Source organism: Ruditapes philippinarum, unplaced genomic scaffold, assembly GCF_026571515.1.
Source record: "Ruditapes philippinarum isolate M1 unplaced genomic scaffold, ASM2657151v2 ctg1957_1_1_1_1, whole genome shotgun sequence".
Classification (NCBI taxonomy): Eukaryota; Metazoa; Mollusca; class Bivalvia; order Venerida; family Veneridae; genus Ruditapes; species Ruditapes philippinarum.
The window spans coordinates 108645-174931 of record NW_026857326.1 but is presented as its reverse complement, the minus strand read 5'-3'; the positions used below and the strand labels follow the sequence as shown (position 1 = coordinate 174931).

The 66287-nt window shown below is 34.1% G+C and overlaps 5 protein-coding genes across 5 annotated transcripts; 2 read left to right on the top strand and 3 right to left on the bottom strand.

Moving 5' to 3' along the window:
• The first annotated feature begins 11151 nt into the window (after positions 1-11151).
• Positions 11152-15978, top strand: LOC132749385 (uncharacterized). The gene is made up of 4 exons (XM_060739115.1): positions 11152-11413; positions 12563-12718; positions 14953-15168; positions 15853-15978. The coding sequence occupies exons 1-4, from the start codon at positions 11359-11361 to the stop codon at positions 15873-15875; spliced, it is 450 nt and encodes a 149-aa protein (XP_060595098.1). The 5' UTR covers positions 11152-11358; the 3' UTR covers positions 15876-15978.
• A 2018-nt stretch (positions 15979-17996) lies between these two features.
• LOC132749384 (uncharacterized) lies at positions 17997-22420 on the bottom strand. Its single transcript, XM_060739114.1, has 5 exons — positions 22264-22420; positions 20697-20903; positions 19817-19958; positions 18679-19116; positions 17997-18093 (listed from the first exon to the last, which is right to left on the bottom strand). Exons 1-5 carry the CDS (start codon positions 22289-22291, stop codon positions 18006-18008), a joined length of 903 nt encoding a protein of 300 aa, XP_060595097.1. The 5' UTR covers positions 22292-22420; the 3' UTR covers positions 17997-18005.
• Positions 22421-29128: 6708 nt separating this feature from the next.
• Positions 29129-37716, top strand: LOC132749392 (uncharacterized). Its single transcript, XM_060739122.1, has 7 exons — positions 29129-29343; positions 33500-33703; positions 34511-34942; positions 35385-35459; positions 36209-36288; positions 36837-36921; positions 37447-37716. The coding sequence occupies exons 1-7, from the start codon at positions 29274-29276 to the stop codon at positions 37587-37589; spliced, it is 1089 nt and encodes a 362-aa protein (XP_060595105.1). The 5' UTR covers positions 29129-29273; the 3' UTR covers positions 37590-37716.
• Positions 37717-40991: 3275 nt separating this feature from the next.
• On the bottom strand, positions 40992-48006 carry LOC132749383 (antistasin-like). Its single transcript, XM_060739113.1, has 6 exons — positions 47722-48006; positions 45571-45726; positions 44997-45191; positions 43558-43692; positions 42591-42740; positions 40992-41333 (listed from the first exon to the last, which is right to left on the bottom strand). Exons 1-6 carry the CDS (start codon positions 47759-47761, stop codon positions 41194-41196), a joined length of 816 nt encoding a protein of 271 aa, XP_060595096.1. The 5' UTR covers positions 47762-48006; the 3' UTR covers positions 40992-41193.
• Positions 48007-52840: 4834 nt separating this feature from the next.
• Positions 52841-64174, bottom strand: LOC132749395 (ficolin-3-like). Its single transcript, XM_060739127.1, has 6 exons — positions 63505-64174; positions 61609-61779; positions 58408-58541; positions 56186-56282; positions 54518-54679; positions 52841-53928 (listed from the first exon to the last, which is right to left on the bottom strand). The coding sequence occupies exons 1-6, from the start codon at positions 63785-63787 to the stop codon at positions 53687-53689; spliced, it is 1089 nt and encodes a 362-aa protein (XP_060595110.1). The 5' UTR covers positions 63788-64174; the 3' UTR covers positions 52841-53686.
• Between the last annotated feature and the right edge of the window lie 2113 nt (positions 64175-66287).

The following is a 66287-nucleotide window of genomic DNA, read 5'->3' as shown; positions in this document are numbered from 1 at the left end:
TGATTCATGATTTTGTGAAAAAACATATATAACATTCGAATTTTTCATGCATAAGTTTTGCCCAATTTGGATGTCTTATTTCCGCTCTTTTAAGGTGCTACACAGGCAATGCAATGTATAGAATTATTTTTTGTTTAATAATATGTTGAAAAAAGTGCTATATAGTAAAAAGAATATGGTTGTTTGACTATCAATGAGGTTGATTGTTGTATATATTTATATTTTTCTTATATTTTTGTTATTTATTCACTGCAGAAATCATTTGCACAGTTTATTTCAAGCATTCAGAAATGGTTGGAAATTAAAGAATATTTTCTAGCCAAATATTGTTGTTGATTTTATTTTTCTTCCATAGAAAAACATCCATATAATTTATAAGTATGTTTTTATGACCCATTCTACACCCCCTTCAAAGTGGGGAGGTACATAGATTTTGTAGCGTCCCTCAATTTTCTTACCATCCTTCCGTCCGAACTTTGTCATTTATGGACGGATTTGAAAATAATTTTGTGCAAATGTGTAGCAAATTTGAGCTGTGTCATATCCAAGATCTAGGTCTGGAGCTCAAATGTGAAGGTCACAGTTTTTGATAAAAATTCATGATATTTAACTTCACTGATGTTCGTGTTGGGTCAACAATTTTGTCATTCTGAAAATTATTATGCATAGATGTGTTGGATATATTATTATTACGAGGCGTCGCCAGCAAGAATCTGGTCACTGGTCGCACTTGTGGTGTGATTTTTTATGCTCCAGAAGGGTGAGCATACAGTCACCGCTTTGTTTGTCTGTCCATCCCTTGTCCGGGATATACTTCTGTAACAACAAGAGGTATCAACATGAAACTTTGTAGGTTAAGATAGACCTCAAAATGGGGTACATGTGCAATGCACAATAACCTTAACTCTGCCTTGCCTAATTTTGGAGTTATTGCCCTCTGTTCATTTTTACACTTTGAACTTTGTCCGGGATAAAGCTAAAAAACTATGAGAGATATCAACATGAAACTTTGTAGGTAGATGCAATGTAGATCTCCTTGGGTAGATGTGCAGTGCACAAGAACCGTAACATTGTCTTGCCTAATTTTGGAGATATTGCCCTTTTTTCATTTTTGCACTTTGTCCAGGACATAAATCTGACAGTTTAAGAGGACCAAGAAATTTTGTATGTAAATAGGTGTCATTAAGTAGTAGGGCAATGCATAAAAACAGTAACTCTTTCTTGTCTAATATTGCCCATTTTTCATTTTTACACTGAACTTTTCCCGGGACATATAACTCTGAAAATACAAGAGATATCAAGATGAAGTAGTCCCTGTAACCAAAAACTGTTTGGGGAGCATCACCCAGTTCAAACGGCTCTTGTTGCTTGATTATATACACCCGAAAAAATATTGGCTTATTATGTTACGCACCTTGTAACCGTCTGTTTCAATTTCGTGTTATATCTTTTGAACCGATAAAAGGAAAATATAAGCTACAAGGCTAAAAATTTAACCATACTAAGACGATATGCAGAACACAGGTTTGGGCGAATTCCGATCAAGGTCACACTTCATCATTATTTAATATGAATCTCAAATTTTCGTATCAGCTTTGTACATTTGAACCGATGGGAGGAAATGTAGGAATTTAAAACGATTTGGAAGCAATGTTGCTTACAATGAGACGATGCAGAACAAAGATTTGTGCTTTAAAAGATGCGTATGAAGACAATGTCTTAGAGTGTGAAACTACAATGTCTAAAATTTAGATATTTTGCACGTAGGATTGCCTTCTTGGCCGCCTCAAAACTAATAAATCATGTCTTTTTTCCAATACTGGCCTTGCTCAGGGATCATTTAGTTAATATACTTATATATAGACATATTTATGTCTTGCTGTAAGTAAATTCATTCCCAGAGCTTGGGTATTTGGCATGTAGCATTGCCTTGTGGAACTCCATAGGACTCGTGTAATATACGGATCTTGCCGTTTATCTTGCCCGTTGGTCTACATTGGCCCCGATGCAAGGGTCACATGGCTTATTTATGTAGACTAATATAGGGAATTGTAGTATTGCCTTTTGGACCTCTACAAAAGTTAAACAAATCATAGCCCGGGGGTAAAAATTGGTCCCGCCCTTGGGGTCACTTGGTAAAACTAGACTAAGCGGTTAGGTATAGGATAACACAACTTTGTGGATAAAAACTATGCCACTATATTTGGCATATAGCATATATTTTCATATAGTAAAACATAGATCTATGTTTTCCAAAACTTAGATATTTTGCAGGTTACAAAACTAATCGGTCAAGACTGGCCCAACATCGGGGGTCACTTAATTTATATAGACCTACCGGTATATTGGGAAACAAATATTGGGAAATAATATCAATATCCATGTGAAACAGACTTTAAATTATTTGGTAAAATGTTGCTTGTGGCGTGAAAATAGGTTGTTTATGGAGTTGCAGAGATTAAAAAAAAGAATCTTATAACATCAACTAAAGGAGAGAACGTCCGTCCGTCCGTCTCCACCATATCCATTCAATACACATTGAAAGAATTTCTTCAAAATGTTCTCATATGTTAACTTCAAACGAGCGGTATGCAGAGACCATGACGCTGCTGTGCCATGTTAAATAAATGATATATATTAAAAGTAGTATCAAAATAAATGTTTCTTGTAAATTACAATAATAAAATGTTCGATTAATGTTTTTAAAGTACATGTATATGGAAACATCTCCTCTACAACAGAGATTTTCCAAAACGAGCATAAAGTATGTTAATCAAACAATTTAAAGTCCAAGATTTACAACAATATTTTTCAAGAAAAATCAAACTTTAGAAAATATGTGTCAAAAATCTCCGTTGCCTAATTTAGTCATACCCACTAGCAAAATTTCGGTTCACGGTTCACTCGGTAATATAATAATAGTACGTGGTGATATTGTATAATTGTAGCTATAATGTACACTGTTACTATTTTTCGGAACATGAAAACGAGAAAACTCAGAAAAAAATGTTTAAAGGATTAAAACGCAATGGACCATTGGTCGTTCTGAAAAAGTAAATGATATTTTTCGATTTTTCTTTGTACCAATTTGTTATCTTCGATGTTAATTCTTCGTTTAAGTGAAATCGTATTTAGAAGCGGAGCATGCGTATAACAATTTTCTATAAACTGGTTGTAATGATTTAAGGCTTAAAATGCGATGCATTAGCTTCAATTTGATACGCAAATAATGGATGCCTCCAGCAATTATTTCCAACACTGTGGAGAGAGGTCTAGCCGCTCTTAGTATAGGTTAGAGTGCATATTGGGTGTTTTTCGTAAATAAGAAAGCTTAAAAGGAGAGGAGCTTGCGAAGCCACTGTAGCTTTCTTATCTACGAAGAACATCCAATATGCACTATAACCGGCTTAGTGCTCCGCCCACTTGCGATTTATAATATAAAAATCTGTTCTATTAAGATTTGAAACCGGAAAATTTGAAAAATCCTCGTCAGTGATTGGCTTAACAAAATTGGCGAGCACTAACGATAACTTAAGTATGCATTTATGTGTGCTTTCCAGTAAAAACAAAATGTTCATGTTTTTGAACATAATATTTATTCATACAAAACATAACGAGATACATGTATCAATTTACTTTTTAAGAAATGCAAAAATAGACATATTTTATAACAGACACAGAAAACGCACAGCATATTGTTTATGAATAGAGGAAATGCACATGTGCAAACAAAAAAAAAAAAAAAAAAACAATTTTCCCCCGCCCGGTTTTTTTAAATGAAGTAAGATGAAATTGGGTTTTTTCTGGTTTTGCGTTGACAGAGAAAAACCATGCCGTCCAAAGGTTTTTTTTTGGTTTTATAGCAAAGCTTAAATTTAAAAGGGAGTTGTTAAATTAAAATGAGGCAGTTTTTTTGTGCTACCGGTTTATTGCCATTCAATAACATTTTAATATTGACTATACTTTACTAAGAAATTATTTTCAGGAGCGTAAACTTAAAAAAAAATAATATTATCACTTTGAAACGAGAAAAAGTCGATATTCTCTTAAAAGAAACAAATTGTGTTTTTTCTCCAATTTACTTGTCCAAAGTTATAACATTTGGTGCCTAAATTATTCAGATTATATTACGTTATCCGTGACGTAATAAATATGAATCTGTTATACTCTATATGTTGATATACCCTTCAAAATCAAACCCCCATTTCTCGGCCATTTTCACAGTGTGATATAACTAATATTTCACTGATATTTTTTTTCAATTTCTCTTGGAATATATGAGCCGCGTCACGACAAAACCAACATAATGGGTTTGCGACCAGCATGGATCCAGACCAGCCTGCGCATCTGCGCAGTCTGATCAGGATTCATGTTGTTCGCTATCAGTTTCTCTACTTGTAATAGGGTTTGTAAGCGAACAACATGGATCCTGATCGGACTGCGCAGATGTGCATGCTGGTCTGGATCCATGCTGGTCACAAACCCATTATGTTGGTTTTGTCGTGACGTGGCTCATGTAACAATAAAAACATAGTAGAAATGTATTTACAGTTGTCTATACACATTTACATTGGCATCTATCATCGTCACAATAACTACTGTACATATACACTACACAATTAAGTTTACACCAATCTACCATTCCAGTCACGTGCTCCCAACCAAATCTCGCGCCGCAAATCACGCGAGATGGTTTCCTGCATTGTCCATACGGACCGGGTCCAAATGGTTCCACCTTCATGAGAAAAGATACCGGTCTAATAACAACAACGGAACCAATACCATGAATGTTTACATCTTCTTCCGTTGTCTGAATATGCTCCCCAGAAATATTAGCTATTTTTAGACTATTCCCAACTCCATTCCCGATTGGTTTAATATTAACGGATAAGTCATTACTTGCACTAAAATTGTTTATTCCACCAACATCGAATGTTTGCAAACCCTGTTTTGCATTACTATTTAATGAAAAGTGATCTGCATTAGATCCAATAATTAAATTACTCCGTAATCCATTTAAAACTGCATTTCCGGTTTCAATACCAATATCAATACTTTCAAAAAGTACATTAGAATTCACATCACTACTAATGCCTAAATTATCTCCTTTAACCGTCACATCATTTATATTTAATACATCTATACCTTGAATTTCATTAGTATCATAAACTGGTTCACTTCTAACATCCAGCGTTATTCCGCCATCAACAATAAATCCTGGAATATCACCTATTGTGCCTGCAGTATCAGGCATAAGGTTTTCAAATAAGTCGGTTTCCTTTTCTATAGGACGGTTTATTATGTCTTTATTTGAAATTTCCCCTGGCATTCCTCCGTTAACATCAAATGAAGGAACTTCCGAAATGGAATTTATGACTGGTTTTGGCATGTTTGCCATTTCATTAGTATTGTCAAACACTATGTTAAAATTGTCAGCGATTGGTTTGTCGTTATTAGGTGGATTGCCAATGTCAATAATAGTCAAATCGATTGGACCACCATTTGGAGTATCCCTTTTTCTTGTGATATCAACATTTGGTACATTAAATACATTCTTCTTACCATTGTCATTAACGGGTTCAATAATATAGGCTGGTGGCTCTTTGTTTTCCTTTACAATATCAATAGTAATTATTTTCGTATTGTCTAATTTCGGTAAGGGTTGTTTCATTGTCTCCAAATGTTTTACATTGTTATTGGTATTGAACACAGGGTTAATATCTCCCACGAAAGGTATTTTTGGTTTAAGTTTGTCAAAACTTAGTTCATATATGTTTGGAATTCTTTTTGAGTTCTTCAAGTCTGTCTTCACATGTTGTTTTGGAATGGTTTGCCAAGGAAAGACGGGTGACTTGAAAAACGAGTAAGGTGCATTGTGATAGAATGAATGATCTAATGGTGGTGTTCCTGATTCCATTTTGCCAACAAATGGTTTTCCGTTGAGTGTTGGGTTGAGTAAAGGATATACGGATCTAAACCCTTTTATTGGCATCTTACGGTTCATTTCCTTTTTGAATACCATTAGGTCCATCAACGGGTAGATCTGAAAAATCATTGTAGGTTTGACTTAACATGTGTTAGATATTGAAAAAGTCATTTTCTAGAGCATACAAAATTCAATAAATACCCGAAAACAACAACAAAAATAAAATAAAATAAAATAAAATTGCATTTTATTTCATAGGACATCTTTTTTTCTATTATACTGTGTAACTGTGCAGAACGGCCACCTCTTTACAACGGTAGTTTAAATTAAAGTGAGAATTTACAATAAATTTAACCTCTACAGAGCAAAAACCTCTCTGTAACAACCAGAAATCGGTGTAACCTAAATGGTGCTGCTCTGTAGAAAATAAGCTGTATTTAACCTATTTTTACATTACACATACAGTTGTACGACTTTTTAAAGAACGGTAATTTTGCTGTTTTCTGGCGTTAACCATCTCCAATATCTAGAGTTTACCATAGTTTAATAAACGATTACTTACTGGTTTAATAACCTTTTTATTAGAGTTTCCTTTCTTCAAAATGCTGTGGAATTTATCACCATAATATCCCGGGTCCGGAAACGGAAGTGCTTCAAGCGCATGCGTCATGACGAGTATAAAGAGGATGTACAATGTAAACAACATGGCCGTTATTCAATGCATGAGACACTGAAAAATACAAAAATATAAATGTTTTTAGTATAAGATTTTCATGAAGATTCAGAGAATCTAAAATATTTCTATTTTCATATAAATGGACTCAAAGCAATGACAGATTTGGATGCATAAGGCTCTCGAAACATTTCCACGGTTCTTTTGCCATCATTGCTATACTTTGGGCGGAACTATAATTGATTGGCGCGTTACCTTAGTGATAACAAGTTTATTACCATATAGCACCGTCAGTTTATGAACCAGTGTGAGCAAAATGTGCAATTGTTCCCCTTTCAGTATATTAAAATTCGTCTTTGAATTTCTAATTTGCACAGGGGTCAAAGTAAATTAAATCGGTGCTGTATACAATCACTCTTTCACGTTGGGCACCAAATATCATGGGTTGAGAAAACCGAGGACGTTCGGAATACCGTTCCGGACGCTCTACCGACTGACCTGTTTGTCCACATCTTAATTCCATACTGTAACACTTATTATCAATTTATGTACAACCAAATTATAAAAGGCCACAAAAATGGCTGTAGTATAGATAGACTTAAATTTGTATAAACTTTATGATCAAAAACTTAAGCTTTGATTACATGACATTATGTACATCATGATTAAACAAGTTTTAAAGGAACTCCACTGAGGTTTAAAAGCCTAAAATATAACATTTGAATTTCTTACATAAATCAGCTTTAACATATAAAACAGAAAGATATTTCCAAGATAATAAGGAGTATCCTCAGAAATAAATTGAAAATTGTATTTCATGCCCGATTCGAGTGAAAAGCGTTGCAAAGCTTTTCAAATGTGGGGTCATTTTTTACAATTAGAATAATTTTCTTGAAAAAACGGAAAGAGCGAATAATCTGAATTTTTGCACACAAGTTATTTATCTAGAATTACATCAAATGGAGCATTAATACAGAAAAATCATTTCCAGTCACATCATGTCAGAAAAACTCAGTGGAGTCCCTTTAAGGTCAAAGGCACTTCTTTCTGTAAAAATTCTATATAGGGCTCTGAAAAACTAAATTAGTGCGATGTTACTGCATTCTCCCTTGACTTCATTATATCTGGTGTTATTGTCAGTCATAAAATAATGTCTACAAAACATTGAATACGATATCTCACTCGAAATTTATGCGTTGCATTTGTCACATAGGTCGCATTAATTGACCAATTTTCCCAGTTTATTGCTCTTACGTTGACAGTTATAATATTTTACCTACTGATTGATAGAAAACCACGATTGTTTTGTTTGACGTTAACCCTGTGCACGGGCCTTTCAGTGCAGTATCAGTCACGTGTGGTTTTAACATATCAGTCACGTGATTTTATCCCGGTCTGTATCGTTAATATATACCAGTCACGTGATTTTATATGGGTATAGTAGTATGAGTCACGTATCGTTTCGATATATCTCTTACGTGATCTTATCCCGGTCTGTATCGGTTATATATACCAGTCACGTGATTTTATGTGGAACATATCAGTCACGTGATTTTATCCTGGTCTGTATCGATTATATATACGAGTCACATGATTTTATCTTGAACTGTATTTTTTCTCAAAGATATGAGTCACGTAATTTCTTTTTGGTTTGTATCCTTTATAAATTTCATACACGTGAATTTATGTTGGTCCGCATCGTTTTATTAAAAAACATCGTTCTTGTGATGAACTGTTGGTCTGGTTTGTTTAAAAAAATACATAAGTTAAAATAAATCCACGTAAAAAACTTTCTTGCAACGGATGCAAGTAGTTGAGAGGAATATATATGTAACAGTTGTATTACTACCTTCTTACTTAAAATTGACGACCATAAAGATTTCGGTTTTGACAGCTCCGGTTGTTTTGAAATTTTAGTATCAGGCGGCTGTCCCTTCGGGCATGAATCCTGCCACAGTAGACAGTCAATTCTCCGAAAATGGCTTACAAAAGGAAATTCCGAAGCACATTTGGAACACCTCGCCAATTACCCACCAATTTCCTAACCGAAATTTGACGGAAAGCTGCGATTGCAGAGGAGTACGAATTTAAATTTTGAAATTACAAATTTTTAAAGCGTTTTCCTCTTCTGAAGCTGTCGCAGTTATTGTCGACCTGGAAGCTTCTTGTAGGTCGCCGCGAGTACTTATTATATAATTAGTACACAATAATTCTGAACGTCCCGAGAACTAAACGCTCTAAACATTAATGTCGTAAGAAATACGTAACTTAATTTAAAAGAAGATCGGCTTTCTCTATTAGGACTGCATTCCTTCCCAAATCTTCCCTTTTTTATCAATGTTGCTTTAGCGTAAGCCATTAGGCCATTCAATTAATTAAGGGAGCTATAAGTACCCGGGACGATAATAATTTATGCAGCGTTCGTAAAACGCTAAATCTTTGTGACTTGTTTTTTAGTAAGAAAATGAAAAATACCAATTGTAAAAACCATTCGGGGGTTGCAGGTTCGTGTTTAAGTTTCAACGTATATAAGTTAAATGGACATCTTACATTAAATCACATTAACATAGTAGCCTTAAATAACTGAGAGATTTCTTGTTCCCTTTTCTCCTAGGTATAGAACAGAATACAACGTAATGCAATACAGTACAATGAAATGCAATACAATACAATGCAATACAATATAATGTTATGCAAAACAATGTCATGTTATGCAATACAATACAATGCAATACAACATAATATAATGTAATGCAGTACCGTGCCATTTTATGCAATACAGTACAATACAATACAATACAGTACAGTACAGTACAGTATAATGCATAGCAATGCGAGTCGTCAAAACGTATTTCCGGTGCGTCAACTTTACACGAAGAAACATTACAATATTTTAGAAGAACTTTGGAATTTTGAGACCCATTTGGTCAAGTATTTCATAAGTAAATTAATAATGAGCAAAATATGCGACGAGGCTAATAAAATTTGAAAAAAGGTAGGGCTCTGTTTTCTTTCTATTTTTGTGCCGGTTTAAGATGTCAAAACTTCCTATTTTTATTTATTCAGTTTTGATTTTACAGAGAAAAAAATAAACGCAGTGCCTATGACACGAAAATTTTACATAAATATCAAATATACCAACCTTTTCTCTTTTCTAAATAGTTCCGTAGATTTTGTTAATATTCCGCCTTGTAACGCATCAGATTTGTCCCGTTAGAATGAGACGCCAATTAATTTCTCCTGATCACCTTTTTCATTTTTTTTTCCTCATTACCGAAAAATACTATTAGTGTCAAATCACCGTGTTTGCAAACAATCAGAAGTAATAAATACGTCCACTATAATAGGTCAAGTAGCGTAGTACTCAGTCCTAATTAGAGGCATATATAAACAATAAAACACATACCAAATTATGAACGGCCGTCGTATGACAAACAATTGTCATATTGTGTCATCAAGGGTGATATAGAGTTAAGATGATTTAATTATTGCGTGTGTGCGTGTGTGTCCGAAAGAGGTTAGATTGTGTGGGTGTAGCATTTAAGAGAAAATGCTCTGTTTTTAAACTTGTTTCGTCTCAATCTCACTGAAGTTCACATCTACTTATTTCTTTTATATGTAGATCTGATGACGACTGTATATGTTTCGCCTTCTTTGTAATTCGGATTTCTCTTAACCATGCAATCAAACCGGTTTTATACAGATAGGCATTAAATACTGTTATCCGTGGAAGTTAAACAAATTGTTGATTTTGTTAGAAAAACAAATTGAAATAATAAAGCTAATTTTTAATGGGAACTATTGTTTTGCCAGTTTACTTGTCGGCTCTATGGACAACGCCATGTTTGTTCTCGAAATCGCGAAAATTGCCTACTCAGTATTAGTTTTCCCAGGGTTAAAATTAGAAACCCGAACATTTGCTGTGTGATGGGTCACCAGCAATGATTTCGTATTTGGTCACGGTCAGATCTAAAAGCGGAGTGTTATTTAGAGCTGATTTTAATCAGATTGGTTTCGTCTTAAATTCTCGACTTTTATACAATAATGCTATTACATTTAATGTCCGACAAAGACGTATAAGACTTTTATTATAATAAAATAGTTCTTATTAGAACAGATGTTTCAGCGAAGTACGAACGACAACTCTTTTTAGGAGAATGCAAGTATTAATTCCCCTGAAGTTAGTTTCAGTCCCTCGTAAGGATTAACCTTTCTTCCTTATTTCCCGTATGTTACCTTAAAAAACTTTCGTTTTTTTTTTTAAATATGGTGATCTAAGTTAAATGTTGTCTCCTGTTAGTTCGTCTGTTCTCATTTTAAAGGCCCATTATGCGGCAGAAAAAAAACAACATTATTTTAACTCTATTTTTTTATTCTAAAAAGGTTACTCTCTGGCCAGATCCCTCCTATGCTGCCATTTGGAAGGTAGTACAAATAAAAACATACGTTACGGAATGTGACGAAGATTACCGAGTATATACGAGCTATGATAACTCACGTTTATGATAACGGCAACGAATACTATAAAGAGATAAGATTGATAAGATTTTGGTCTTTGACCCATGGAGAAAAAGCAGGCCGATCTCTTTACTTTATATTAATTTTATGTACAAAATTAAAATCTGGACAATTGTTAAGTTTATATGTACCTAAATGGATTACATGACGAAATTTTCTAGTTTAATGAAAAAATATACATTATATAAATACATTAGGGACATTTGAATGGACTTTTAGTGAATAACATTTTGTTTTCAATATGAACCATGATCTTTTGGACTTAACAGCTTTATTGTGTGTATTCTTAATCAATGGTGAGAAAAATGAAATTTTACAAAAGTCTTTGACTTTCTTTTTAAAATCCTATACGTGGTATACCATGTTAATGTACATAATATTAGGGGTGTTACGTTTATCCGTTTAAACGTGTACGGTCGGTTTTTAGCTAAAATTGAATAAAAGGTCACCGAGGTTAGTATTAATTTTGTCAAAGAGTCGAAATATTTTTAATTGATTTGAAATACTACCTTAGCTTTTTATAACAAGATATGACAATTTGTTTGAATTTTAATTGTACTCAACAATGTCAGATTTGATCGAGTACGGTACGGTCTTTACGGAAAAAAGTTACAACATATTCGGATATGTATTGTAATCATTTTGAGTACATTAATATAAATGTAAAAACAAAATGTCACATCTTGTTATAAAGAAGCAAAGTTGAAATTGAAAATCTAAGGATCAGTTAAACGGTTATAAGATCGCTGTTTAAAAGGGTGGTATTTTTACTAACCGTGCCACCCCTATATAATTGTAAATTTTGTATATGTTTAACTATATGGAAAATAAATACTGTCTAAACCAATCAATGGTGAAAATATCAACTTTATGGATTTTTTTAAATTTTTTTTTTAATTTTTTTTTGGTAACAGCTATGTTTCTTTACAAAAAGCCATACTTAATGAAGAACCGGAAGTAATTAATAAATACAAAATGGGTGTCGCTATTCTTTTGTTTTAGTTATCTGCCTTTGGAATAATTTTAACACTTTTAGGTCACTTTCACAAGCAGATGTCTCAAAATCATATACTCTTTTGTCATTATGCAAAGTTTAAAAAATACTAAACTTTTATTTAGGGTGATATTTTTTTATTTGAGAGACGTTTTTATGTTTTAAGTAATTAATTATAAAATAAATAAATAAATAAATAAATAAATAAATAAATAAATAAATAAATAAATAAATAAATAAATGAATGAATGAATGAATGAATGAATGAATGAATGAATGAATGAATGAATGAATGAATGAATGAATAAATGAATGAATGAATGAATGAATAAATGAATGAATGAATGAATGAATGAATGAATGAATGAATGAATGAATAAATAAATGAATGAATAAATAAATAGATAAATAAATTATCAATTAAAAAGTTGACAAATACACTTTATTTCAGTATCATTAATTCGTGCACTACACCCAGTAGACTATGTAGCACCAGCGAACCCGTGCCGTCTAGAAGACCAGTTTTGCTCGGTTAAATGTTCGATACTCCAGCTGAAGGGAGATATAAAGTGTGATTTTTGTGTGTGCAAGAACAAGACCGATTATGGTAAGTATCTGTCTCAATTATTTGAGCCGTGTCACGACAAAATCAACATAATGGGTTTGCCACCAGCATGGATCCAGACCATCCTGCGCATCCGCGCAGTCTGATCAGGATCCATGCTGTTCGCTATCAGCTTCTCTACTTGTCATAGGCTGGTTAGCGAACGGCATGGATCCTGATCAGACTGCGCGGATGCGCAGGCTGGTTTGGATCCATGCTGGTCGCATACCCATTATGTTGGTTTTGTCATGACGCGGCTCATATTTTTAAGATTAATGGTTAAAGAAAATTGTATGTTTCTTCTATTGTTTGGATTTTTTCACCTATTTTAACAAATTATTGTCGGTCCACCTAACCGACTAACCGGTACCTTGATAATTTACCAGTAAATATAATTTCTCTACATGTGGCAAACAGTAATTTAGATATTAGACGATTGCTTTTTTGTTTTTTTTATTGGTCGGGTTTTACTTCGCATCCGTACATATAATATGGCGACTTTCAAGCCTTAAGGCACTGGTGAAGAAAGAATTGATATGCCCCTTCGTGCATTATTTTAGGCACGAGAAGGTACCAAGTAGAACAATTGACGTTCCGTTAGCTGGCCGGATAGTTTCCTCACATGAAATTATCCAAAGTCCCATACGGGATACGAACCTACAGCTGTGAGGGGCAAGTGGTTTGAAGTTAACTACCTTAACCACTCAGCTACTGGCGTCACCAACAGCTAACTGAATGACTGATATTGTTAAAAATAAATCATGTTTTAAAAAGACCACACCCCGAATAAAGATACCCTTTAAAAAACCCTTGACAAACCCTTTAATTAAAATCCCATGTCTCTCTGTATCTCCTTTCAATGACCTTTAATCACAGTTTGACTGTGTTTGGCCTAAGAACCACAAATATATTAATAATTTACAGAAACTTTTAGCGTGTCTTTGCTGCATCTTTGACTGGGGCATGGGTGAGAAAAATATACACCTTAGTATGAGTCCGCCTGGAGAAGCAGAGTTTTATGCAATGGCAATTTAAAGGGGCTCCATTGAGATTTGAAAGCCTAAAAACAAAAACAAAAAATGAATTTCTTACAAAAATGAGTTGGGGCACTTTAAACAGAAATATATGCAATGATAGATCAGAAAATGCTTTGAAATAAATTGAAAATCGTATTTTTATGCTTTCTTAGCCCGATTTGAGTGAAAAGCATTTAAACGCTTTTCATTATGGGCATTTTTTTACAATTTGAATAATTATTCTGGAAAAACGAATAGGGCGAATGATCTGAAATTTTGCACAAAGATTAGTGGTATAAACCTACATCAAATGGTACGTTTATCTGGAAAAAATATTTTCAGTCCCATCATGTCAAAAAAAACCTCAGTGGTGTCCCTTTAACTACTAATAAATCCAAGTTATCGGTTTACTACCGGTATATACATGTAAAGGCAGGCAAGTCGCCACATCTTTGCCCTTTAACTGAAGCTCTGTATTGTTTGTAGCTCAATTTTAAATTGTAATTTTAAAATTCTGCAAATTTGAAAAGCAGGGCAAATCCTTTATACAGTTTTAGCTGGCAAAGAGTGAATACTTTAAAATTATATAACCCTAAGAGTGTATTAAGGAAAAACATAACATAACATTTTAAATAATCCATAACTTTTACTTAAAACAAATGATGCAAGTAATAGCCAGAAAGAAACTCTAATGTGTTTTGGATACAATTAAAATCCCCCACAGTTTCTTCCTGAAACGGGGAGAAATACCAGTCATTTACTATAACCGCCGGGGAAAAAAGGGGAGATATTCAATGTCCCCTAAAATTTTATCTAATCCTTTAAAACCGTATTTATTTATTTTTTATACTCCCAAAAGGGAACAGAGTAGTAAGAACGGTTTAAATTTAATTATATAAGCTCTATAGAAGTCAGAAGTAACAAGTGCTTGTAATCGCAAGACCGGATACAATGATATTTTTTATCCACTGTGTATGTTCTAACATGCTTAAATCCGACCCGATACTGTTTTGGTATATAATTTACCTGAATGACCTTGAACCCATACGAATCTTTTGACGAGATGTGAGCTGTACAGAGAGGCTATTCTGCGGAGGTTGCCAGGGCCTTTTCTAGCAATTTTTAGAAAAGGCCCCAATCATAAATTTGGGAACACTTATTCTGTATTTTTGGAACTTTGAAAAAAATATTGGAAAAAGTTTGATTTTTTCTCTATTCTAGTTAGGTGGCAGACGACACAAGACCCATTGGCTTCTACCGTGTCAGCTGGTCAAACTACGACACTTCCGCCGGATGTTATTGAAGTAAACAACATCCGGTATCACAAAATCAGTGATCCATGCTTTTTGTCACGTGATGGCGTTTGTCCAATGAAATGTACAGAAACAAAATCGGTGAAAGCAGACGGGAGTAAATGTACGATGTGTGATTGCAAAGGTATACTTACTTTTATTAGTGAATGTGTGCAGGGTTTTCGAAATAAATTCTATTTGATAGACCCTGATGTGTGTTAATAGTTTTGTATTTTGTATGGAAGTCAAAATATAATTTTACAAATTGTACTTTTATTACAAATAATTTCACATTCAAGCTACTTTCTTCTAACATACGTTGTACTCTAAAACCATTAATTCAATGTTATAAAACTCAATGTTTGTACTTTCTAAAGAAGGCAAATATTATTCGTTTGCAGTGCATATTGTTCTTTTTAAGTAGTTTTGATAATGGCGATCGTTATATACACGTGCATTATTTACATGTGGAATGTTGCACTTGTGCATTGCCAGTTTTATACCCAGAATTGTGTAAGAACAATATCTATTGCCGGATAGAGAATGATTTGTTTAACATCGTAGAATACATTGTACTTGTTTCATAATTATTACAGTCTAATTAATCTTTTTGTAAGAAAATTACAAAATACCAAGTTTGTAAGTAGTAAAAATATTAGTTTACATTCGGAATACTTCGCCGATTTTCCCAAACTCTGATCCATATCCGAAGTTTGACGGAAAGGTCCGGAAACTTACGATCGGTCTGTATAATGTTTCAACTGTTTTTGCACGCCAATCTGTTTAGGGAAATGAAATTTAAATTTAGAATTGAATATTTCTTTTTCAGGGGCGGCTGTTTTGATTGGCTGAGATGAGTGTTTGATAAAAGGGAGATAAAAGAACAAATTTATTGTTATTGTGTATGATTAATCATTTAATAACATATTGTTAGCAATAAACTGGTATATAATTATCTCCGTCTTCTCTTCTATCTCTGCATTTACCAATCCACCATTTTAAGGTCAATACAATCGTACGTGTATGGTATGTAGTATTTTTGGGCTGGCGATTTTATCTGGAGGCGTGCTGCTTTATATAATCATACTTATGCCAACGTTACAATATTTTTCCTCTCCAGGAACGATGGTTAGGAAACTTCCCGCCTATATGACTGAAATACTGTTGGGAAAAGGCGTAAAATGAAACAAACAAACAAACAAACAAACAATATTTTTCCACAATCACTTTAAGTCTCATATAGCATTGTAGACTGTATTAATTGTACATAACAACCAGACTGGTAGCATTGGTTTTTGAAAATAAGACAAAAGTTACATAATATGGTGATTTCATATAGTCAGTCCATCTGTACTTCAGTACTTTGATTTTGCAATGTAGCGACTTAAACCTGAGCTTGTCGCCAGGCAACCATTTTAACATATTTTGAGGTTTAATAACAAAATAAAATACATATGCAATAATTATGCATTATCACCAATATATGTAGAACACAGGAATGTTATGCTAACGCCGAATTGTGGAACTGTTACACAGAATTGTGCAATATATGGCCGAAACAGTCAACCCGGTTGGTAAAAACATTTTTCATACCAATGAACCAGACAGGTAAGAAATAAAGGAAACAAATGGAATACTGATCATAAATTTTATTGCCAATTCTTTCAATGCGCCGTGTTTTAATCCTGCCAACAAAAAACATAGTAAATATGCAACCAAATGTCAATATCTAAATTTCGTTTCTGGGCATGATTGTCAAACAGACGACCTTACAGTTAACCTTAGCTAACGTACCCTTTGTTTACCGGCGTCCGTTTACTTTTTTATTTTCTGATTATTAAGTAAAGTTTAGGCAGCAAATTCAATACACGGACGATTTATATGACGTAACGTTATCTTAAATCCCAGATTTCGAAATTTCTGCACTCCTTTTGAAGAATTAAGCAATAGTCACTACGTCAAAAAGCTCCGTATTTGGACCAAGTTATAAACAAATAAATGACTGGATAGGAGGCCTCTGGATAAGAGCAATCTGATTTAGACAAAAGGCACAATACATTCTTATGAACAAGCATAGAAATATAATAAATACTATTATGCATTTTACAGACAATAGACACACGAATTTAAAAAGGCTTTATGTTAATGTAGCAGAAGCCACATTTAAATGTAGTTTGTATGTAAATAAGCTACATTTACATGTAATTTGCACGAAACAAGCCCCATTTACATGTGCTTTGCAAGATTTAATCTTTATTTACATGTAATTTGCATAAAACAAGCCTCATTTACATTACTTTTGCATGAATGAATCTGTAATTACGTGTACTTTGCATGAAACAAGTCTCATGAACATGTAATTTGTATGAATTAATCTGCTTTTTCATGTAGTTTGCATTGAATTATGCCACACTTATGTGTAGTTGTTGTCATTTAAATGTGGTATGCATGTATATGAGACACATTTACATGTAGTTTGCACGGAAACAACACATTAACGAAAGGAACTAAGAAAACACACACAAAAAATGTTCAAAAAATGTTTAAAACACAGAAATAAGACATTTCCCATCATGTGTAAGACACAGAAATAAGCAATGTTCCTGGAAGAAGACAATAAATACTAGTATACCGTTTATCCGGTAGGATGCATGGATATAAAACATGCTTCAGGTAGTAGTCATATTCATACATGTAAATTATGAACAGCAAGTAAAGATTGCAACTTGTTACTCTCTTGTGTCCAAGCATTGAAGACATTTGGAGTAAATTCATTTACGCCAAAAACTAGTCACAATCACTTATCTTTGAACAGTCCTAGATTTGGGTCTTTTGGGTCATTCGAGCCAAATCATAAACCGAATTTCAAAATCTTAGTTATTAATCTGCAAGTGATGACGCATATTCCAAAAGCAAAATTTACAGTCCACATCGTCTCACTGACTTTGAATTTGACCTACTTTTGTTTGCGCATGCGCATACTCAAAAAGTAGTCCGGTTGTCGTACACAAATACTGGTGGAGGTGGTAAGGAAAGTGCGGTATTTGATCTTGCCTGTTGCGCATTAATACTGAAATGAAGAAAAAGAAAATAAATATAAATTAAATTATGCCATTTATATTATTTACATTAGTTTTAAAGATTATATTCATAGGAACTTTTCTGGTTTTGAAAGTAAAAAAAAAAAAGGTTTCCGTAGATTTTGTACGGATACTCCGTCTGTATACTGAACGAAATTGATGTAACAATCCCTATTTTAGATATATTTGTATATACATAATTGTAGATGACGAAATATTAGAATATAAGTATTTGACCGAAAAATATTCTTCAATTTTAAATAAATAGATTTGCTTAATCCCACGGGATTGCGGTCTTGGACCTCACCCATATTAAAGTGGAATTCACATATTTAATGGCGGCTTCTTGTGCATTTTCAGGCCACAAGTTCCTATTTTTTTGCAGAAAATTATTTTAAAAACATTTTATCACTATTACTGTTAGAATTATCAGGGTAGGGGTTTGTGAGCCCCCTAGTCCAGATCCCACCTCCTTGTGTAACGGGCATGAATTGTAGCACACGTCGAGCCAAACAAGGAATATACGGTAGATAATTATTTTTTTGCAAGCACATTTTATCATTTTATTATCTTACCTGTTTTCCCAATTTGCTCTGTAATCTCTTGATGGGAATTCTTCTGCAAAGGCCTCATTTATAAACACGTTGTCATCTTCAATCGGTGTAGCCGTCATCTGCTGCGCATGCGCGGGCAATGTCGGGTCAGTGTACACGTGATCGTTGAAATTAGACTGATTTTCTAAATGCCCCGGATGTTGTAAGTAGTATCTTGGCAATGAATATTCATGATCGCCCGAATTATAGGACATTATAATCGAGCTTGACAAAGATCTAGTGTCATAATTTTGTGTCCCGTGATGTCCGTAGTTAGGGTTGCCACGGGAAACATGTGTCAGGGGGCGCCCGTTTAGTGTAGCACTTAATGGAGTAGATATGGTGTGGAAATGTTTGTCGTCCAAGTACATAGACGATGATTGTGGACTGTCCGAATTTCTGTCGAGTCTGTCTGTTGACCTAGAAACGGAAACAATTTGTTATTTAAGCACTTAACTAACTTTACTGAAAAAACAAAACAAAAAAAAACACCACACAAATGAAATTGAAATATAAATACTAGACCCAATAATCATCTTCTGGTGAAGGAAATCTTTGACACAAGATGCGGTACTTGTTTCGCATGATTTACATAAAGCGCCAAAACTTGATAATAGCTATATAGCTATATTGTATGATTAAAGAATGCTGCACGAGAGGTTAAGAGAGAAAAGTGAGTGGTCTCCCTTCTTACATCTATTTAAGGATACTGTAATATATTCTTTGCAAGTAAAACTGGACATAATACGTTTTAAGTAACCGCATGTCCGAGATTTCATGCATGGGAAAATGAAATGAGTGTTTCCCTCGTTGTCACGTGAGAATAAGTTAAATGTTCGAGGTAACAATGTATTCGAGTTATCCGAAAATGAGAGAAATGTTTCTAAGCCATCGCTACAGTGTGTAATTGTAATTAACCCTTTGCCAAAATGACGAGTTTGCTAATTAATGGAATACAAAATGATATATATGATTTACTGTTATTTCTGATATTTCTAAAAAATATAATTTCTGGTTTGAAGGTTGCTTAACATAGTCCTGTATACGTATATTTTGCATATATCTGTAATTTTATATTTAAGGTTCTCGCAGCAAAATGGTTTGAAATAGCCCCATTTACCTTGTATCTTGTATATCCTTCTTCTTAAAGCACAGCAGGTGCGCCAGTATGATAGTTAGTGCGAGGATAATAATAGCTCCGCACCCAGCCAGAACGCCTATCAGCACAACATCAGACTGAGCAATACCGTAAAGACTCGAAGCTAGATATGATAATAAATAAATAAATAGATAAATAAATGAATAAATAAATGAATAAATAAATGAATGAATGAATAAATGCATGAATGAACGAACGAACGAACAAATAAATAAATAAAATAAACAAGGCGATAGAATTACTTAATCTTTCATAACGAATTGGGTTTTAAAGCCGCATGGTGATATTCTACTATTTTATATACATTGTAAAGTATTGATATATAAACATGTTTATTCGGACAAATTCGTCGATTTTATCAGAGAAATACTCCTTAATCCATAATCAGATCGTGTAAAGTCGGCAAACTTCGACATTTTCCGTATGTCATATCTATTTTGGAAGGTGTAATATTTCAAAGTTTGTCATATCATCCGCTTTTTTTATTTATAGATAAAGCATAAATATAAAGGACAAAATGGACAGATTAAATAGGGACTTCGGTAATTTATTACATTAAATTAAAATGAGCCGCGTCATGACAAAACCAACATAGTGCGTTTGCGACCAGCATGGATCCAGACTAGCCTGCGCATCAGCCCAGTCTGATCAGGATCCATGCTGTTCGCTGTCAGTTTCTCCACTTGTGATAGAGTTGGTAAGCGAACAGCGTGGATCCTGATCAGACTGCGCGGATGCGCAGGCTGGTCTGGATCCATGCTGGTCGTAAACCCAGTATGTTGGTTTTGTCGTGACGCGGCTCAAATGATGAATTATCAATTTGATATAAAGCAAATCTTACTAGAACATGATGGTTCTGTCATATCATCCCAGACTCCGCCCTCTAGACACGTGATCATACTTGGTCCAACCACGTGCGAACCTTCCGGACAAATGATGTGAATATAAGGTCCGACGTCACTGTGACTCAGCAGAAATTTATCAGTCGTAACACTAACGCTGGTGTTTGAACCCTCCACGTGCCAGATACTCTCTATATCCGGGCATTCTAAAATGGACAATAAAAAAATTACATATTAAAGAAATACAACTAATGTAGTAAGAAATTCTGATACAGGTTAAACTTTTATAATAACTAAATAAGTAAACAAATAACTAAATTGACTAGGTACAACTAATTAAAATTTTGCCAAGTCGTAATTTCGCTCCGCGGTGCGCCAGGTGAAAACACGAAAATACGTCATGCTGACGACTTTGTCGTGTTTTCGCTCCTCTTATCTAAAGGCGAAACAACTTTGTCGTATTTGTGTGTTTTCACCCTGCGCCCTGCGGAGCGATAGTTCGACAAAGTCGTCAGCATAAGGTATTTTCGTGTTCTCATCTGGGCAAAATACGACATGGCCAAAATCAGCCACGAACAAGAGCCGGTTGAACCGGGTGATGCTCCCCGAATAGGTTTTGGACATAGGAAGGTATACCTTTTGTAGTGTCAGATTTATGTCACAGACAAAGTTCAAAGTGTAAAAAGAACCATGCGCGATATGTCGTCATGTTCTGACATTGACCTTCAAGGTAGCGACCCAAATGTTACGCTCGACACATCGTCTCAGTATAGTGATCATTTCTGTAAAATAGTTGTAAAATCCGACTTCAAATAACAAAGCTATGGACCGGACACGATTTTGATGCAAGGTCATGCTGTAACCTTGACCTTCAAGGTAGCGACCCAAATGTTGCGCTCGACACGTCGTTTCAATATGATTATCATTTCTGTGAAATAGTTGTAAAATCCGACTATAATGAAGTTATGGGCCGGACACGAATTCGGGACGTACGTACGGAAGGACTGACGGACGGACGGACAACCCGGAGACTATCTGCTCCCGCGAAATTTTTCGGGGAGCATAAAAATGTAAATAATATAAGAAGTACAATGTTACAAAAGATGTGAGAAATATTTGCAACCTGACCGACACTTTCGGAGTACCATTCCGCCGTCCCTAATTAAGCGAATAATTCTTTAAAGGAACTCTACTGAGGTCCAAATTCCTAAAGACATAAAATTTGAATTTCTAACATAGATAATCTGGTGCATTTAAAACAGAGTAGTATTCAACAATTAATAAAAATTATACCCAAAAATAAATTGAGAATCGTATTTTTTTCCTGTCTTATCCCGATTTCAGTGAAAAACGTTGCAACGCTTTTCACCTTTTGTACAATTAGAATAATTGTCCGGGAAGAAAAGTGAGCGAATGATCTAATAAAATACAGGCCAGTTTTTTGATGAACCTAAATTAAATGGAACATGAATCTCGAACAATAATTTCTAGTCCCATTCATGTCAAAATACATCAGTCAAGTCCCTTTAACGTGAAAACAATATCAATATATTATTATATTCTTACCTGTTATGCTTTTTGCTAAAGCCACCATTTTAAATGCGTCTTGGTACAAAAAATAAGAATGTTTGGGTTGCAATTTCTTTTGTCACTTGCTGTATGCCTTCACTTGTGGTACCTTTTCTCTCACGTTCCCATAAATTTTCACTTATTTTCAAAGGAACATCATTTATTCTGAAGAATGAAAAAACAACAACAGATAATAAAATAGATAAATAAATAAATAAATAAATAAATAAATAAATAAATAAATAAATAAATAAATAAATAAATAAATAAATAAATAAATAAATAAATAAAAGAATGAATGAATGAATGAATGAATGAATGAATGAATGAATGAATGAATGAATGAATGAACGAGCGATCGAACGAACGAACGAACGATCGAACGAACGAACGAACGAATGAATGAATGAACAAACAAATAAACAATTGAATAAATAAATAAATTAAAAATAGTTATTGTCCGAAATCCTTAGGTAAGAAACACATTTTATCACAAGTTGTTTTTATTTTCCACTTGCAGAAAATAAACAGCATACTTTCACATACGAAATAACATTTTTTACATAAGTATACCTTTACATATCCATGAACGCTTATTAACTCATATTACATACCTATCGACTCACTGGATAAATATGCAAATTTGCGATCATTCAAACTTTAAGAATAGTTAGTATTACTTACTAATGATACAATACCTTTAAACTATCCATTTGTCTGTGGGCAAATGAATAATTAATTACATTATGCACATCATTTTTACTGCTATAAATGATGTAAAAACAAATGTTTCAAAAGTAAATCTTATATAAAATTGATATCAATTGAACATCAAAACCGTCGGGAGATCAGAAATAAATGATTTATGCTTTTTTGCCCTAAACTATATTACATCGCTCATTAAAAATCAATTCAAACGTCAAAAACAATGTTTGCAGACATAGTAAGGCTAACGATCAACCTATAACTTTAAAATCTTACGATTTCTGTATCTTATCATTTGCTTTTATTGATAAGATATTAAAGAAAGAAAAAAAAAACAAGAAACAAAAAACAACTTAACCATGCTTATTTTCTTAAATGGACATGTCCATCATTCATGCTGGACAAAACTATTCATCATTCTTAGGCAATATTTTATAATAAGTTATGATTCAATAATATTCATGATGATAATGATGATGACGATAATAATAATAATAATAATAATTATAATTTAGATGATGATAATGATGAAAATGATGATGATGGTGGTGATGATAATGATGATGATGATGATGATGACGACGATAATAATAATAATGATAATTATAATAATTTAGTTGATGATGATGATGATGATGATGATGATGATAATGATGATGATGATACTTATTATTATTTTTATTATTATTATTATTATTATTATTATTATTATTATTATTATTATTATTGTTATTATTATTGTTATTATTATTATTATTTTTATTATTATTATTATTTTTATTATTATTGTTATTATTATTATTATTATTATTATTATTATTATTATTGTTATTATTATTATTATTATTATTATTATTATTATTATTATTATTATTATTATAACCCCATAAAATTAACAAATGTACTTCGGGAGTTTATACAACATTTCGCTTGTCGAATCATTTATAACATCAAAGGAAGTTTTTAGAAACCACAGAAAAGGCAGTCTCGTCGGTTGTGTTGAAAAAAAAAAGGATGTAGATCAAAATTTGTATTAAAATGATAAGTTTGCATTTTGTCTGTACACTTCCTTTTTTGTTAATAATATACACACTTCGGAAAGTATACGTACATAAAAACAACATTAAAGCGTCATGCCTCAAGATGGAGCCAAAATATTTCAGGAAAATCAAACTTGAGAAAAAAAAGTGTTATGATTTGAAGAAAAGGAAAAGGATTCAAGATTCAAGTAATAATTAACATAGAATGTGCGATTATTGACTTATATTAATTGCAGTATTTATTATCATATTTCTATTGCGTGACTAACGCAGTAAGGTTTATGTTTTGCAAATTATGACCTCTTTTTGTTATATTTATGTAGATTGTAATTGCCGTTTGCAATGTTTTAAATTACTGTCTTTGTTAGCTTTACAATATTTTTTTAATACTTTTACTAATTGTTCATGAACATTAGCATTATTCTGGGGGCATGCTGCTTTAACGATCCATATTTAACGCGGCGTATTTCATTCTTTGAAATTTAGAGAATATGAAACATTTAATAACACGTTTATTGCATTAATTGATATGATTTAAAATAAAAAACGACCCTGAATGTTCTTTAAATGTACCCGTGAGTGGCAAACTCTCAAGCAAGGGCCTGTTTAAAGGCCCATTATGCTTCGAACATGTTTTTATTTCCATTTATCAAAGGCTTTTAACATTTGAAGTCATGTTCTAACTTCCAAAACGATACTCATTGGCCAATTACATTGGCTTAATTCAACATGCTCTAAAACTAACAATAAACGTTATAAAACCCATGCGTGTCTTTTAAAAAGAAGGAAAAAAGTATATAAGTGTCTGAGGCAGATGTGATCATTCAAAATGTACTACTAGTATACGCTTTTATCATATTTTTTTATAAATGAAACCTAAACGAAACGAAGATTTATTCTTAAAAATGTAAAAACTTACCATTTTTATTGCAAGTAAATCCGCAAAAAAGCAATACACATCTAAATGTATGAACTAAAGCTACACACATGCGTTACGTAAAAAACGTCGTCCCACGTTTACAACGTTACAACGTTACAACTGAACATAGACGTTTGATGTAACGTGTTTGAATCACATAACGTTTTAAAACAATTCAGAAAACATTACATCATATATATACTGAGTAGCTGGTAAAATATAAAATCATAAACAAAACATGGCGCCTAAGGGTAACGTATAGTAAAATTTCCTGGCGATGAATTTTGACGGGGGCGATATATTATATTCTTTTGTTTCATGACACATCGATGATTTAAGCATAATACATGTATATAATTTATGACATTATCTTAACATCAAATCAAACTTTAAAATCTTGCCTATAGAAGATTATTTTTCCACCAAAGCTTAGATCAAATTAAAGCGTTTTTATGATTTTATTCTCTTTGATGAAAACCGGATACTGGAAGTAAGATATGATATTTATCACTCACTGTATACATGTACACCAACAAGGCATTATCCTTACAGATGATCGGTAGTCCTACCTAACACCACTGGAACCGAACTGATTTTACCAGCATACATGTATGCCAGGCTGCACATCCGTGCCAACTGGCCCAGGTTCTTTACTTATGGCTGACTAACTTTAGAAACCTCTCTCTTGATATTCCCAGAATGATTTTCAGGTTAAGATAAGCCTGCAAATATTTTTCGTCTTGACAGTGTCAAAATTGTCGGCTGCTCAAGTTTAATCTATTTTCTTCTTGCAGTCCACACGTGTGGTATACACACAGAAACAATATCAATCACAAAACATACAGGATCTTTAAAGAAAAGAAATATTGCTGATTTACAAATATTTTTATTTAAAAAGAAACGTCATACAATGTCATTGTTTGTGCATAAACTTAGACTACAATGTACTTAAATTGTAAATAGAGTAACGCCTTTTAATGTACGCCTTTAGTATTTAGTATTTCGCTACTTTTTTTGAGAAATTATTCATTTAGGTATTCAAGTATTTATAAATAATAATAAGTCGAATATAGATAGTAAATGCATACTTTTGCAAAAATGCCCCCAGCTAAATATTTGACATCAAAGTGTGAAATATATCTCCAATATCAATGCATTTAAAACGTTTTTGAAACGTTCATGCTTTGCAAAATTACAATATTTATGTTATATACAGAGAAAGAAAAAGAGAAAAAAAATGAAACTCAAAATTTTCCAAGAAATTATAAACGATCTTTTTAAAATTCCAGGGGAATCCTGTGATGTGTGTATGTGGTCGCACGGTCATTTTCCTTATAGTATGTTGTCGATACATGTAAGTGGTCGCATGGTTGAAAATTTCTTATAAGATGTTTTTTTTGGGGCACGTGTACGGAACCGTCTGGGGTAATAATCAATCTTAATGGGTTTTTTTAAAAACAACTTTTTAACTCACATTTTAAAAGTTTAAAAACCTTAAAAGGGACTTTTTCATTTTAATTAAGAGTTTTAAAAAAGAAAAATTAGGATAAAAAAGAGAATAAAAAACCCTTTTTTACAATTTTTTTTCTACCATTAAAATAAAAAAATTTTTGTTTTCGATTTTTCATACTTCAAAACAGAGGTGTAAGGGGCTGTGTCACTGTAAAAATTTCCCCCGTACTTATTAGTTTTGTTATTTTTTTCGGGCCCTTCGGGTCATTCATACCAGAAATTTTTAAAGTTTTAAATTTGATACTATCAACCCGGGGTGCAGGGGGGTGAGGATTTGCACTTTTTATTTCCCCATTTACAGATCAATAAACCCAGTCGAATTTTTAGAATTTTGTTGTTTTTATGTTTCCCGAGGGACCCTTTTGTTCCAGTTTTTTTACTGCACCCCCTGGGGCTTCAAGGGTTCACTTGCGATAAGGACCCTTAAAATGTCCTATCACCGTGGGTTATTTGAGCTTGACTGCTTTCCTTGAAGCTATCACCATTGGTCAACTTGCAATGAGAACGCTCTACAAGGCCGATCACCGTAGGTTATAATTATGAGCTTTACTGCATTCCTTAAAACTATCAGCGTGGGTAACCTTGCAATATGAACCTTCTTAAAGGCCCATCACCTTGGGTTAAGTGCATTTCACTGCATTCCCTTAGGCTATTATCTACGGTTCACTTGCAATAAGAACCCTTTGTATCATAGTTTGGGGACCTTTCTGTTGAAAATGTTTCAGGGTTGATATATTTTTTCCTTCGGGATCATTGATACCAGCACTATTAAATGTTGAGAATTGAGTGCCGCTCAAGCCGGTGCTAAGGGGCGTGAGGGATGTTGCACCTATTCATTATCCCTCATGTACAGACTCAACCAAACCGAGTCTGCCATTCTTATGTTATTTTGTTGTGATTAATGCTTCCGAGGGATCATTTTGTTTCCAGATTTTTTACTCATATTTAGGAGAATTGACCCTTTGCAACACTTAAAAAGAAGTTCGAGAATTCTAATTAGGAGAAATAAAAGTGTAATTATGAGTTGAGAAATAAAATCTTAATTAGGAGGAGCTTCAAAAGGTTGAATATAAAATAAAAAAACCTAATTTGAACTTTACACCTTCTTGTTTCGGTTAAGTTTTTATACAAAGAACAAGTATGAATTTTATTTCTCCTCATAAGTTTTTGAAACATGCAAAGTCCTAATTAATTTTTACACATTAAAACGACGTCACACCAACACAGTACAGTCATATAGCGATTTTCCAGTTTTACTGGTGGGGGAAGACCTGGGTGCCCATACGGGAACTTAAGTAGAACCACCGACGTTCCGTAAGCTAGCTGAATGGCTTCCTCATATTTATTTTAAAGATTCTTGATATGTTATATAACCGTATATAAACGTATCATAACCTAAAAGTTATGGCTATATAAACAACCATTTATATATGACTTTATAACCTGTCAAAACTCTATTACTAATGATAAAACATGTCAAATATCATTAAACAACTAATGAGATAGTTCTTTTATTTATTGATGTCACTTGTTTAAATGGTGCTAATTTAAGCTTGCTTTGTTGTTTTTTCCAAGAAAGGTGACCTACTAGCTAGTTACCAACCGACGTGTGCGACAGACGACCGGTATCTCACGGAATCGCATGACATTATACCGCAAAGCACTGAACCCCATAACATCAGACTGCACTGCACCTCATCGCAGCACTGCACTGCACTGAATTGCACTACATTACACTGCAATACATTGCACTGCATTACACTGCACTGCACTACACTACACTACACTGCACTGCACTGCACTACACTACAGTTCACTACACTTCAGTTCACAACACTACAGTTCACTACACTACAGTACACTGCATTACACTACAGTACACTCCACTACAGTAGGCACTACGCTACACTACACTTAACAACACTACAGTAGACACTACAGTAGACAACACTACTCTACACAACACTAAAAGTAGACACTACACTACACCACACTACTGTAGACACTACACTACAATGCACTGCACCGCACCACACTACACCACACCACACCACACGCACTACACTACAATACATACCAAGCACTGCATTGCACTGCACTACACTACACTGCAAAACACTGCACTGCACTTCATCGCACTACACCACGCTGCATCGCACCACTCCACACTGCAGCACACCACACTACACTTAAGATGAGAAAATGAGATCGTTCGCTCATTTGTGTATGTCAGTTAACATTCAGTGTGAAAGTAACAGTTGAGAAACGACAGATGTTCGGCATTCATTCATAAATACAAGGCCGTGAGAATATCTTGGGCTGATATCTATTGCCATGGCATAATTTAATCGCTATCAATGGAATAATTTACATTCTGTCATTTAGTGCAGTTGATTTTTACACACCAAACGACCCGTGCTTATCGTTAAACAGAAAGTAGTCCCGTTGAAAATATTTTTTTTTTAAATTTTATTTCTGATGTTTTACATATTCAGTAAAATTGATGATATTTCAATACAAGTGGTGTTGAAATGAAGATAATTTCAGTACTAAACTCTCCCGATTTTTAAATATTTGGGAATCAGCACATATATTCGAACACAGCTTAGTTTATGCCAAAAAAGTAGTCCGTCAAGTGACGTCAGTAACATTTTAGCCTTTGTGCTCAATAATTTTCTATGATAATAAACTACAACACCTGGCTTTATATGAATGATAAAACAATTATAGACATGCGTTTGAAACAAATTTCATGACGGGATGAAAGTCGGCGGAATGATATCGCAATATTACTTCCATTTGGTGCTTCACGCAATTGTCATTTTTAAAAAATGTGTAGAGTGTATACCGTGATTTTCATTGCTGCCATAGCAACCATACCTTACACCACTTCGTCACTAGGTTGGTGGATTTTGAATAACTTTAAGATTAGATATTTTAATTTCTCTGTATTTTACTATATTTAATTGAAAAAAAAACCACAACAATAATAGATCATATAAAGAACTAATTCTAAAGGTACTCGCTCGGGTATTTACAAGAAAAAACAATAATTCATGTAAAGAAATAATTATCAAGGTTCTCGCTTCGATTTTTTCATAACCTTTAAAATACTCAATTTCTTAAATGGACTTGCTAAGCTTACTTTTTAAAATCTGACCATTATGAACTATGGAAAGAAATTTAAACATTGTAATCAAACAGTATAGACTCTGATTAACCTAAAATGACCTGATTTAGGGCTTATAATGACGGAAAAGGGCAATTACTATAAGTAACAGGAAGCTTTACCTTCTTATAGAGTTTTTGTAGAGTGGATGGAAACCCCTGTTCATCTTATTGGCGAAAGTAGCCAAGCCATCCTCCATTGTTTTCTTCCGCTTGACAAAACCCTACATTATTTTCTTTATAGCGGTCAAAACCAACTTCATTGGTATTTTTTTGTTATAGCGCGGTCAAAATCCCCTTCATCGGGTTTACCATACCGGCCAAAAACCCACTATGTACATCGTTTTCCTCATACAGTCAAAACCACTTACATCGTTTTCTTCATAGCGGTCAAACCTTTAACATGGTTTTCTTCATTGCGGTCAAGACCTCCTACATCGTTTTCTCCATAACTCGGTCAAAACCCCTTATATAGTTTCCTTGATAGCGGTCAAAATCCCCTACATCGTTTTATTCTTACATCAATTATTCTTTCCTACAAAAACGCTCAAAACATTTCTGTAACCATTCCATTGACATGATCCTACACCAAATATTTCTTCGCGAACGAACACAAAAAAAACAACAACAACAAAACCAACAAAAACACCCCAGAACCCTTCTTGTTTACATAGAAACATATAATATAGATTCAGCATACGGATTTGTACATAATTTTCTCTACAGTAGAGTTTGGTGTTTTCTGTGACTTAGAAAGAAATAAACAATTCTGTACATTTTGTAGTAAAAATGAGCTTGGTGACGAATTTCATGATATTTGTAAATTCAGTACTAAAATAAATACATGTATATTCCTTACATTTACTCGAGACACCATAATGTTTTCAAAATGAGCAGTTGATGTCTGCTTTAGATAAAGTTAATCTTGATAAATTAGCAAGCTTTGTTTTTAAATGATTCTGCAATTGTTTAAGTAAATCTCATCTTTCGGATCCATGATGTCTGATTTGTGTCATATCGTATTTTTGCTCCGGGCGCCAAGCGAAAACACGACACTTTGACAACTTTGTCGTACTTTCGCGCCTTCGGGCACCAGGCAAAAAAAAAACAACACACGAACATACGACATGGCATAAATCAGCCAATATACTTTTCAGTAACTACTTTTTGAAATATTCATTCTTGTTTTTTTCAATGTATTATGTATTGATGAACATATTTCCTTCGAATTATAATAATAACTTCTTGGTTAAATCAGTGTCTAATCAATAATCATGTATATTTATTTATTATACGTCTTTACTGGCGTCCGCGCCGAGCGCGACGCCCTTTATGGATTGCGCAAGGGTAAATGCAACTTCTCGGGCGCCTTTTCGTCGGCCACAATAGCCGAGGGTATTCCGATTGTTGATTTTTAAAAAACGTAACGGTCATTCGAGTCGCGTTATGGTAATAAACAGCGAACTGGAGAATTTGCAGGAAATGAAATGCAAACAAATTCAGCAATAAATTCTTGGAACCAACCAGTACCGGTGTCATATGAAGAAACATGGTTGTGACCCTATTAGGGCTCGAACCCATGATCCCTGGGTTGAAAGACAGACACTTTAACCACTAGGTCATCGCTATCCTTATCCTTTTGTACTGTTGACATAGAAGGCCACCAGTAGACTAAATCGCTTTAAAAATGATTGTCGAAGAATTAAGGGGAGATCACTGCGTGGAGATTGACCCGTACATAATACTGCACGTTTGTAACGTTGCTTTTCATTGGATAATCGTGCCGTTTTATATAACTTATGGATACGGTTCCTGTTCATGAATTCCTACTCCCCTCAAATTATCAAATTGTGTTCTCTTATGAATTCGTTATATATGTTTTTTGCAATATAACACGAATCGGGTTATATAAGCATATTAGGCAATAAAAGCTTTAGAAAAAGGGGGAACTCCAAATCTCCAAAAATCTAAAAAATCTAAAATGACTAATACTCTTCTGGAGGACTCGCCCTTATGAGCACCCGGTGGCGAGTATGAAAACACTGAAATACATGTACACAATTCAAAGCCTGACAAAATTTGAGAAATTTATGCATTTTTTTCAGTGTTATTTTTTATTTACTTTATCGGACATTCTAAAAAAACGTTATTAGAATTGCACAAAAGAAAAATTACATGTACATGTAAGTGCGAAACTTGTCACCGGGATTGATATTCATTAAAATTCTACGAGTTTTATAACAAAAAAAATAGCAATGAGGTTTATAGGCTCTGTTACGGGAATCGCAAGAAATCAAGTGTAAAAAAATCTACCTTAACAAACTCACGTGTTTATACGCACGTGCAATGTCTACGTGTATGCACTTTAAGGGCTTATATACAGGAAGGACGATGTAAGTAACTGTCAAATTATAATTCCATTTTCCCGCTCGAAACAAATATGTTGATGAAAAAAATAAACAACACCACCCAGGTTAAGCTATTTTGGCGAGATTTCGTTCTATATTTAATTCAACTTTGTTTACCATTTTAATATATGGCCCATTTATTATAATCTTTCTCGTATTTAACTGCGGTATAATATTATGATAATTTTCTGAAGCAGACGAATTATTATACGTTCCTATTGTTGACCTTTGAACCAATTCTGTCAAATATATAACGATATATTTCTTACATACGGTATAAGGACCATCGTATATAAATAAAGTAACTGAAATGAATGAATGAATGAATAAATAAATAAATAAATAAATAAATAAATAAATAAATAAATAAATAAATAAATAAATAAATAAATAAATAAACACCACAAAATCACGAAGTACGCAAAAGAATACGCAAAAGTATGAAAACTAAAATGCAAAAGTGCGAAGAAACGAAGATAAAAACGCGAAAGTACACAGGTGAAAACTTGAAGGTATGAAAACTTAAATGCGAAAGTACAAAGACGAAAACGCTTAAGTATGAAGACGAATACGCGAAATTACGAAGACGAAAACGCAAAAATGCGAAAGTGCAGACCAAAAAATGCAAAAATACAAAATACGAAGGCGAAAATGAGACGAAAACGCAAAAGTACAAAAACCAAAATGCGAAAGTACAAAGACAAAAACGCGAAAGAATGGTGACAAAAAAATCGAAATTACGATATCATCCGCGCTGTTTGACCAGTTTTTATAGGGTTGATCGACAAATTCTAAATTTTATTCTTGATATCCTTAAAGCTGCATTTAATAAAAGAATAAAAATATTTTGTTGTCGGTAAAAAACCTATAAATTCTAAAATTAAGTTAATCTTTTTGAACACTAATGTTGTAAACCTGATAAATAATTGTTCAGAAATAATGATTTAAAAGAAAAACCCCATGGTAACACTATGGTTCGTAAACGAACCTATATACGCTAATCAAGTCTATAAATAGTTCAGACATGTGCACAAGCAAATGGATCGCCTTATTGTTAATTTTTCAGAAAATTATAGATGTTATCTGAAACACGAAAATGTTTTTTTCCCATTCATACCGGGTGTAAAAACAATCTTTTTACCGTTACAATTCCTTGTTGAACTGCGGTTAAACCAATAAAAGCAGATAGAATTTAAATTACTCTACTGAGCATATACTAAATGTTTGTTTAAATTTTTGATAATCTATATTTGACCAAGAGGCGGAGTTTCATCGCAACGAGGCTGAAGATATTTATGCTTTGTCTTAGAAAAGTCATATTTTTGTGATCTGAAATCCAATCGATAAAAAATCCCCTTTAATCTCGAAATGATGCTGTTTCTGTTTGACTAAAATTTATTAAATGCAGCTTTAAAATTTATAATGAACAGATAAAAAAATGACAGCACATATAGTTTATGGGTTTATTTTTTTACTTTCAGACACTACACACCACAATTCTCTACCGTCTATGAAATATCGGAGGTTTTTGTTTACCCAGAATCTGACTAACAGTATGTGTAACCTGTTTTGTCCTCGCATGTGTCCACAAGGCTATGTGCGGTCACCAAGTGGCTGTTTTCTGTGCCAATGTATAACCACCAATCCGCATAGCTCAACAGCTTCACCAACAAACTTTAGTACAGGTACACAATCTTACAAAGTTATTCCATCTCATTTATTACCACGTGACTATCCAATATACGTCCGTATTGAACGCTGTAGTGTCCACTACCATTATCATAATTATTTGTATATATTAGACAGTTTAGAGAGTGCTACCAAATATTTCCATGCTACTCCATTATGATTTCAAGCAGTTAACGATACATTTCAGTAAGGGCATTAAAAGAATTTGACCACCGTACTAGTAAAACCATAATATAACATTAAGTCACATTTTGCATATATCCAATATAATTTAGATGTACATGAATAATAAACAAGTTATTTAACATTGCACATGCAGGAACAATACAAATGGCTGCTTTAGTTATTCTAAACAATCCAATTCGTAATTGGTAAATACTGCCAGTGAGAAATAAGGTTTTGGTCTTATAAGGTATCCCAATAGATGCTTGTACAAACATTGTGTTCACCTCCTACGTGTTTCTTACCGATACTGTGACAGTTTCTTTAAAGTTTTTGAATGGGAGTTGGAGGGACGTGTGGCTGGAATATTCCTTGCGTGCCTATGTAAGGACCATTTCAAAGAATTGCTTTCCTTATTCACATACCTAAATCGCCTTTACTTTGATTTGATAGCTCGATAACTCACTAAATATATTGGCGGCTCGATCAGTTGTCCTTAAAGATTCGCCTTATGTGGTCAAGGTATGAATAAGTCAAAGTAACTTTAGTTATCTAGTAGAGTATTTAAGTAAGACCACAAAAATGGAGATATATAGAGAGATGAATGCATAATTTATTGTATTATTTATTTCTTGTTTAAGTACAACATACGCATCAGCAATACTCTCCAGTCAATGGTGGTGTATTTCTTAGTAACCCCTGTAACCCGGCCGTACGTCATTGTCGTCTGCAATGCGCCGACGGATATCAAGAGGGAACCAATGGTTGTTTATATTGCGGATGTCGATCTACGACAGTCAATCAGATTTCAACGCTTCCTCAAGTAGTGAAAAGTACAATGGCATCAACAATTACGTCCACACGTCCTGTGGTACAACAAACAACAACAGCTATAAAGGCTACACGTACGACTGTTAAACAAACAACATTAGCACCAACATTAAACCCTACAACAGTTAGAACAACAACAATAACAATACCAATTACTACAACAAAAGATACAGACTTCAGTGATCCGTGCATTCCTTCCCACAAGAGATGTACTAAGCCATGTAATGGAAATTATGTTAAAGGTAAAATAGTGTAACGCATATTTCTTTATTTAAATTCCTATGTTTATCAAACCTTTACGCAATTTTATCAAATGACATCAGTTTTGACGTCATTAATTAATTAATTAATTAATGCCTATCAATATTCTTTCCTAAAATAAAAAAACATATCTGTATCAAATCATTTTTGCACTTCAATCTTTTAACATTTGCTGTATAAAAATAGAATTTACTGTTGCCACAAGTAAACAAACTGTGCAGAGCAAAATCTTTTAGAAGAGTAAGTCGGAGAGTTTGATTGATGCTATGAGGTTTTGGTCTAGAGTTTAATTTATTGTAATGTCTAACTTTGTTAAGAAATAATACTGTTGCTGGAAATAGAAGTTTGATCTACAGAGAGCCGCTATGCAGAGGTTTCACTGTATCTCTGATTTATGTCCACTTTCTTTTCCAAATACAACAGGACCAGGAGGTTGTCAATATTGTCTATGTGCTAGAAATATTCCGGAAGAACTCCGTACAACAAGCTCGCCACAAAGTAAATAGTTTACTCCTTATTATTGTTTTAAAATACAAATGTAAATGGAAGATACATAATTTATACATATATGTTTACTGTTGTCAGTTCGAGTCCCGCCAGAAACTTCGAATTCTCTTATGTGAGGTATCTAACCAGCTAGCTTATAGAACTTCGGTGGTTCTACTCTGGTTCGTGCGGAAGGGATACCTGATGTCTACCATCATCAGTTACATTTGACCTTTAAGGAGTGGTAGGGGCGCTTACAAGTCAAATTTATTTAGTGATATAGTATATCATGCTTTTATATATAGCAAGGATCATTCATATATAGAAACTTGTATCCCCCGCACCGGTTTCTCTAACCCATGGTAATGGTGTGCAATGCTATATATACATGTACATATGAAAAAAAAGATATGAATTTTCAAATAAACTAAATTAGAATTAAGACCAACTCAACATTCACACCATATCTCCGAAGTTCTAAAGGTGGTCTTTATGGCGAGATTTCCCTGTCTTAAGTGGTCTTAAAAGAGCGAGTGTACTGTTTGTTTTTGAATAACATTCACGTTTTATCTTGCACATATTAAGTTTACTTAAGAATTATAACATGTTCACTTTACTAACACGAACCAATCCATATATATAAAAAACGGACATTTATGTTCAGATTGTTTTGGACTAAACCTTGCTTGAAAGACCTTGTTTAAACATTATCAACATTATGAGCATTGAAGTCTTCAGCGTTATTTTTTATTCTCTTCAAGATTCAAAGTTTAGTGTGAATACAACAATACCACAATACCTAGATCTTTCACCGACATCTGAAGCTTGCATATTAGCTAAGGTAATGATTAAATTTGTTTCCCTGTAACTTTCAAAGCAGACAGCATAAATGAAATACCGATCACCGGATACCGGTCCTTAAGCAAGCCATGCCGTCTAAATTCAATACTATCAGCTGCTATTTTGGATAATGAAACACCTCTTTCGCCACTTTCATGACTTAAGTTAGACGGGTGGAGCGAATGCCAATTTTAAAATGTGTGAATGGAATTTGAAAACATTGTTTTCGGCCGTTCGCTGTTTGTTTCCACCTTGACTTCCGGTAGAATATACTATTTAAAATCCTGTTCCCGGTCTTTGGCGGATAGGTCACTCGTTGATTTTAGCTATAATAGAGCACTCAGGAAATTACCCCAAAACAAATCTTATCAACATTGTCTTATCAATCGACGAAGTTTCTTTTTAAAGAAATTCTCTTTCCATCAAATATGGAGCTAAATATAGATATATCTGTGATAGAAAGCCATCAAACATTAATCTTTATGTGCCGGTGTTTATTTATAAGTACATTTTATATTTTAATATGCTTTTAATTGTATCTTTTGTCAGGTTATATGTAACCAGAAATGTGATCACGGATTTATAAGTCACCCAGACGACTGTCTGTTTTGTTCCTGCCAAAACCAATCTGATGGTATACCTAGATTTTAATTTTCATCATCATCATCATCATCATCATCATCATCATCATCATCATCATCATCATCATCTTCATAATTATCGTTGTCATCATCATATTTTTTTATCATCATCATCATCATCATCATCATTATCATCATTAGTTTTATCAAAATTGTCATCATCGTCAGCATCTACAATCATCACAACCACTACCATAATTAATCATTAATCATCATCACAACAGCGTTCATCATAATCACTATCATCGCCCTCTTTTTAGTTATCATCATCATCATTATCATAATATTTAACAATTTTCTAACTTAAATCTTTTTGAAAAAAAGTCAGTATTGCTTACATTATATTTTTGTATAATCTAAATATAGTTATTTATCTGTAGAAGGTTATATGTAATAACTTTGATTCTTTGTTCTTGTAATTCTTTATAATCGTGATAATGATGCAAAATAATTGTAGCTTTATTATTTAAAATTTATGTTAAAAAACAATTTTTGTTATAATCAATAATTAATTTCAGACCCAATGAACGATATTCCGTTAAACTTTGAAGTGACCCTGCCAAACCCCTGCATCCAACATGAAGAATTATGCCGTATCAAATGCCTAAATGGCTACGTCATAGGACCACGTGACTGTCAATTTTGCTCGTGCAGAAATTAGAAAATATAATGTAATTAGAATAATAGTAACTAAAGATCTGACATGGAATACTTTATAATAATGGCAATTTGAACAATTAAAGTCATTGAAACTTGAATAATAATAATAAAAATGTGTTTGAATTTAGCACACGTGTTCCCATTTTTAATTTAACATCTATGTAACTTTTATACCCCGGTCACATATTCACGGAATACGCCCACGGAAGAGCCACGGATTAATTCCGGCATCGTCCGTAGCTACCCGTACTGGTCAGTAGCTCTCCGTATTGTAACCGTAATCAATCGTAGTAGTCCTTGTATATCCGTAGCGATCCTTGACAATTTTTGAACATGCACAAAAATTTGCTACGGAAAAATCAACCGTAGCGTATCCCTACTAGTCCGTATTAATCCGTACTGATACGTACTGGTCCGTACGAAAACCGTAATAGTCCGTACTGATTCGTAGTCCACCAACTTGTCAAGGATTTCCACGGTTTGGTACGGAGAACTACGTATTTGTACGGTTACCCTACGTATAAGCTACGGTTTTAATACGGATTAATACGGCATTGTCACGGAAAGCCACGATCGTAATACGTTGTTCTACGGAGAGGCAAGGATTAGCACGGTCTTATACGGTTTATTGCGTTGCAACACGAAACGGTACGGAATGGTACGGCCCACCACTGTTTAGTACGGATGAATTAAGTATCATGCACTTTTTCAAGGGTATAAATACTACCTTCTTGTTAAAAACAGACATATATATTTGCAGGAACATTTAATAAATATTAATTGCCATTTACTGGCTGCAACTTTATATTGACATGGCTCAGAATGCGGAGGCAGTGGTCGAGCTGCTTGATGACATGCATAGAAGTAAATTTATATTAATATCGTACTACAATTCATAAGAAATAGAATAACATTTAATGTTACATATTTTACAAACATTGGATCGTGAAAATGGAGTAAAAATGTACATAAAAAGAAGTGTCTCATAAGCCTCGGACAGTGGCCCTTGAGTGATAATAAGATTAATTAACAAGCTTTTTACATATTTTAAAAAACATAAACATCACGATCATTAATGTAATTGTAAGATGAACAGCAAATCTTAAAATTAAAAGAGAAGCAGTATTGATCAACATTTTTCATTAATGATTACTAGTCCATATCTAATCAGGTAAGAGAAGACAGACGAGATGGTGGACTAGAGATTGGCTTTTACGAAGACCGCTTCATGTTTAGTATGAGGCTCTCATGGCCGAACTTGTTGAGGATCCAGCGTCCTTCAAGAAATTCACTTTAATTAGACCTGATGTGTCTCGGGGTTCGGACGCGATTAGGCTGAATCCATTGAACGATGCAATTCGTTTTCTACGTGTTCTTTTCTTTTGAGGCATTTTGAAAATGAGCAAACAAGAGGTTGTGGACGGATGTATTAGGTCCGTATAGATCCGTGGCAATTCGTTCTTCTCCGTATCAATACGTTCTTCTCCGTATCAGACCGTACTTATTCGTACCAACCCGTGCTTATACCGTAGCAGACCGTAGTGTATCCGTAGTGCGTCCGTCCTGAATCGTGTCGCTCCGTATCAAACCGTGTCGGTCCGTAACAATCCGTGTCTCTCCGGGGGCTTTTGGTTGTAAATCCGTCGGACTCCGTACTCATACCGTTGTGTGTCCGTACTGGAACCGTAGCGGACTACGGAATTTCACATTTCCGTAGTAATCCGTGAACGATTAGACCGTAGCTCTTCCGTGGCATTATCCGTGAATATGTGACCGGGGCATTATTTAACTCTAGCACATGTGTTCGCGTTCGTGAACTAGCACCTGTGTCGGGATGGTTTAGTTAAGCGCCTGTGTAACTATGTTTTAATTTAGCACATGCATGCGCATGACTGTATTTGTTGGCGTTCTAGATTCTAACGCCTGTGTGCTCATGGATGAATTTAGTGCTTATGTTCGGTGGAACGAATGAAGTACCCGTGTTCAAACGTTTATATTTCGAACCTGAGTGCAAAGGATTGATTCTGGTAGACGTTTTACAATCATCGTTAAATCAAGCACACGGGTCCTTTCAGCGCGGCATAGTTACAATCAGAACACCTCTGCCATTATTCATAATAACCTCGGACTTAATACGTATGAAAGTAGTTCTACCACGTGGTGTAACAAACACAGAACAGAGAGGGAAATCTTTGATAATGTCTAACGATTATGTGTATATATTTAACATCCAAATGAGAATAAAGTATTTCGGTAGAATTATGATTTGAAAATGTGTATGACAATCAGAATCAATTTAAAGATGCCCACTGATGTAAGATACTACAGAAATCCGAATAAATGTAAACCATTGCGATATTTTGTACCACCATAATAAGTAAATAAATAATGCACGGTTTACTATTACAAGTATAGATTTGCTTAATTTATCTGAACTTTTTCTCGGTAAATTGCAAACAATTTAGTCAACAACTAAAAGTATCAAATTACTATTTGTTTACATGTTTAGTTTATTGGCGTAGGTTCGACCAAATAACCGTATCCGTTTTGTGTATTCTTACTACATGTATTGTGTCCGAAGTTTGACGGAAAGGGCCGAGTAGTTTCGATTTGCATAGCTGAAGAGTTTGGAGGCTAAAACTTAGCTTATAGTAACATTTAATCAACAAAGGGTGGTTCTGTCCAAATGCATGTTCGGATTTAAATTGAAAGCGAATTGCATAACACGGATAAACATAGGGATGTAGTTAGAATCTCTACAGGTTTTTTACTGACAACTTGAAAGTGAAACGATTAAAGGCGGTGCCGTGATTAGATCCTGTGTCTTGTTTGTTTTACTACCGTTTGATAATATGTTGTTTATTTGATATGCTAAGCTGGGTATAACACGTTCACACCTTCCTTCTATAACACCTTATAAATGATAAACAGGTGTGCTTAATAAGCACATTTCGTCAACTGAAAACAAAACTTACGTCAATAAGTACATTTTTGTCACGTGATGCACTGTGACGCTTTTATATTTGAAAATTCAAATATGACGGCTAGTAAAAACACATCGGGCAACTCCAATATTTTTTTACGCAGTTGCCGGAGAAAGCCGAATCGAGTCGAATGGTTCCGATTGCATATTCTTTTTAGGGTCAATATTCTTTAATGCACTGTGATTAAAGGAATAGCTTCCTTTTAAGACAATGCCACCAGCAATTAGTATATGCAGATACTTCCAATTCAATTTCTCAAACTGCCATTCCGTATACACTGAATATGAATTTACAAATATACAAATCTATGAAAAGCCACGAGAGGACAGCAACGGAAATATCGAAAACAAGAACAACAACAACAAAACAGCGACAAAAAAACCCCAAAGAAACAAACAAATAACAAAAACAAAAATGAATATATTTGGAATATTTTAATCAGATTTTTACATTTTTTTCATTTCAGTAAAAAATTCCCTTAAGTTGCTAAGCCCGCTTAACAACTTAAAGAAATATTAGTGCTAATTAAAATCCAACGTGTTCTTAACTCATTGTTTAATTTATGCATTTCATGTTTTATTTATGCAATTTATGTTTTATTTATGCGCTGCATGATTTTATTTATCCGTTACAAGCACAGTACTGGCACGAGCGTGGCCCTGTACGATATCCGGTCGCACAGAATATTCGGCAAACATCGAAACCTTGAATACACGGATTGCTAAGTCGGATCATCGGCTGTCGTTCTTCAGTTATAAATGCTGAAAGAAAATCGAGAAGAACAAATATAAGCAATGTCTATTTTCGGGCATGTATATAAACTATGGTGGCTGATTTGTGCCATGTCGCATTTTTGTTCCGCGGGGCGGCAGACGAAAACACGAAAATACGACAAAGTTTCCATTTTGTCGTCTTTTCGATTCCCGGTGCTCCAGGCGAAAATATGAAAATGAGACAGAGTGACCACAGAAATTCACTTATTTACAAAATAAGGCTTTCATTGATATTAAATTTACACAGGGTTTCAAGGTGACTTTGAACAGATAATTTAACATAATTGGTATTTTCCACTTTAAGTGTAACTTTTCTTTAAGGGGCGTTTCGGACATCTTCAATTTCGTGATAATTTGTTGACCTTTCGTGGGCGGAATATCTTGACAGTCCGCAGATAAAAATTGCATTGTGATTAAATAATCTTAAACGATGTCATGAAATTAACATGGAAACGGTGTCAAGCACCGTATCACACATTTATCAATTTTTATTACATTTTCGCAGAGATCAAACAGTTAAACTCTTTTATATTAAACATAAACACATGACATAGAGGATATTTCTTTGTTTTGCATGTACGATTGAAATATATTTCACTGGATGAACCCCAGATGCAATATTTTCGCCACGAATGAAATACATTTCAATCTTATATGTATGTAAAACAAATTAATTTTATTTTTTATTTTATGCTTTTTAAGTAATTTTAAGTATTTTTACTGATTTTGCCGAGTAACGTCGCGCATTCTCCTTTAGCTTGACTAGACTTTTTTACCTAAGTCCTATACGATGTAATCAACTGTAAATTTCAGTCGATTTGGCACAAGTTCGCAAATAATAAGCAACGTAAATGGGTGGTAAATAATAATCACAGTCTTAAATTAAACTTTGACAATACTAGTGCTGATATACTTTGAAAGTTTTGAAATAAACAATTCTCTTGGAAAATGGACTGTTGATAACATAAATATCCAAAAAAACACTATCACAACTTTAAACATATGGTGGCGGTCGTAATACATCGCCCATTGTTTTTTTTACCAGGAAAGTAGTTATTTTTGATTTTACTTAAATAGAAGTGAGGAAAGTACGGTGTCCTGTTTGGGCCAGATAAAATGTGAATATCTAGGAAATGTAATTAAACACACTCGATTAAAGCGATACTGCAATGGTCAATTTATGCTATTTCGCCACCCCGAACATGTTCATAATTATTTAGAATCGTCGATAAATATTAAACTTACGGGGGTAAATGTCATCTTTGCTAATACACATTGTACATGAGTCGTCTGTCATAAAACCAAAGGGATATTTAAGCTGACATTCCGTGATCTTCTGCTGACATTCACCCTCTGATAAAGTGGTTGTGACAGGGGGTGCTGGAGTTGTAGTTTCTGCAAGAAGAAAACGATTACATTTTTTTTGTATACACTTAACTTTACATTGTATATGCTTTAAAGGGACTTCACTGACATTTTTCTTTTTTGACATGGGGGACTGGAAATGATTTTTTGAGATTACTATTCAATTTGATGGAGGTATATAAACCAATAAAGTACACATAATAAATATGCTTTAAAGGGACTCCACTGACGTTCTTTTTAGTGCGGGGACTGGAAATAATATTTCGAGATAAATGTTCCATTTGATGTAGGTCATAACCAATAACTTGTGTGCAGCATTTCAGACCATTCGGTGACAACGTTTTTCCAGAATATGTTTTTTAATTGTGATGAATGACCCAAAATAATAAAACGTTGCAACGCTTTTCACTCATATCGGGCTAAGAATAGCACAAAAATAGGATTTTCAATTTATTTTTTGGACTCTCTTTCTTAATTATCTTTTGCAAATATTTCTGTTTAAAGTGCCAAAGCTGGTAATATAATTATAATGCTTTAATAAGTAAAATATTGCAAAGTGAAGGAAAAAATTTTGACATTAAAAACAGAACAGACAACCCATGTATATTACCAAGAAAGGTCAAGATATGCAAAGCCCTTAGACATATGGCGAGAAACTGCAAAATCGGCCATGAATGACACATAACAGGAATTGTTAGTTTTTTCTTGAATCTGTTTACTTTTCTTAAATTTTAATACTTTTTCTCAAGTTTGATTTAAAAAAAATTTTTTTGCTCCTGTGAAGATAAGCAGCTTTAAGTCCATGGAAAGAACAAATTTATTGACAGTAAGAAAATCAAAATCATACCGGTGTTTTGTGGGTTTCTACAAGAACATCGCTGACATCCGCTACTTTCTGTCTCGAACCCGTACATACAAACCATATCACACGAGCTGGCAGCATCAGGACATGGGTTTACGTAAGTGTTGGTCGGTTGGCTAACTGTAAGTGCAAGATAATGTCATATATATACGCAACATCAAACGTAATTTGAAATATGTACACAAATCAACTTAGGCCAGAAAAATGCAAAACACAATCTGAACAAAGTTCCAAAATATCTAAATTATTCTGTCAAAGTCAAGGCCAGATCTCAATGCTTTGTATCAATGGACAATGTCACAACTTCATGTTGTGTCATTAGCCAGTACATTTCGTTTCCTACAACATCGTTATTATTCGTGGTGCACTAATTTTCGTGCTTTTCGTGGGTAGGTCAATCCACGAATTATAATTTTTTTTTGTTTGATGTAAGGTTTTTTTTTCATTTTACCTTTTTGCAAAAACAGACTATCTACGTTCAAGATCCAACGAATATGTCCTTTTCAACAAAAACACGAAATTTCATGTCTACGAAATTAGATGAATTTATCGATCGTACGCCTTTAATTCGACGGCGATACATGGTTGTACGAAAATATGCTAATATTTGCCAAAACATTTTGATGTTTTTTTAATAAGCATGGTCTTTTATAAGTAAAAATGGACATGAACAATCTCAAATCATCAATTAAATAAATGTTTCTTTTCAATTGTGCTTCTTTTGATGATATTTTTCTCAATCAGGGTTAATAACTAAGATCTAAGTTTAATATATCGTATGCATTGATGACCGAAAATCAAATGTTCTTTTAAATACAAAAAACCACAAATGTATCTTGCATTAAAGCGGCCTGTCGCCCCAGATGAATAAAAATAAATGAATGAATAAATAAAATAAATAAATTAAATAAATAAATAAATGAATGAATGAATGAATGAATGAATGAATGAATGAATGAATGAATGAATGAATGAATGAATGAATGAATGAATGGATGGATGGATGGGCGGACGGGCGGACGGACGGACGGACGGACGGACGAATGAATGAATGAAATGAAATGAATGAATGAAATGGTGAAATGAATGAATTGAATGAAATGAATGAATGCAATGAATGAATGAAATGAAATGAATGAATGAATGAAATGAAGTGAAATGAATGAAATGAATAAATAAATAAATAAAATAAATAAATAAATAAATAAATGAATAAATAAATAAATAAATAAATAAATAAATAAATAAATAAATAAATAAATAAATAAATAAATAGAAGGAACGAAGGAACGAACGAAATCTTATTTGTACACTTGACAACGTTTTTTACTTATCATTGAAATTACAGGTTATGTAAAATTTTGAAGATGCTTTAAACTCTTTTATATGAGATGCGGGTACAACGACTGCTTAGAATTATTTACCAGCCTGTGACGCTGCACAGAGACAGAATTGACATCCATTTGGTCCATTGTAATACCCATTTGAACATGTTAAATCACACGTTGTGCCATTCACGCAAGGTTTATTGTAGGAAGAAGAGGAGGGGCTTTGAGTTACTGCCCCGCCCATTGACGCTCCCCCCTGATGGAAAGGGTTGCCTCCCGGATTCATTGGTCCTAAAATACGAATAGAAAAAAATATCATAAAATTGTATGAAATGAAAAAAATGGGTCCGGCGGTTTACTTGTTTCCTGACAATATTAACTTTAGAATTGTCGCTTTTTATCAAGTAGATTAGTAAGATTTTTTCTTTGTATGTTATCTGGCAATAAATAAATAAAGAAAAAAAGAAAGATAGAAAAAAAGAAAGAAAGAAAGAAAGAAAGAAAAAGAAAAAAAGAAAGAAAGAAAGCAAGCAAGCTTTTACTTAAAGTAAAATTATGACCATGCACTGTGAATACTACACCTGAAAGACACTAAAACGAAAGTTTTTATTGAGAATATGCTTTTTTTTATATATATAAAACCATCATTTTATTAGATGTTGTGTCTTACCGTTGTATATTATAGGCTCTACTGTGGCAGAACATCTGCAAATTTTACATCCGTTACTGTCAACAGCGTACCCATACTTGCATTGCAGCGGGCACATAAATGGGGGACATCCATTGCCGTAAGGATTAACAAACTGGGACGATACCACGGCTAAAACTGTACAAAAATATAGAAACATTTATTAGAACATATATAAGATTAAACGGAAGTAAATATTAGATTGAAGATTAGTTTCGCTTAGTTTGTACGAAAGACCGGTGGGGGCATTTCAACTTAATGAATTCACGAATTTCATAAATTCACGATTTCAACTTCATGAATTCACGATTTTAAGTTCATGAATTTACGATTACAACTTCACGAATCCACGATTTCACCTTCATGAAGTTGAAAAAGTGAAATCGTGTAGTTGAAATCGGGAATTCATGAAGCTGAAATCGTGAAATCCTGAATTCCGTATGTTGAAAACGGGAATTCACGAAGTTAAAATTGTGAACTAATGAAGATAAAATCGGAAATTCCTGAAGTTGAAATGGCCCTACCGATCTTTCGTAAGTTTGCTAATTTATTACGTTCTTTGATGTACATGTGGCTGATGGGTTTAATTTCGCGGCTCAACTTAATGATGTTTTATTAATCAAAACCGTCAGAAAAACATGATATTTACCACATCTTTTTAGAAATGTCTAAGATGTATTTCATAATGTTCTAATTATGGACTAAGAGCATGCAACATGTTTAATAACCGAAATAATAGTGCTGAATGCAGTGTTGTGTCGTAAAGGCAGCAAAATGTAAACAAATTAGTATTTTGACTTCCATACTTTAATTATATTGATTGCCAACAAGGCAAAGGAAGTAAAAGATATGTTATGTGTATGGCAAATCAGTATTTTTGAATCTGCAACAAGATACTAAAAATAACAATCATAATGTCGTGCTGAACGATCTTTAGGGATAGAAAATACAACATCTGTGATTGAATGTATGGGGCGACTTTTTACAGCCTACACACGGCAAAGACAATGCAGATGTGGCGATGAAATAGAGAAAATAAGAATCCCTAAAGAAAGCAGAAAACGACAAAATTGAAACTATTGCAGGCTCGGTTTGATTGAGCCTGTTCATGGACGGTACTAAAATGTGTAAACTATCGTCCACGCAACTAGCAACGGCTTAAGCAGAATTCAACATTTAAACATGAAATGGTAAAATTTTGAATTCAGAAACATCCGCAGATGTGTATGGGGCAACTTTTTGCAGCCTCCACACGGCACAATCAACTTAATTTTGTAAATACGTACTACATGTCATAAACTTTAACCTATATTTAAAATTTAGTAGAACGTATTCACAAAATTAATTTGGTCAGGCGTATCACGACCAATTTAATTTTGTAAATACGTACTAATAAACTTTAACCTATATTTAAAAGCATATTATCATTTATTGTATTATTATTGTCATTTAAAAGGGACATTATTCCTTTTAAAATTATAATGACATTCATACATACAAAAAGGAAAAAGAGCATATCAATACGCGTTCTAATTTTTATCGTATTTTATTGTGGTATCTTGTGTTAGTTCACATTAAAGTTAAAGGGACTCCACTGAGGTTTTTTGACATCATGGGACTGGAAATATTTTTTCCAGATAAATGTATCATTTGATGTAGGTTTAGACCACTAATCTTTGTGCAAAATTTCAGATCATTCGCGCACTTCCTTTTCCTAGAATAATTATTCAAATTGTAAAAAAATGACACAAAATCAAAAACGTTTAAACGCTATTCACCAAAATCGGTCTACAAAAAGCATAAAAATTCGATTTTCAATTTATTTCAAAGTATATTTCTTAACTATCTTTGCATATATTTCTGTTTAAAGTACCCCAGCTCATTTATGTAAGAAATTCAAATGGTATGTTTTTAGGCTTTTAAACCTCGGTGGAGTCCCTTTAAAGTTCAAACAATTTTTAGCCAACAGCAGATGTTCCAAAAGAGCGGTTAACTAAATAGTTAACCTTACATGAGATCTGTTATATAACAATTATTCATATCTGTACACTTTAAGTACACCATGTCTCATAAATGGAACAATAAAACGCGCATCAGACACACAAAACAATCATTTTTATCATATATACTTACTATAGAAAATAAACAAGCAAACAAGTCCAGCTCGTATCATTGTTGAAACAGTGAAAACACAACGAAAGGAACAAATAAATAAATAGATGGTCCCCTTTCTTTATATATTATTCTTCGAGAGCGTTTAATCCATAATTAAGGTGTTGTACGTCTGAAATGAAACGTTAAAGTCGTTTGTTAAAAGTTTACACCTCGAGCTGCTGGCGAATTTTATTGGTCAACATGTTAATAAATGTTTTATAAATGGTAGGTGTATTTAGATTAAATCTCACGACCGTTAAATCTCACGACACCGGTGAGTGATAAGGGGCATGTCTAAACAACGGTCGAATGATAACGCTCCTACATTTCTATACCGAAAGTGTCTTCTTGTTTTGGACAATTGTGGAATGTTTACTGACAAGGCCATGAAACATTTTAATTAAGTGTTATCTGGGGATTTTAATAATGTGTTACTTTCATTTTACAAACAAAGGAGGAAATACTGGTAGCGGTTTATGCCTTGATAAGAAAGATAATAAATAGAAAAAGAAATGTTTAAATCTTATTTTTGTCAGATGACAACACTATCCAGTCGAAAGTGACAAAGTTATTTACAAAACTATTATAGAAAACTATTATATACTACTATAATATACAATTAATATAAAATAAGGTACTACCTATTACGCGGAAAGTTCTTATGATTTAATTACAAGCATAAAATGTTCAATATATAAACCAGATCTTTCCTGTAAATGGATGCTGCTGCTGATGAGACCTGTGCTTATTGAGGGTTAATCCGTCCTTTCAGGCACAAAAAGCAGCTTTGCTGACAAGTACGACCCCAATCGCAACTTTTCGGCCCTTTCCGTCAGTCTTCGGATAAAGACCTCGAACACAAAAGTATGAATACACAGAAAGGATGTGGTATTTCGGTCTAACATACGCTAAGAAACTAAACATGTAAACAGATAGTAATTTAATGCTGGGAGTTGTTGACAAGTTTATTTACAAAATGTGAAGTAAAAGTCCATCTAAAATAAGTGAATGCATAGTTACAAAAGCAAACAATAAATTATTTATATATTTATTTTTATGGTTGTAGAAACCGAAAGTACAAAAAAACCCACTCTGTTGACATTTAGTCGGATTTGTTAAACAATTGTAAATCAGTGGGTATATTTACATTACAAATTGTTGTCAGACATATTTCCAATCATAAGAGTACCGGAACAGGCATACCTTTTCTTTTGGATGTCAAAAATATACACTGGTTTTACATTATCTCTGTTTCTGTTTACATCGTAAACATCGTGGTATAACTACTTTCAATCCGAGGTTATTATAGATAATAGCCGAGGATGTTCCGATTGGTACGACCCCGGAAATGTCACCCGTCATGTCCTTAAAAGCTTAATGTTAAAGCACTAAGTGGTGACAACTTCCATGCAATTTCCATGGAGTATTAGCCCAATATATGAATTTTAAACTAATAATAGGTCATTTTATGGCGGACAATGTGAACCTACAGTAACCTGTAAGTAAATGCATGTATTTAGCACCGTTAAATATATATGAATGAATTAGTAGTGTTCCGAGTGTTTCCGAATATCTCGTCCGCCATTTTAGTTAATCACTATTTAGACTCGTCTTAGAGTTGTCGTTTTCACCTTATTTAAACATGATGATTTATCAAAATGGATATTATAAAAGCAACATTTTATGTTAATCATTGTTACTTTAGTTAAACTTCTTAGACTTAGACAATGATAGCAAGAAAATGGTCGGTTTTGGGACATGCGTTTAGTTCTTTAAGTATATAAATTCTAAGAAATTTCGTTAAAAAACCCCAAATGCTTGAGCAAACCGTTAAATTATCATTTGTCTGATTCGTTACAGATTCGTTTTTCCTTCATAGAAATATAAAAACAAAAGCCCTGACCAGAGCAAAATGCCTTGAGATTTCCGAGTGGCATGGTTGTTTGTTTGACCGTCGATTTGTTCTTTCTGTATAAAAAGCGTATAAATATTCGTATAAAAAAGCATTTTTTTCTAGCCAACCGTTAAAACACCATTTGTCTGATTGCTTTTAGTCCCATTTGTTTAGAGGCCATAGAGGGTCTTCTTTACAGCAAACTCAACTAACTCAACCTAACTCAAACAAAATGTCCGGGCGATTTGCTTGATTATGTACAACAGAACCTCAATAATGAGACAGCTTGTGTTCTTGAGAAAAGTGGTTTTATATTAGAATGGTGTTAACCTCAGATTGTCTCAATAAGTAGTGTTGACGTGAAATTTTGGGGCATCATGTAAGCAATGAACTCTGAATTAAAATGTAATAAGATTTGGAGCATTCGGACACAAAGTCATACTTAAACAATGCATTTTTGTCTATGTCTATATCCTCGGTACGCGCACAGAGTATCGGCAGATGATTGAAAATTGAAGATCAACGTATAAGACGGTATGTTTGCATGCGTAATATAGTTCGGGAATACGTATAAATTGTTATGACTTACACTGATCTGGAATATTTCCCCACTCCTGCAATGAAAAATCATAGATAATGCCAATGACTTTTTGGCAATTTTATGCTAGTGTTTACTACTACTTCACTGACATGTGAAATATTTGTTTCGATTCCAACTGATTAAAGACCGTTAACAAACCATGAATTCCGTGCAAGTAAAATATTCGAAGACTAACAGATGAAAATGTGTTTATTATGCCCCCACAAAGTGGGATGCATATAGCGTTGCACTTGTCCGTTCGTCCGTCCTTACGTACATCTGTCCGTACGTCCCGAAATCTTGTGAACGCAACTCCTCTTAAACTGGATGGCAGATTTTGCTTCATTTTTCAGGGATGAACAACCTTAATGTGTAGATGGTAGTAAAGGAAGGAATTTTGCTGCGACCAAATTTAACAGAATAATGGCACTTTGTTCATTTTTTCACTATATACCATATATATGTTGTTAGTGGGGGCATCCGTGTCCTTTGGACATAGTTCTAGTTTTTTTAAATATTTTCTTACCCCGTCAAGCACAAAATCAATTTTATCTTTATCAATCCGGTGCTATAAATCCAAATCAGTTCAGGAACGGGGAAATATTCCAAATCAGTCCGAAACGATTACATACCGTGACTAAGGGCAGGGTGTTGCTCTTCAAGGTGGGGAGAGACAACGAGGAAGGGTGCTATGGTGCCTGAGAAGGCTTGAACTTGACTGCATTTGCTGGCAACAACCTGCCTTACCAGGGCTATCTTCTTTCATTATTGTCATGTGTTACTTTACTTTTATAGTTGCTAATTGACTGCTGTTCAGTGATCTTCTTTTGTCTAAATTTTTATTACCTTTGTGTAATAATTTGTGGAAAATTCACGTTCATGGAGATAAATTATTACCACTTTGTGCTTTAAGATTAACTCTATCAGGGCATGACCGGTTACATGTCCGGGGTCCGTATTCGACAGGGAAAGCTGTTCTTTGTGTCTAAAAAGGCGAACGGACCCTCATTTAATTAAGACTATTTACATAATACATTTATTTTAAGTGGTCTTTTTGAACAATTACTGTTTAATTGATGTTGACAACACTATGAAAAATTCCGTAAAGTCAAACAAAAATATGACACGAAACGATTAAAACTTCAACGGACAGCAATTTTATTTACCATGCTTTTAAGGAAATTAGGTTATGTATAGAAAAATGCTCTTAATTCAAATTTTTTGACCACCACTACTATTATCGATTTCATTTAATTTTTATTTCAAAGAATGAAATTTTTTCATTTAGAGGTGAAATCTCAGTTCCGTTGATTGTTCAATAAGTTCCAATAAACGAATATTGACCTACATTTTAAAGTTACATTGTATAAATGTCAACAGTTAAGGACTAGAGTACCTGTTTAAGAGACTTAAATTCATATCATAATGACGTTTTGCCTTCCCGACATAGAATATGCATGTGTGTATACCATGGTGGGTCTTTGCATTCTGGACCACAGTTTTTTGTCTCGCAACTTAATTCTACTGTAAGTACGAGTACATTTTATAACTCTCATATATGCATTATGAGGACAATCTTACAATGTGAGGACATTTTGCAGTCTATTAGGGACTTGACCTCGATACGCTCGGAATATTGTTCCCCACCTATAATGACAGTTCCCCAGCTATAACGACAGAGCTAACGGCTACAAACACAGTTTTCCCCAAATCAGTGGACGTGTCATCCTGCCCTGTATTAGTACCTGTATTCGTTCTACATGTATTTCTTGTTCTATTTCTAATGGATTTAAAAACAGTATGTAGTTCCTCGGAGCTTTATGATATTACTGCCTCGCTGCCGGTGAAATGTCACTGGGTTATTAAAGTATGCAGCCTGACGCTGATCATTATCTTTCATGAGCAGATAAATAACATTATTGTAAATAAAAAAGTGTTCATTTATAAAGCATTAATACATTTCTATCTAGAGTTCTTCAATGTTTAGAATTTTTGCATTGCAGTCATTGAAAGAGAGAAATGAAGTACAAAATGCTATAACAATGCACAATCCCCAAGCGCAGAAGGCAGGATTCGAAACATGTTTTGCAACATTTACACTACGCTAATCTTCACTTATTCCAGTGCACCTTAAAATGAAAATTTTAAGTCCCTTGTCGTCTACGGTAAGTATCTTCCCCATTGCCTCTAGTTTTTATTTATTTTCTTAACCCCCCGCCCCTTCCCCCGGTCTCCTGTCCCCTTCCCCTTTGTGGGCCTTTTATTATTTTCTTTAAATTCTTAATCATTTATAATTTATTTATTATTTAATGTTTAACCTGTCCGTGCTCTGTCTTTGCCCTGTCCTGTTTTTGTTTGGGGTCCGCCTGGGCTCCTTGCCATTGGTTCTTGTTGCTGGGTCATATGGGGGTTGCGTTCATTGAACGCCGCCTTTCCTTGTTGATCTTGTTTATCATATTTCAAACCATGTCTTGATATTGAGAAGTTTGGTAACATGCTGCACATTTTATCCAAAATGCTGGAATACTTGGGTTTGCGAAATGTTAAAATATACTGCTTGACTGTGTAAATTGTATAATAAATGAAGAAACTGATAAACACATGTTTTTCGTCATCATATTTTATTCACCAGACAAAAAATAAACACACAAAAAGTGCAAAAATATTATAAATTGAAAGTTTACAGTAAAGTTATTATTTTACTTTATATATCACTGTTTAAAACCATTTAAAACATGACAAAGATACAAATACATTGCTTACTAATATAATATACTAATATAGTATCTTTTGTAACTTTAATCTACCTTAAAGGATGACGAAAGAAACAAACGTCAGAATTACGTTTTGATGACGTCAAATTATGATGATGACAAAAATAAGAAAATAAAGTTTATTGATAACTTTTACAATTGTTATTATGTCTTCCGGGTAAATACAACTCTACAGAGCATAGTTAATACAGTAATTGAACTAGTTGGAAAAACAGAGGCTTTGTGCTTTGGTCAATAATGTTTTATTTTACAATAGCAGGACATGAACAGGCACATCCGAACCGAGCATGTAACCGTTGTTAACATTTCCGAAAATACAGTTTACAGACATCTTTGCCTTCTCGGACACTTTGGTCAATACCTACACATCAAAACCCCATACCGGTGTTAAAAAGCAAATTTACTCTACTGAACTATTTTATTTGATATGTTGTATATTGTTCATTATGCATGATGCAATAGTCATTATTTCTCTTCCTCGCCTCACTTAACACTTAATCCACTAGTGGCAACTGATTCTTCCAAGGCTACTAGTTCAGACCAAAATCAGCCGTGCTGACTAACCAATATATGCACTGTCATACTTTGAAACATTCCCTGCAATGATTAATTATTTGTCCAAAATTGAAAGATTTGTAAGCCCATTTAAGATACCCACAGTTGAAGACCTTATAAAATTATTTGTAATGCAATATCTTAAGGCCTTCGAAGCATCATGCTTGCAGACTTTAACTTTTCAAATCGTCCAAATCCATAATGTATTAAACCGACATAGCTGTTATCGTTTGATCCAGGTGTTCGGTATTCCCCATTGAGGTTGGACCACGTGCAGCCATAATACCACCACGCGCCTAGACGATTGACAGCACAGTTTGACAACTCCTTCGTGGTAAAAGCATGTCCTTTATTATAAGACAATCCGTACCCTGAAGTGTCTCCTGGAATTATATAATGTATGTAGGATAGTAATGAATGTACTATAAAAAATGACAAACATAACCAGAATTTAAGGTTAATGATTATTGTATTTATCTGATAAAAGTATATTCAACTGTGCCTTCTATGCAAACTTCAAACTCGAATGATAGGCGGAAAACTATGACTTGCAAAAGAAAGATATACTGACTACTGGGTACCATTACTACAAAAGACTGATGGATTCCAAATTTTCAACTTCGGGAATTCACCATTTTAACTTCATTAATTCACGTTTTCAACATACAGAATTCACGAATTCACGACTTCACATTCATTAATTTACGATATCATCTTACGAATTAAAGATTTCAAGTTCAGTTATTCACGATTTTAACTTCGTGAATTCACGTTTTCAACATACAGAATTTACGAATTCACGATTTCATATTCACTACTTTAGGATTTCAACTTATGAATTAAATATTTCAAGTTTTCAACTTCGTGAACTTACTATTTCAACTTTCGGGTGTATCTGTGTGATTGGGTTGTTTGGGGGTTTGCGATTATAAATTCATTGTCAAGCTTTGAATTACAAATCATATTAATTACCTGGTGTAGCCGCCACAAGTGACCCTATGTTAAATACATAGTTAGGTCCCGAGAGACTGAACCCGGCATGAGTCTCAAATGCCGTTACACCACTGGCTTTAGCCATGTCCGTCCGTATTTCTGTAGGACCTTTATCCGCCAACTCCTTTATATATTTCAACCCTAAAATTGAATGAATGTTCATTTGCTTAGTTTGTGAAATGCATAAATCTGTTTGTCGGGCATTGTAGTAAGTAGGGGGCGAATCACTCTTGTTTAAAACATCAAACATTATAATCAAAGTAAGAAACATCTAAATAGTTTTACAAGATTAGTCGAGCAGTACCAAATTTGCATGTTCTTAGATAATACGAGAGTTGTAAATTTTCATGTTGTAATCAGAAAGAATAGCATTTCTTTTTTCTTCTCACATCTAATAAATATTCAATTTTAGATATTCAGGTTTCATTTTCTGTTCCAATGTCCCATATGTGATTGTGAACTTTCGATTCTACAAAACATTGATTACGGATGTATCAGCTTCCAAAATTTATTGAACTTAATAAATCGAGAATAAACTTAAGTTTGTGTAACGCATTAGGACTGTTCATATCCATTCCGTATTTGTTACATACGTCTTAATATTGTCTTTTTCATTTTAGCGTAATACTATATTCTTTTCTTTATTCTTCCACAATACGGCCGCTCCGTGACTGTAAAAGGCCAGACCGGGAAACAATTTAAAGTGATGACAGGTACACGCTTTGAGATACTGCGAAAGCTTTGGCAAATTTCTAATGCTGGTTCTTTTAATTTTGCAGCATATTTCGAAAGTAGGACTTATTTCCGCAAGATGGATAACCCAGATGACTAAAAAGGGTACAAACATTAACCGCAAAGCAATTGTCAAAAACAACATTTGCGAATATTGTTACTGGTGACGAAAAAAAAAAGATATTAATGATGGCTTGCTCAACACGTTAAAAAGTCTATTTTTACATGATGGAACTGAAATTATTTTTTCCAGATAAATGTACCATTTGATGTAGGTTTAGACCACTAATGTCAGATCATTTGTGCGCTTCGTTTTTCTAGAATAATTATCCAAATTGTAAAAAAATGAGCCAACATGAAAAGCGTTTAAACGCTTTTCACTCAAATGTGGCTAAGAAAAGCATAAAAATACGATTTTTAATTTATTTCAAAGTATATGTCTTAACTATCTTTGCATAATTATATTTCTGTTTAAAGTCTCCCAGCTCATTTATGTAAGAAATTCAAATGCTATGTTTTTAGTCTTTTCAACCGCAGTGGAGTACCTTTATGGCATGTTGACATACATCTGAGCTTGTGAAGCAATTTTTGAAGTAGGAGGAGGGTACCATCTTGTCACACCCACTATACTTTCAATATCTAGCCTCATGCGATATTTTCCTTTTTCCAAAACTTACAAAGTCTTATCTAGTCGTCGATAAATGTCCCGATATAACATGTATAATCTTGACTCAGTCAGAAGTCAAATCAGTGACGAATTTTTTTAAATGGATCCAGAAATTAAAACTATCTATTTCAAATCTCAAAATTCAAAATTCAAATTTAGTTTGAGCTATTTAAGTGACTGCTTTTGTGATATCGTACAATACAAATTGCATACCGGACAACCCTCGGCAATAGTTAAAAGTAGTTTACCTAGCCAGAATTCGTCATCTGGAGTTCCAAAACCATCTTCATACTCCGGAAAAGTGCGATAAAAGTTTACATCGCCGTCAATACGTCTCTGAAAAACCTGAAACGTAAAACTTGTCATAAATAAGATGACTATTCTGACTTAATACAAATTGTACTTGTGGTAAAGGCTGATTATTTTTAGGTTTTAATTGTTTTATTGTTTATGTATCGGTGCAGTAATTTTGTACGTTCAATCGATTAAAGCTTAAAGCACCGCAAAAGTGCAGCGTCCATATTTCTTCCTTCCTTTCTTCCATTCGTAAACTCTTTGTGTTCTGTTCATATCTGTGTCATTTATGGATGGATCTTAAAATATTTTTAGCATAAGTGCAAGATCCGAATCTGTAGATCAAACGTAGAAGGTCATTCTTTAAATTGAAATACTTCTTTTTATTATTTTAAGTGCAATTATATTTGTGTCTGTTATTCCTAATAACTATGCATGAATGTCGTCCAGTAAGATTTCAATTCATTATTGAGTATAATTTCTAAAGAAGATGAAAGTACTCATTTATCACAGTTAATGTGATTTTAATGCACTGGACATGGCGACGTGTAATGCAAAATGAATATTTAAGCCGCGTCACGACAGAACCAACATAATGGGTTTGCGACCAGCATGGATCCAGACCAGCCTGCGCATCCACGCAGTCTGATCAAGATCCATGATGTTCGCTTACCAACCCTATTACAAGTAGAGAAACTGATAGCGAACGGCATGGATCCTGATCTACCTACCTACCTACCTACCTACCATCCCATCCGCTTACAAACTCCTACGTAGGAGTAATAAACTCCTAATTAGGCTTTTTTATCTCCAACGTAGGAGTTATAAAGTCCTACGTAGGAGTTGCAAAGTCCTACGTAGGAGTTATCTTTTTTATAGAACATGTTAAATTTGCACCAGGACGCTTCCCCGTAGTTAGCAGCTAAATGACGTCGCGTATTTTCATTTTCCGTATTTCCACTGTAAAAATTTATTTTTAATGGAAGTTAACCATATTTTCCGTATTTTCACTAGTGTCTTGATGGACTTATTTCTTGTAAATTCCTCGAAAAAAATACTAGGGGATGTCTTTCATATTGTCATGTCAAAGAAAAAAGAAGAAAAAAGAGAAATACGTCGAAATTACGAGGGGATATTTAATTATGAATGCAACTAGGCCAATATCTCGCTTTTTAAACCCTGTTTTGCATGAATTATGTACATGTTGTATAAGCTCTTAATTGATACAATACATGTTTAAATCAGTTCTGTCTAGCTGTGAATTGAATTCTTAGATTTGCCATTAAATATGTAAAATAACGAAACATTTGATGAACTGTTGTCAATTGCATTTCTTAAACATTTTTCTTTTTGACAAAACGCATTTCAATCAAATAACTGACGCAATAAGACTCACATCTGTAGCAATAAAGAAAAAATACTAAATATATGCCGTTGCATATACTCTTTGACAGTAACACACACTTGGCTTCCGCACAAATGGCCGTAGAGTGTTGCACTCTATCAAAGTTGAGAAAAAAAATCACACTTTCCACAAATTATCATAGTAGCACGGTCGAAGAACTGATTTCAGTTTTGAACATATTTGCTAATTTAAACGATCTAAATCATCAGAAAGGAGAGCCATCTTAATTGTAATTTCCTTGTCGGTTATTATATTTTCTTTTTAAGTATCATTTATGTGATAATCCTGTCCGTGCTCTGCCTTGCGCCATGTCCTATTTTTGTTTGGGGTCCTCTAGGACTCCTTGCCTCTGGTTTTTGTTGCTAGGTCTTTGTTGTCTTTGTTGTTTATCATATTTCATTAAATTTTAAAAGGTTATGCCCTCAACATTAGCATTGGTAATCACAGACCTTATTTTAAGCGAAGCCCGGGTGTAAAAAGAGTGTGTTGAGCAGGTGCTCTCTATAAGCCAGTCGTGTAAGTTAAATCATAACACAGAGAATGAAGTTACATGAGGTAGTTCAAACAGCTCGGTTATTGTAGATATCTTTCACTGTTGATTTTCATATGATTGTTAAAGAATTTCTCGAAAAAGGGAATGAAGGTAAGGATATCGGCTGAAACAACTGATTAATTTTAGAAACTCTTATTCCGTTATTGCACTAAGGTGACAATATGAGTTTGGACTAACATATAATTGTTAAAGAACTCAAAGAAAAGGTGTCAACTCACTGTCCATCCTCCACCGCTTGTTACCATGTCGCAGTAAACTGAAAGGGTTTGTCCGGATTGCCAGAGCTTTATAGTATAAATGCCACTAGTAGCACCAGGGTTGTAAGTTAGAATCTCTGAACAGTCACTTATTTCTGAAAAAAAATCGAGAAAGTTTTGATTCATAGAGAATAGAACTTATTTTTAAAAAAGTGAGTTATTATCAAAATATTGTATTATCATTGTTAACCCGACCTGCTACAATGTTGTACCTTCAGCACTGTAATTCGTATGGCTTTAATATTGCACGAGAAGGATATGTAACAGAGGGCTTTATTTGTGATCATGGCCCTTTTCGCATACCGCCTCCGTGGCCGAAGGGTTAGAGTCGATGATTTCTAATCCAGTTACCTCTCTGGCGTGGATTCGATCCCCGGGAGATGCTTTGGTAGTTTAGCGCGGAGGGAGGTAGTCTAGTACTGGTGTAACTCTCCAGGAACGATGGTTAGGAAACTACCCGCCTATATGACTGAAATACTGTTGGGGAAAAGGCGTAAAATGAAACAAACAAACAAAGCAGGCCTTCCATCGTGTTAGGTTATTTATATTATGGTTCCAATACTTCAATCTGACTGGTTTGAAATATTGAACCCATGTTTCGTCACTAAAAATAATGTTTGTAATTTGTCTTTGGTTGAAGTAAAAATTGCTTAAATTGGGTAGTACTCGTACCCTTTTTTGGTCAGCTGTTAATATTATGGTTCCATCTTGGTTTATTTTAAACCGTGTACATGCCATCACTTTTAATTATTCCCTGACTTTTGATACATTTATTTTGCCTGTCACAGGTCGAGCAGATTTTTCTGCATCTTTCACGGACTATGTCAGTCAATAAACTCTTTTTTCACCTAAGAACTATTTCATAAGATACCTTACCAGAACTATGAACTTCCCAAAATTCAGTAAAAATCTGCTTTATCGAATAATCGAATTTTGTGCAAACTTATGCCCCGTTTTCTTCAGTATTCTTTACCCGTTTTAGGTACAGTTGCCAATGACTCAAATGATTAAATTGAGACACTGTATCAAAGTTAAGGCTTGGATAAACTAGTATACCGTTGAAAATGTTTAAGATATAGTTATGAAGCCTTAGCAAAATCCACAAATCGTGCGTTATCGAACTGTGGTACATTACATATCGAACAACCCTCGCATATTTGTATACATAAAAATTGATAATTTAAATTTTTATTACAACAATAATGGTTTTTGGCAACGACATTGTCGATGTTAATGTCCGTTATGACGATATAAATGGCAAAAATGATAATGATAAAAATAGTTATGTTACAAGAAGAGCACAAATGGGCACCTGAGTAAAGCCACCGACGTTCCGTCAGCTAGTTTGATAGCTTCCTCACATGACAGAATCCAATGTCCCTGTCAGGATTCGAACTGGTTTGAAGTATGACGATGAGGATGATGATAATAACAGTGATAAAGAAGATGATAATTATGAATACCACCATCATCACTACCACTACCTCCACTACCACCACCATCACTACCACTACCACTACTACCACCATCATTACCACTACTACCACCACTACCACCACCACTACCACCACCACCACTACTACCACCACCACCACCACCACTACCACCACCACTACCACCACCACCACCACCACCACCACTACTACCACCACCACCATCACCACTACCACCACCACCACCGACACTACTTCTACTTTTACAACTACAGCTACTACCACCACCACTACCACCACCACCACAACTACCACCACCACCATCACCACTACCACCACCACCACCACCGACACTACTACTACTTCTACAACTACAGCTACTACCACCACACTACCACCACCACCACTACCACCACCACTACCACCACCACCACCACTACTACCATCACTACCACTACCACCACCACTACCACTACCACCACCATCACTACTACCACCACACCATCACCACTACCACCACCACCACCGACACTACTTCTACTTCTACAACTACAGCTACTACCACCACCACCACTACCACCACCCACCACCACCACCACTACCCACCACCACCACCCACTACCCACCACCACTACCACCACCACCACTACCCCCACCACCACCATCACCACTACCACCACCACCAACCGACACTACTTCTACTTCTACAAGTACACAGCTACTACCACTACCACTACCCACCACCACCACTACTACCACCACTACCACCACCACCACCACCACCACTACAACCAACCACCACTACAACTACCACCACCACCACTACATACCATTACAACCACACCACTACAACTACCACCACAACCACCCACCACCAACTACAACCACCACCAACTACCACTACCAACACCACTACTTACCACTACAACTACCACCACCACTACCACTACCACCACCACCACCACTACAACTACCACCACACCACTACAACCACCACCACTACAACTACCACCACCACCACTACAACCACCACCACCACTACAACTACCACCACCACCACCACCACCACCACCACTACAACTACCACCACTACAACTACCACTACCACCACCACTACCACTACCACTACTACCAATACCTCTACTACTACTACTAGTACTATTCTACTACTAGTACTACTTCAACACTACCACTACAACCACCAATCCACCGACACCACAACCACCACCATCAACACTACTTCTACTTCTACAACTACTAATACTACCACTACCACCACCACCACCACTACTACCACCACCACCACCGACACTACTTCTACTTCTACAACTACAGCTACTACCACCACCACTACTACCACTAAAACCACCAACAACACCGACACAACAAACACCACCACTTTCACTTCCGAAACTACCACCACAACTTCTTCCACCACTTCTACTAAAATAATAATAATGACAGTTATTATAGTAATGAAAATAGTAGCTTTTATAATAATAATAATAATAATAATAATAATAATAATAATTAATAATATAATAATAATAATAATAATAATAATAATAATAATAATAATAATAAATAATTATAAGAATATATAATGAAATATAATGATAATAATAATAATAATAATAATAATAATAATAATAATAATAATAATAATAAAATAATAATAATTACAAGAAAAAATAATAAATAAAAAACAATATAAATTGAGATGCCTTACTCTTTTCGCATATAGCATTCTCCCATTCTCCTGTAGGTAGACATTTTATTTCTGATTTAATTGCGCCATACCCAACGTCACAGTTTATTCCTATGGTATCAAGCAAGGTGTATTCATCTTTTGGTGTAAATATAATATTACCATTTGCAATTGTAGGTAGGTTTTTACATCCTAAAAATAAAAAAGAGAAAAAACAAACAAAATGATGCCGAATGACTATTATTGTATAATTGGGTATATTGAAAGATATCAAGACAATATAAAAAAAACAGTACCTTAAATTATTTGATTGTATTTGGCAGGTAAAGAAAATAAAAAGGTAGTTTTGATTAGATTTTTTTTACTAAAATCATTAATTCTTGAAATTTAGAATTATGTATTAAAAATGTTTTAACTAATCATTTGTATCATCGACGGCGACAAGTATTTGACCTTTATATTTCTGAAGCCCTTGTTTTGTAACCCATTAGATTCATCAGTACATGTAAATTGTACAGAAGCGTGGCGGTGACATGTGTACTCTTTTACTGACCTCGTGGTCATGAGAAAGATATACTCTCTCGTACAGGCGAGATGATATATATCGTTACAACCCGAAATTATCTCCATCCCACAACACAATTATCTTATGGCCTCGAGAAATTAACTCGCATTTGCTATAATCTCGTTCCCTTGACATGCTTATGTCATGACCACGATAATTTATATCGCATAAAATACTATTTCGTTCCGACGACAAGATTATTTCAATATTATCTATTTCCCTGATGAAGGTAATGACATGCCATCCTCTTATTTTTCTCGTGGCTACTACCCCATTCTTATGAGATAACATCGCGTGGCTACTACCCCGTTCTTATGAGATAACATCGCGTGGCTACTACCCCGTTCTTATGAGATAACATCGCGTGGCTACTACCCCGTTCTTATGAGATAACATGGCGTGGCTACTACCCCGTTCTTATGAGATAACATGGCGTGGCTACTACCCCCGTTCTTTATGAGATAACAATGGCGTGGCTACTACGTCCGTTCTTATGAGATAACATGGCGTGGCTCCTAACCCGTTCTTATGAGATAACATCGCGTGGCTACTATCGCCGTTCTTATGAGAATAACATCGCGTGTGCTACTAGCTCCCATTCTTATGAGAAACAATCGCGTGGCTACTACCCCATTCTAATGAGATAACATCGCGTGGCTATTACCCCATTCTTATTAGATAACAACGCGAGGCCACAAGATAGGAGCCCGTCTCTACGAGAAATTTATCTCATTTCAAAAGGATATAGTTCTATTATTTCAATGACATAAATAAATATATGTCAATGTTTGGATTTATTTTGTGGCCAATATCTCGGTTTCTTCTCGGCCACTGTACTTTTTACATTATTATACTGGTGAATCTTATGCAATGTCTTGATTGATAATCAAATCTATATTGTATAGTTTAGACTTTATAGACTTTTTCATTGGTATGTTTGATATTCGTAGCAAAGAAAGCAATAGCGGTAAAGATATTTACAAAGATACATGTATTTATTCGGAATATTAAACAAGAATCTTAAAAATATTTATTTATAATTTCTAACATTTTCATCTTGAACAACAGTTTTGAGTGCTATTCCATTTAGTTTTTTAAACAAAAGCTGAATTGTATACCATAACCGTCTTGAAAGGCAAAAATAAAGTATGCGACGCATACTTTATTCTTCTTTTCATGACTCTGAAAAAAGTTCATGTGAAACATACATGTGCACGCTGACGAAGACATTTCTTTTGATAAATACTATATTGAGAAACGAAACTTGTTTGTATATGTTGATGATAAATAAGTAAAAGAAATAAAACATTAAACAAATAAAAATAAATAAAAATCAAGATATATAATCTAACCTAGGATTGCATATACTCTCCATCCAACAGCCGGAGTTGTTGAAGCCGATTGGCTACCCACCAGCTCGCACATATTACTCCCCGAATTATAGTTAAATGCTACACTACCAGGAGTTTTATCCAACAGAACAGCACATTCCGACAAGGATCTTACTATGAATGTGGCCGTCACATCAGATGCACGCATCCCATCTTCAAAAATCGTCAATTTTGCACAAAAACAAAACTTAAATAAAACAATACTGAGACAGAAGGAGATAGATTTCAATAAATTAGATCTCATATTATCTTTAATCAGTTAACTTTAAAGGAAAAAAATCAGATAATCTTCTCCAATCAAAATCTTCTTTTTGTCGATGAATTAAAATTGTAAATTTCAACATATGAATTCATTGCAAACTTAAAAGTGCTTTTAGTAAAAGCTTACATTTTTTTCATTTAATTGTTGTTTGCTTTATTCCGCACTACACTGTACAGTTGGCATGCTTTCAATACAATACGATAATAATATCAATATCCAATGGTCTACTGTTAAGCCACAATGAATGGCGGCCGACTAAAAATGTTCCCATTTGATATCTAATTTACCTCGAAATAACAATATTGCGCTTTTTTCCCATTGACGCCAGACTTATCCCGAATATTGCGCTTTTTCCAATTTGACGTCCGATTTACCGCGATATTAACCCCTCAATGAAGCGAGATGTACTAGTAATATATAAACTCATTGGTATTCGTAATCTGTAATTGTATTATGTAAAACATATATGACTAAAAAGCTAACAATAAATTATCGACCCTTTATTTACTACTAACCGTCAACTAACTTAATCTAAATATTTGAAAATGGGCTTGCATCCGGTTGTCTAAAATTCATATGTAATAATTTGCAGAAACGACTTAATGTATTATTTACGAAAGACCGGTGGTGACTTCTGACTTCAGAGTTCGGATTTCAGACTTCAGAGTTCAGAGTTCAGACTTAGGATTTCAGACTTCAGAGTTCAGAGTTCAGACTTCGGATTTCAGACTTCAGAGTTCAGACTTCGGATTTCAGACTTCGGATTTCAGACTTCGGATTTCAGACTTCAGATTTCAGAGTTCAGAGTTCGGATTTCAGAGTTCAGAGTTCAGACTTCGGAGTTCGGATTTCAGACTTCAGAGTTCAGAGTTCAGACTTCGGAGTTCGGATTTCAGACTTCAGACTTCAGATTTCAGAGTTCATAGACTTTTAGACATTATAAAAAGGCCACGTCATTACACGTCATTTCCCGCACTTTCAGTTCAGTAATTACTACACCATGGGAAAAGGCATGTATTCTTGGATGTTATTTGGTAAGTTATATATTAGTACATTGTCTTTGTATTTGCAAAATTATATTTGTATGGTTGAGTTTATTTTAATACATGTTATTCTAGAATGTAATAAAATTTCTCAAATTAAGAATACTGTTTTGTTTGATGATAAAGTTGGTAAAAATGTTATCAAACTTAGCCTCGAGGCACCAGTAATCAGACGATTAATACACTTACTTCCCTGCAAAGAGAAAACAATGGGATATATTGTGTATTTATTTTATTTTTCTTTTTTGTAAATTTTTACTATGGACGACAACAACAACATGTTCTCAAGTCATATTTATTATCTCCTTTCGGCATCGATTTTAAGATCAAAATAAAAAAACTTCAAAGCAAGTGTCCCTTCTTAAAATGATGACCTAATGATAATTGGTTCCTGTCGATAATTGTCCCTTTAGGCTAAATGATAAATCGTAATGTTTTACAAAGTTTTTCTTTTATTTTGATCATTTTTCAGATCTTTATACTATGGCCTTGTTCTATTGTCGATTCAGTACTTGCTGTGTTGCAGTTGACAAGCAAAGAACTCAGGTGTTTCAAGTAAAGTTGGATCTAATACAGCATTACTTCTGTCGTGGATACAAGTACAAGGAAATTTAGCTACACTTTTGGTCATTCATGGAATAAGAATAAGTTATGACAATTAAAACGACTGTTAAGCGATTGAGCTTAATTAGAAGAGGTCCAGAGTCTCAATTGAAACGATTATAAGTGCCATTTTAAAAGAAAGTATCTGGAAGTGGGTCGATGTTTGGGTTATAAGACTATGTGGAGGCGGCTTAAAGATTTCTATGGATTACAAGTACGTAAGAAAAACTGTTCTTCGTTTCCTGTGGATAGCGACCAGAAAGTATGCAGAGACGGAAAGGCAAGCGTCTACTTTGTCGCCAATACTCATGTCCTAGTCCTGACTTTATCTGGCACATCGACCGATATGATAAATTAAACCCTTCGGATTTGCAATTCACAGGACAGTAGACGGATTTAGTAGAAAGATTATATGGCTTGAGTTGGGTCCAAGCAAATACCGATCCAAAAATAATAGCTCGATATTTTGCTAAACAGTGTAAAGGAAAGTGGTGCTTGCAGAGTTCGCAGCAGTGATACGCAGTGATCTGGGTACAAAAAATAGAATAATTCACGACAGTTTGCAAAATATAATTTCCGTTTGCAACCACCATGATGATCATTCAGCTTGAAAAGGCTTCATTCAAGGTAAAAGTACCTTAAATCAAAGAATAGAATCCATGTGGCATGCTTAGATGTCAGTGCATGGCTTTTGGATAAGTTTTTTTCAAAAATGACTTGCGAGACACAGGTATCTATTGCGATGGTGATATGTTCCAAAGAACAATGTTTAATGTATTGTTTGCACACCTGTTATACGAAGTGAATTGATTAAAATTTACGACATGAGTGGAATT

What these genes read in the sequence shown, in the direction of transcription:
- LOC132749385 (XM_060739115.1), top strand. Translation starts at nt 11,359, where the DNA reads ATGAACCATGATCTTTTGGACTTAACAGCTTTATTGTGTGTATTCTTA. An exon ending in GTGTGTATTCTTAATCAATG is followed by an intron (nt 11,414 to 12,562) that starts GTGAGAAAAATG and finishes ACTTTATTTCAG; the next exon opens with TATCATTAATTCGTGCACTA. An exon ending in TACGATGTGTGATTGCAAAG is followed by an intron (nt 15,169 to 15,852) that starts GTATACTTACTT and finishes TTTCTTTTTCAG; the next exon opens with GGGCGGCTGTTTTGATTGGC.
- LOC132749384 (XM_060739114.1), bottom strand. Translation starts at nt 22,291, where the DNA reads ATGGTGGCTTTAGCAAAAAGCATAACAG. An exon ending in TTTAGCAAAAAGCATAACAG is followed by an intron (nt 20,904 to 22,263) that starts GTAAGAATATAA and finishes TGTCCATTTTAG; the next exon opens with AATGCCCGGATATAGAGAGT. An exon ending in GACAGAACCATCATGTTCTA is followed by an intron (nt 19,959 to 20,696) that starts GTAAGATTTGCT and finishes TATCATATCTAG; the next exon opens with CTTCGAGTCTTTACGGTATT.
- LOC132749392 (XM_060739122.1), top strand. Translation starts at nt 29,274, where the DNA reads ATGTGTAGAGTGTATACCGTGATTTTCATTGCTGCCATAGCAACCATA. An exon ending in TAATGGAAATTATGTTAAAG is followed by an intron (nt 34,943 to 35,384) that starts GTAAAATAGTGT and finishes CAAATACAACAG; the next exon opens with GACCAGGAGGTTGTCAATAT. An exon ending in CTGCCAAAACCAATCTGATG is followed by an intron (nt 36,922 to 37,446) that starts GTATACCTAGAT and finishes AATTAATTTCAG; the next exon opens with ACCCAATGAACGATATTCCG.
- LOC132749383 (XM_060739113.1), bottom strand. Translation starts at nt 47,761, where the DNA reads ATGATACGAGCTGGACTTGTTTGCTTGTTTATTTTCTATA. An exon ending in TTGCTTGTTTATTTTCTATA is followed by an intron (nt 45,727 to 47,721) that starts GTAAGTATATAT and finishes ATTTTTGTACAG; the next exon opens with TTTTAGCCGTGGTATCGTCC. An exon ending in CAAAGATGACATTTACCCCC is followed by an intron (nt 41,334 to 42,590) that starts GTAAGTTTAATA and finishes ATTTTCTTTCAG; the next exon opens with CATTTATAACTGAAGAACGA.
- LOC132749395 (XM_060739127.1), bottom strand. Translation starts at nt 63,787, where the DNA reads ATGAGATCTAATTTATTGAAATCTATCTCCTTCTGTCTCAGTATTGTT. An exon ending in CAAGCGGTGGAGGATGGACA is followed by an intron (nt 56,283 to 58,407) that starts GTGAGTTGACAC and finishes TTTACGTTTCAG; the next exon opens with GTTTTTCAGAGACGTATTGA. An exon ending in ACTTGTGGCGGCTACACCAG is followed by an intron (nt 53,929 to 54,517) that starts GTAATTAATATG and finishes ATATAATTCCAG; the next exon opens with GAGACACTTCAGGGTACGGA.